The sequence below is a fragment of the Marmota flaviventris genome, chromosome Y (assembly GCF_047511675.1).
Source record: "Marmota flaviventris isolate mMarFla1 chromosome Y, mMarFla1.hap1, whole genome shotgun sequence".
Taxonomy (NCBI): Eukaryota; Metazoa; Chordata; class Mammalia; order Rodentia; family Sciuridae; genus Marmota; species Marmota flaviventris.
The window spans coordinates 12695533-12767621 of record NC_092519.1 but is presented as its reverse complement, the minus strand read 5'-3'; the positions used below and the strand labels follow the sequence as shown (position 1 = coordinate 12767621).

General features: G+C 34.7%; 1 protein-coding gene and 1 pseudogene across 1 annotated transcript; both read left to right on the top strand.

Moving 5' to 3' along the window:
- The first annotated feature begins 20653 nt into the window (after positions 1 to 20653).
- Positions 20654 to 21382, top strand: LOC139703488 (small ribosomal subunit protein eS4, X isoform-like; annotated as a pseudogene).
- A 20162-nt stretch (positions 21383 to 41544) lies between these two features.
- Positions 41545 to 70609, top strand: LOC139703580 (eukaryotic translation initiation factor 1A, Y-chromosomal-like). The gene is made up of 5 exons (XM_071607071.1): positions 41545 to 41560; positions 45305 to 45388; positions 46460 to 46563; positions 47980 to 48030; positions 70496 to 70609. The coding sequence occupies exons 1-5, from the start codon at positions 41545 to 41547 to the stop codon at positions 70607 to 70609; spliced, it is 369 nt and encodes a 122-aa protein (XP_071463172.1).
- Positions 70610 to 72089: the final 1480 nt, after the last annotated feature.

Sequence of the window (72089 nt, the reverse complement as noted above, 5' to 3'; positions counted from 1 at the left end):
CTTTCACTACAATTTTCAGACTTCACTCATTGAACAATTATTTAGCAATCAGATTCATTTGTAATAACCTAAGAAATGATTTATACCTACAAAACATTAACAAAAGAGCCCTTGAAACACACTGCTGAAAGCTGCAATACAGTTTGGGGGCCAGATTTCAATGTACACAATGTTTCCAATTAAAAAGAGTTTACATTACTCTGTACTGTTTGAATCATGGCTGAGGCATACTCCATAACTGAGGCATACTTCAACCATTCCTATCATCAGAGATTTGTAGATGCAGATGAGACCATGACAAAATGTATGACAGTTCTCTAAATAGCACTGCACATTAAGTAATTATGATGCAACTGTGACAACACAGATTACAGAACTGTGATTTTTCACTGAAACAGCACTTCAGAATTAATATATACTAATATATATTAAAATTAATTTTCCCTGAAAATTATTCAGTAGAAAATGATTTCTGACTGCATTTTTGGTCAATAGGATACTTCTAAGATATACACAAGGGGAAATTAGAAAATGAGTAAAGTAAATTTAAACTAAATTTTTACAGGTACTAACAAGCAAAACAGCTTATTTTAAAAGTTTTGGCTTGTCTTAATTTTTAAATTTTGTTTTAATTAGTTAAACATGACAGTAGAATGCATTTATGCACTTTGAAATATGATACATAGATGGGATATAATTTTATACTTTTCTGAGTGTATTACAATCATATTGATCATGCAGTCACATATTTACATACAGAAATAATGTCTGTTTCATTCTACTATTTTTCCTATCCTCACATCCCCTCCTCTCCCTTGTCTTCACTTCCCTCTACCTAATCTATGGTAATGCTATTCTTCCCTAGTGCCCCCCCCCCCAACCTTATTATGAATTAGCATCTGCTTGTTAAAGAAAACATTTGGCTTTTGGTTTTTTGGAATTAGCTTATTAGGCTTAGCATGATATTCTCCAATCTCAACCATTTATAGCAAACACCATAATTTCATTATACTGTAAAGCTGAGTAATATTCCCCCCAATGGAAAAACTTTATATCTTCAATATTTGCAGTTCTTCCTCTACTATCAAGTTGTATTAACACATTTTTAAGGAACAATTGTTTTTCACATGCCTCATGATAGACAATTCTCTTTGTATTTTTCTCTTCTTCCTTAATTTCTACCATTCCTCTTATAAATGTGTTAAAGGTGTATACAAATAGTGATAAACAAAGAGTAGTAATATCTGTTCTTATTATAATAAATAAACTATTTTACCCCACCTCAAATCTCTCCACAGCGAGCTGAGTAAATTAAAATTGTCCTGGTGCTAAAACTATTTTCTACTATTTTAAACATTGTTACAGATTCTCAATATATGACTAAACTTGTTCCTCATATTTTTATAGCTGTTTTATGCCCTCATTTGGATTCCAACTTACTACCTCTTTTTTTAAAACCCTTTAAACACTCTTACAGCATTGCACATCTTTTTATTTCTTGCTCATATACCCAGCCACACCAGAATTCCTAAACCTTTGATAGAGGATAATGCTATGCAGATGAAACTGTGAGATCCCTTTGTCCTTTGTTTTTCAGATACTGTAGAATTCCATTGATTTTTTTTCATCAAAATGCTTAATCATTAATAAAGATGTTTTCTATCTCTTCAGAAAAGTCCCATGCTATAGTTAACAACTGTTCTCAGTGTATACACTTTGGGCCATAAATGGGAGTCTGTAAATACACAAGGCTTACAGTCTAATACATTTTAACAAATCCATGTTACTTATTTCTCTTCTTTTCATCCATACTTCTTTTCTCATGTTTCTATTGATACTCATTCTAAGTTATTTGGGCTAGTGCCCAAAGTTCTTATAAGCCATCAACTTACATTTCTTATTTACCACTTTGTTTTGCCATCATGGGCAAGCCTATTTCTTTGAAAAAAAAAAAAAAAACAGAAAAGCCCCTACATATACATCTCATACTTTTGCACAGTGTTGTAACCAATAAAAGATAATTTTAAATCATAAAATTCCTTATAATTCTACCAGAAAACTTTTGGGTAATTGAGCACATTGTACTCTTAAAACTTGCCTTAAAAAAATGAGGGGTGGGATCAATTTTTATCATATTAATAATACTTTAAATATTGTTTTATTTATAGTCACACTCAACATGCAAAAAAAAAAAAAGTTTTTACTCACAATTGGTCATCTGCTTTGTGCTGAGAGCCACAGCTGAGTCTGCATTTTGCCAATAGTATTGGTTGAGAGGCAAGCCATTAAGATGATGCTGGATTGATTTGGTTGTATATTAGACCTTTACTATCCTCCTCAGCCTGCTACTTTGAAGTTCTTGTGGGGATTCCCGGAGAGTTCCCATTGGTTGGGGAAGTGCGGGAGGAGGGATTTCCGGAAGAGAGAATTCCAGTTTTTGGTTCCTGGAGGAGCCGCGTGGCATGTGGGAGAGTTCCCAGGGAGCGTGTGTGGAGTGTGCTGGTGGAGTTCAGAAATAAAGTTTGTTCCTGCTTCAGTGGCTCATGATTTGTGCCCATCCAGATTGCGGCATTTGGCGGCCCGTGCAAGGAATGCCTGAAGCTCGGAGGTAAGTGAAATTGCTTGCCCCTGAGGAAACACGAGAGAATGGGTGACCATTTCTAAAAACAATGTGTTCTTGTTTTGATTTGTTTTGTTTTTGTTTCGAGCTGCCTATCCCTAGAAACTTCTCAGGCAAACTGGAAAAAATGGTTGGCTCAAGGTTTGAAGTTGTTTGCCCCTGAGGAAGAGATAGAAATAGACCACAAATGCTCATGTCAGAAATAGGAAAATTGATACAACGATTTTTTGTTCCATTTTTGTTTCATTCTGTTTCAGTTTTGTTTTGTGTTATCTTGTTGGGTTGTGTTATCTTTATAGTAGATTAGAAATTAGTAAAAAACAAACTGAAAGAGTGTTAAGTAAGTTGTTAGAGGTCCAGACTATGGTAGAAAACATGTTAGATCAAGCAAAAGAGAAGGTCTCTCGAGTTAGTCAGATAGAAGAAGAAAATTTAAAGGAAGAAAGCTTAGAGGAGAAACAGCTATTAGGGGGGAAGCTACAACAGGAGGCTGCTACTAACTCTGTTCTATCACCAGAGGGCGTAATTCAACCAACAGTTCCACCTATGCAGACAGCTGAGTGGCCCTCAACCCCCTTAGTTGATAGATGGGATCCTGAGACAGGACCTCAAAGATTAGCATGCCCTGTACTTGAGCAGGCAGGAGGGCAGCGAATTCACCATGCTTTAGATTTCAAAACTGTGAAGCAGTTAAAGGAGGCTGTAACAACCTATGGTCCTCAAGCACCCTTCACTGTAAGCATGGTTGAATCCATTACCAACTTAGAAATGACGCCAGCAGACTGGGCTAGCATGTCTAAATCTGTGCTAAATGGAGGACAATATTTGTTATGGAAGGTTACCATGAGGAATTTTGCATGGAGATTGCTAGGCAAAATGCAGCAGCTGGTTGCCCTCAAAGAAATCTAGATATGTTGTTAGGAAAAGGACCTTATGAGGGTCAATGGCAACAAATTAAATATGATCCTGCTATATATTCACAAATTGCTGCAGATGCAGATAGGGCATGGAAGACTTTACAAGGACATGTAGATTTATAAGGTCAATTGTGTAAGATAATACAAGGAGTATTAACCTTACACTGGATTTGTAGATAGGCTTATTCAAACAGCTACCAGAGTTTTGGGGAATACAGAACAAGCAACGCCATTAATAAAACAACTGGCTTATGAGCAAGCAAGTCATTGGTGCAGAGAGGTCATTAGACCATGGAAACATGGAGATTTAAAAACATATATTAAATTATGTAGAGACATTAATGAACAAGGGCAAGTCTTGGGAGCCGCAGTACAACAGGCTTTAGATGCCAGGCCAAAAACATGCTACAATTGTGAACAAACAGGACATTTTAAAAGGAATTGCCCCATAGGAGGAGAGTTTAACAAAGCTAGGTATCAAAGGAGTAGAATACCAGGTATATGCCCACGATGCCATAGAGGGAGACATTGGGCTAATGAATGCCATTCTCAAACCACCATAGAGGGTACTACATTATCAAAAAATGGATAAGAACCAGGTGTTTACCCACGATATCATGGAGAAAGGCATCGGGCTCCATTGCCAAAAAACAGACAGGAGGGCCCAATGCTCCGGGGTCTACAACCACAAATATACGGGGCACTGGAGGAACCCAGAAACACCACGGAGGAACCCAGCAACACCATCAGGGTAGTGCCCAGGACACATTATCCATCAGATCTCTCACCAGACAAACCAGAGGGAACGCAGGGTTTGACATCTGCACCTCTGCCAGAGCAGTACTAACTCCAGAGATGGGAGTTCAAATCAACCCCACAGGAGTAAAAGGACCTCTTCCCAAAGGAACAGTAGGCTTATTGTTAGGATGCAGTTCTTCTACTCTAAAAGGACTTATGATAAGTCCTGGGGTAATTGATCCCGATTATGAAGGTGAAATAAAAATTATAGCTAGTTCTCCAAAGGGTATATCAGTAATTTCAACAGGAGATAGAATAGCACAGTTATTAATAATACCCAGCCTACATGATAAATTTTCCAGTAGTACTATAGAAAGAGGTTCCAGGGGATTAGGCTCCACAGGTGTAGAATGGGCTATCCTCTCTTTAAATTTAGATTCTCAACCCATGCTAAAATTAATATTCAAGGACATGAATTTAATGGGCTACTGATACAGGTGCAGACCTTAGCATCATATCTTGTCAAGAATGGCCAAAACATTGGCCATTACAACAAGCCACCCAAATGCTTCGAGGCCTAAGAGTGGCGACTAATCCCCATAGAAGTGCAATGGTATTAGATCCTGAAGGATGTGAAGGGACTATACAGCCATATGCATTGATCATCTTCCTATAAATTTATGGGGACAAGATGTCCTAGATCAATTAGGTTTGACATTAACAAATAACATCAATCCAAATGCGCCCACTATTATGGCTAGACAAGGTTTTAGGAAAGAAAAAAGATTAGGAGAACAAGAACAAGGTATAGCAGCACCAATTCAAATAGATCAAGGAATAAATAGACATGGATTGGGTTTTCAGAAGGGGTCACTGAGACAATAAAAATTACTTGGAAATCAGAAAGACCAATGTAGGTTCCTCAGTGGCCCCTGACTAAAGAAAAGATACAAGCAACCCATAACCTTGTCAAACAAAAATTAGTGGAGGGACATATACAACCTTCCATATCTCCCTATAATGCTCCCATTTTTGTCATTAAAAAGAAATCTGGTAAATGGAGATTATTGCAAGATTTAAGAGCCATTAATAATGAGATGGTTATTATGGGACCTGCTCAATCAGGGATTCCTCAAATGTCTTCCTTGCCAAAAACCTGGTATGCTTTAGCTATACATATTAAAGATTTTTTTTTCTAAATTCCAATTCATCCTGAGGATAGTCCACATTTTGCATTTACTATCCCTGCACTCTAAATCATGAAGGTCCTGATCAGAGATACGAATGGAAAGTACTCCCTCAATGGATGGCTAACAGCCCAACTATGTGTCAATTTTATGTTATAAAGCAATCCAGCCACTTAGAAATCAAAATCCTGAACTACAAATATTTCACTATATAGATGATGTATTATTAGCACATAAAGATAAAAACAAATTGCTAGAATGTTATGTCACACTTACAAACTTATTTAAAAATTATGATCTAGAGATAGCAATAGATAAAGTACAATTAAATTTTCCAATTAATTATTTAGGAGTTCTATTATCCTCAAACATGGTCTGTCCACCAAAAATTCAAATACGCGTAGATCACCTCAAATCACTTAATGACTTTCAAAAGTTATTAGGAGACATAAATTGGATAAGGCCTTATCTAGGTATACCAACAGGAGAGTTGGGACCTTTATTTGATATCCTAAAAGGTCCATCAGATCCAAATTCACCCCGAAGGTTAACGCCTGAAGCAAGAAAGGCATTAAAAATCATTGAAACATATATGGAAAATATGCATTTGGATAGAATTGATATAAGTTTGTCTTTATTATTTATTGTATTACCAACAAAAATGATTCCTACAGGAGTATTTTGGCAAGAAGGTCCATTATTATGGATACATTTATCTTATTCTCCTAACACTATTCTTACTAGGTATCCTGAGGCTGTAGGACAATTAATACTCAAAGGAATAAAAGCAGCAAAGGGAGTGTTTGGAATTTCTCCCAATAAAATTATTACTCCATACACTATGGATCAAATTGATGAGTTAGCTAATGAGTTAAATACTTGGGCAATAATCATGTGCAAATCTGATGTTTCATTTGATAACCACTTACCATCTAATCCTATATTGTCTTTTTGGGCATTGCATCCTGTAATTTTTCCAAAAATGACAAGAAAAACACCTATCATAAATGCTCCAAATATATTCACTGATGGGTCAAATAATGGTACAGCAGCAGTAGTTACCCCTGATCAAACTTTTACATTTTTAGTACCCAAACAATCAGCTCAAAAGGTAGAGCTTAATGCAGTTTTACAAGCTTTTGTGATGCTTAAAGATTCTGTATTTAATTTATTTTCTGATAGTCAGTACATAGTTAATGCTATAGTATCCCTTGAAGATGCTGGTAGGATTTCCCCTTTCTCTACTGTTTTCTCTTTGCTTTCCACTATACAAAGTCTAATCTGGGACAGAAAAGATCCATTCTTTATAGGACATATCGAGGCACATACAGGATTGCCTGGAGCCATTAGTTTGGGCAATGATTTAGAAGATAAAACTACACATGACATACATATTTTCTCTACACTAGAAGAAGCTACAAATTTTCATAAAAAGTTCCATGTCAATGCTAATACTTTACAAAAGCATTTTAAAATAACTAAGGAAGAAGCTAGACAAATAATAAAACAATGTCAATATTGTGTAATCTTTTTACCACAAGTTAATCTTGGAGTCAATCCTAGAGGACTGATACCTAACCATATTTGGCAGATGGATGTCACACACTTGCCAGAATTTGGAAAATTAAAATATATGCATGTTACAGTTGATTCTTCTTCTGTATTTTTGATGGGCTCCCTTCATGCCGGAGAAAAAACTAAAGATATTATAGCTCATTGCTTACAAAATTTTGCCACTGTGGGCATTCCAAAACAGGTAAAAATAGATAATGGTCCTGGTTATACTTCTACCTCTTTTTAACAATTTTGCTCATCCTTTGGCATTACTCATGTAACAGGAATCCCATACAATCCACAGGGACAAGGCATAGTTGAAAGAGCTCATCAAACTATTAAAATGTACTTATTAAAGCAAAAAGAGGGAATTGGAAAGGGGTATATACCCCTCAAAGATAAACTTAAAATAACCCTTTTTACTCTAAACTTTTTAAATTTGGATTCATCAGTGCTTAGTGCTGCAGAAAGCATATGTGTCCAAAAAATGTACATAAGCCCAAGGTACTTTGGAAGGATATTCTAACAGGACAATGGAAAGGTCCTGACCCAGTGATTGTCTGGCGTTGGGGGTCTGTTTGTGTGTTTCCACAGGGAAAACTGCAAAATTAAATTTTAATTTTCTCAAAATTAGAGAAAATTTCTGTTATTATTTCATTAAATATATCTTCTTTGTCATTAGCCTGTATCTCTACTCCTTCCTAAAGATCCACCTGTCCTAAGTTAAGTAGTTTCTCCATGGGTCTTAAAGTTGGTGGATGCTCTGAGAGCACCAAAATGACAACACCCGGTTGTTCTCAGCCCAGCAGCCAGATCCTTCTTTGGTAGAGCCAGTGGCTGTGTATGTGCGTATGGAGTCTTTAGTACATGAAAAGTAAGCTCAGCTCTCATGAAAGCTTCTGCTCTACTTCCTCTGCTATTGGTAGGTATGACTTTGTGGTACTCAGCTAATGATAACTGTTGAATAGTCTACTGTGGGCCTGACTCAGTGCACTCACTGAGTAGGTGTTCTCCAGTTGCTGACATGTAAAGGAGCTGAAATTAGACAAGATCATGGCTTAATCAAAAGCTTTTGTTGTTTGTTGTCATGTGACATCAAGTGAATATCAAAATTAAAGGTATTTATTCTTCTATTCCTGATCTGACATCATGCATGTCTTTGCACAAATTTTAAACAAGTTGTTTATTTTGCTGAGATTGTAGTCACTTCTAGTATTCCTGGTACTGGGTTTAAAATCTGAGGCCTGGTCTTAATTTTCTCTTGCTCCCAGAAATGGGAAGCATCTTTCTCTGTGATGTACTCTTAGAACTGGGAGAAAGATAAAGTTTTCATTTTGCCTTTTCAATGTGTCTTTTCATTTTGTTAAATTAAAATCAGGCACTTGTCTCTCACCTTATTGCCTTATCTCCTAGTGTAGATAGTTTTATATGTGAACAAATGACTAACTTGGTGTTTCTTTGTATGATAGTTTTTTTTTTCCAATGTGAAATATTAATCTATTTGCTGATACATTTGACTTTAGATACATTATTTTATTTCTGAAGTCTGTATATGTTTCACTGGTTTATGTCTGTTTTTATGCCAATACTGTGATTTTTAATGATATAGCTTTATAGTATTTTTTGAGAAATGTAAAGACTTTGTTCTGCAAAAGCTTCTTTAGATTTTGATTTTTGTATTTCTATACAAATTTTAGTATTTTTTTCTATTTTTGGAAAAATGTCACTGTATTTTGATCAAAATTTTACTGAATCTATCAATTATTTTGGGTAGTAGGGACATTTTAACAATGTTTATTATTCTAAACATGAATAGAAGATCTATTTTCTTAGAGAGAGAAAGAGAATTCTCTTTATTCTTTTTCATAAAACTTTTATAGTTTGATTTCCTGTTGAGAGCCACAGCCAAAGCGGCCCCAGCAAACTTCCAGCTGATTGGCTCACCACGGCCCCAGCAAACTTCCAGCTAATTGGCTCCTCTGCGGTGATGCTCACTGGGCTGTTTCCCTGCCCTTTCAGACCACAGAGCTGCTCATTGGGGGGCTCTTTTGGCTCTGCCCACATGACTCAGCCAATCAGCCTCAAGAGCAGGAGGAATGGGGGTTGAGAGGCTGACCGGAAGCCGGTGGTGGCAGTTGGGCTCTGAGGGAATTCCTGAAGAGCTCCTGTGTTGCATGTGTGTTCTAAAAATAAAGTTTGTTTCTGCTTGACAAGTGGCTTGTGAATTGTGTCCAGCCAGACTGTGGCATTTGGTGGCCTGCACAGGGAACGACTGAGGGGAGAACAGCAGCTGATTTGGATTCCAGAGAGACTAACTAAAGCGATTTCTATAGACCAAAAATAAGATGATTTGGCTCAAATCCATAACAGCTGATATCCAGAACTCCAGTTTGGCTATCTTTACATCTGCGACAGTGGTTCTCCCACACCTGGAGGCTAATAAAACCAGTATGCTTTTTTCAATATCTATTTTATTATTGCCCTTTCCCACATCATGAAGTTCTATTCTGTTTTTTGAGCTCATGTAAACCTATGTTAATGTTTTGCTGATAAGTTCTATTTTTTGACTGTAGAGTTTTTAAACATTGCAATGGAGATTTCACCTGTCAAAAGTTACAAGGCCATTACTATTATGTTATGTGTCGTATGTATTATATTATGTGTGCACACTTGAGTTTTGTGTTGTATGTTTGTATGTGCATATGTCCATATATCATATATGATGAGTGCTCATGAAAAAATGGATTCAAATATTTTTTTTTCTTATTCACGTGATTTAAATGGTTTAATTTAAATTGGGTAAATAGCGGTTGAGGATTGTTTTAATATATGAACAAAAAAGGAGTTTAACAGATCTGTTTGTTTACTTTCACCTTTCCTTTTCATTATATTTAATAATTCTATTCAGGATAATGTAAATTGTTCAGAAAATTGCTTTCTTTTATTGCCTGCTGGAATGTTACATAATTTTTTCTTTAGCCATCATGGCAGAATTCCTACCTTCATCCCAGTGCCAGTAAAGACAAAGTTAAAACCAAACTACAGCTTCTGCAATAGCTATCACTGAACTGCTTGCAGAACTTGCCTGGACTATGTATCACTTGTATGTATTCATTTGTATGCATTGTGAGCTATCTGTTGGTGCAGCTACTTGTGGTAGTTTTGGGGTATTTTTGCTGATGGTGTCATTGGTGGTACAATTTTTCCAAAAGGAGCCGTCAATTGACTTGGTGTATCTTCCTCCCTTCTGCTTGTGATGGTCGTTCAGCTAAAATTTGTGGGCCAACAGAGGTGAGGCAAAGAACCTCACCCTCCCACTGGTACAAAGGCCTATCCACAGGTGTGGCTGTATGCTGGACCAGTAGTCAATGACAGGTAAGATCCAATTGCAATGGTACCAACCTAAGACAGGAGGCTGACGCCTTGAGGTCAGCTCATCTGATGATGGGTAAGGACCATATGTAGTATTGGACAGCCTAAGACAGACACGGTCCCTAAGCCACATGCTTGTTGTTTAATTAAATAGAGAGGGGGAGATGTTGAGAGCCACAGCTGAAGCGGCCCCAGCAAACTTCCAGCTGATTGGCTCCTCTGCGGTGATGCTCATTGGGCTGTTTCCCCACCCTTTCAGACCACGGAGCTGCTCACTGGGGGAGTCTTTTGGCTCCGCACACATGACCCAGCCAATCAGCCTCAAGAGTGGGAGGAGTGGGGGTTGAGAGGCTGGCCGGAAGCCAGTGGTGGCTGCTGGGCTCTGAAGGAATTCCTGAAAAGCTCAGGTGGTGCCGCATGTGTGTTCTAAAAATAAAGTTTTTTCTGCTTGACAAGTGGCTTGTGAATTGTGTCCAGCCAGACTGTGGCAATTTCCATTTACTCTCAATGTGTATTTTGGCCTGTAGCTCTGTATTTATGTGTCATTGCTTGTTTTGTTATTAGGTAATGCTAGCATTATATAAAGAGTTTGGAAGACTATTTTGCTCTACTGTTTTTAAAATAACTTTAGAATTGTTATTAGGTCTTTTTAAAAATGTTTGATAGAATTAATCAGTGAATCCCTGGCTTTTGAATTTTCTCTGGAGAATTCTGTTACTTATTAAATATCACCTATTGTTATTGGTTCATTTAGTTTTTCTGTGTCTCATGATAACTTGGTTAAGTGAATATGTTTAGAAGTTTAAATTTATTAAATTTGTTGAGATAGTTGCCACAGTCTGGTTGGGCACAATTCAGGAGCCTCTTGTCAAAAGAAATGAACTTTATTTTTAGAACACACACACCACACCACACAGCTCCTCAGGAAAAACCCTCAGAGCCCAACTGCCACCACCGGCTTCCCACAAGCCTCTCAACCTCCCACACTCCTCCTCCTCTTGAGGCTGATTGGCTGGGTCGCATGGGCAGAGCCAAAAAAAGTCCCCCAATGAGCAGCTCCATGGTCTGAAAGGGCGGGGAAACAGCCCAATGAGCATCACCACAGAGGAGCCAATCAGTTGGCAGCTAGAAGTTTGCTGGCAGCTGGAAGTTTGCTGGCAGCTGGAAGTTTGCTGGGGCCCCTTTGGCTGTAGCTCTCAACAAACAGTAAGTTTCTGGCCTAATACTGATTCTCCCCATTTTTTGGAACCAGACATTTTAAGAGAAAAAAATTGTTGAGATAGTGTTCATAATAATTTCTAATTATTTTGTGTCATTTTATATTTTAAAAAGAATTTAATATTTTTATTTATTTGAAACTTTCACAACTCTAATATTTCTAATTTTATCTTTTAAGAAAACAACTCTTCATTTTATTGATCTTATGAAATAGATTAGTCTCTATTTAATTTGTCTCCATTTATTATTTCTTCCTTCTGTGAAATGGATTTGTTTTGGTCTTATAATTCTACTTTTGTATGTTTTAAAATAATTTGTTCATTTAGAATTTTTTGTATTTTTTTATGTAGGCATTTCTCTCTTTTTTAAAAAAATATTTATTTTGTAGTTGTAGTTGGACACAACACCTTTATTTCACTTGTTTATTTTTGTATGTGGTGTTGAGGATCGAACCCAGGGTCTCGCAAGTGCGAGGCAAGAGCTCTACCGCTAAGCCACAACCCAAGCCCGGCATTATTTTTTTTATTTTTTTTTTGTTGTTTAGTGAAATATGACAGTAGAATGCATTTTGTTACTTCATACGTAAATGGAAAACAACTTCTCATTCTTTTGATTGTACATGATGTAGAATCACACTGGTTATGTAGTCCTATGTGCACATAGGGTAATAATGTCCAATTCGTTCTAGTATCATTTCTATGCCCTATGCCTAATCCAAAGTACCTCTTATTCTTCTCTAACCCCCATCCTTATTGTGCATTAGTATCCACATGGCAGGAAAAATAGTGTTTTGGGATTGGCTTATTTAATTTAGTGTGATATTCTCCTGACCCATCCATTTATTAGAAAATGCCATAATTGCATTCTTTAAGGCTAAGTGATATTCCAGTGTGTGTGTGTGTGTGTGTGTGTGTGTGTGTGTGTGTGTGTGTGTTTGTACACCACATTTTCTTTTTTCCATTCATCTGTTGAAGGGTATGTAGGTTTGTTCCATAGTTCCATATAACTATAATATATTATGAGTGGTATAACTGGGTCAACTAGTGGTTACATTTCAAGTTTTCTGAGGAATCTCTAACCTGCTTTCAGAGGGTTGCATCAACTTGCAGTCCCACCAGCTGTATGAGTGAACCTTTCCCCCCCACCCACATCCTCACAGTATGTAGGCCTTTCTCTTTCTTTCTTCCTTCCTTCCTTCTTTCTTTCCTTCCTTCCTCCCTTCTTTCCTTCCTTCCTTCCTTCCTTCCTCCCTCCCTTCCTTCCTTCCTTCTTTCTTTCCTTTCTTCCTTCTTTCCCCTCTCTCTCTCTCTCTCTCTCTCTCTCTCTCTCTCTCTCTCTCTTTCTCTTTCTCTCTTTCTTACCAGGGATTGAATTTAGGGGCATTCAGCCAGCAAGCAGCTAAACCACATCCCCAGCTCTATTTTGTATGTTATTTAGATGAGTTGCTTAGGGCTTTGCCTTTGCTGAAGCTGGATTTGAACTCTCGATCCTCCTGTCTCAGTATCATGAGCTGCTGGAATTACAGGCATATCACAGTACACTCAGAGGCATTAATTACTATTAAAACTCACATTATAATTGTTTCTGCTACATCAATAGTTTCCAGTAAATTTTGTATTGCTATTTTTATTTGTCTAACAAATTTTAAAATGTTATTTCTCATTTCTCCACTGACTCCCCTGCCAGGAACATGGGGTTGTTTTATTGTCACATATTTTTAAGACTTTTTTAAAATATCTGTTATTAAATGTTCTTTCTATGCTATTGTGCTCAAAGAAAATAATTATCATTTTATTTATATATTTATTTTTAAAATTTGTGAGCCTTGTTTTTGACCCATGTGTCCTGCTTGGAGAACAGTAAGTTTCTGGCCTTATACTGATTCTCCCCGTTTTTTGGAACCAAAAAATGGCCTTATATTGATTCTCCCCATTTTTTTCTGAGAAAAAAGAAAATTACTCTGCGCCATAATGTCCATATAAATATTTTCCATACAAAAAAGTGACTTTCTAGGACTAGGCTAAGTTAGTATTATCTATGGAAAACTAATTTTATATATGAATACTAAGTTTCTTGTTTGCTGGACAGATCAAGCTAAGAAAGTGATATTTCTCTTTCTGTAGCTTACTTACAAAATCCCTATCCCAGTAGTAGCTCATGTGCAATTAAGGGCACTGTGAAGAATATTAAGTGCCACAATCCTACCAGCTTCCACTGGGCAAGAAATTATGGGGTTAGAAATAGTAATTTAAATGGTAACATCTTGAGTGATATTCATAGTACGTGGTGAAGAATTATGAAGAATGGAGGTGCTATCTGCTCACAATGTGTCCCTGGGATTTCCTTTTAAACATTTTTTGGGAAAGTCATAATTCTTGCTATTCCAGATTTTTTTTAAGTTTTTTATTTGGTCTTAGATATACATGATATAAAGTGTATTTTGACATATCATACATACATGGAGTATAACTTCACACTCTGTGGCTATATATGTGAGGAGTTAACACTGGTCATGTATTCATATATAAGAATATAATTTCCAATTCATTCTCCTATCTTTATTATTCCCATCATTTCCCTTCATTCCTCTTTATCTAATCCAATGAAATTCTATTCTCCACCCACTGCCTTTATTGTGGGTTAGCATCTATATATCAGAGAGAACCTTTCACCTTTGGTTTCTTGGAATTGGCTTATTTCACTTAACATGACAGTCTCCAGTTCCACCTATTTACTGGCAAATGCCATAGTTTTATTCTTGTTTAATGCTAAGTAATATTCCAATGTGTTTACATACCACATTTTCTTTGGTCCCTTGCTGTCTGTACCTCTCACTTAGCACAAGTTGGCTGTGAACAATATAACAGCATGTGATATACCAGGGAAAATGTTTTTGTGTCATTGAAAAGAATGTGTATAGAACTGGTGAAGAGCATATTGAATGCATGTCTAAGAGAGTGCAGTTTAAATCTCATATATCTCTGATTTCTATTAAAAATGCAAATCAGTCAGTGGGAATGTATCACTGTAGTTATAATGAAAACAGTTTAAAATTTCTCAAAATTACTATACAATCCAGAAATAATTATACTAAGAATATATCCAAAGAAATAAATCTTGATATTTACATGATAATTGCTCTCATGTTTATAATAGCACCATTTATGATGCTCCAGAAGACAATAAATGTAAGTGTAAATAAATGAGTAAGTAGGTAAAGATAATGAGAAGTACTATCCAGATAAAAGGACTGAAGTTCTGACTTTGTCTTAATATTTATAATCTTAAAAACCTTATGTTAATGAGATAAATGAGGCAAAAAATATAAATACTACAAGAACTTAATCACATATGGAGTCTAAAAAAGTAAACTTATAAATGTATAGACTAGAATAGTTATACCGGAAAATAGAATAGCTTGGGAGGTGAGGAGACCATTTATCTTTTAAAATATGAATAATCAATGTTATTTGGAGGAATATATTTCAAAAAATATAATACACAAAAAAGTTACTGCAGGTAATAGTGTTGCATAGTGTCCTTGGAAAATGTAAAAAGTGAAAAATCAACTATGATGCAATTTACATGTGAAATAATTGATTTTAACATTTTATGCATGCTTGAAATATGGTACACACAATAAAATATTCATATTATCTGTCCATCTAAATAAATAGACAACTAAACTAGCAAAACAAAAAGAAGTTAATGTTTAAGTTCAAGAAAAAGCATATCAAATAAGCATTTTGTCTGTGAATTGAAAAATTAGTCATGTCTTATGGGGAAATATTGTGTGAATAATACTCAGCATATCTTAGGAATGCTCTGAAACTTTTTAAATGTTGACTTTATTAGAAAGATTAAAAAACAACTCAAATTAGCACAAATGAGGATGATTTGAGATTTATCTAGTATATTAATAAAATGAAGTATCATGGTGAAGTTAGTTATGTAGTTACTTATTTGCTTATTTTCAAAATTTTGAATAAAAAGTAGTACACGAGAGTATAGATTTACTATGATCTTATTAATAGAACAATATTTATATTTTACATGCTTAAATATGCAGATTATTGTATATTTAAGATATTCTTAAAATATGACAATAAATGATACTGGGAAAGAAAGAAATTGAAAACTGTGATAATAGATGATTTTTTTCTGAGGTATATTGACTGCTATCATACTGGTGGCATTTGCATATGTTGTCTATTTTTTAAAAATATTAAAATTTAATAGCATAAAGTAATTTTTAAAAACTTTTTAATAAATATATTGTAAGCAATACTTTAAATAAACGGTCACTTATTGTACATTAGATCTCTACAATGTATTTATTCTGCATAGTTAAAAATTTTTAACCTATAAAAAAACATCTTTTCACTTTTGTCATCTCCCTTCAGTTTCTGGTAATACCATTCTATTCTCTAGGTCTCTGAATTCATCTTTTTTAGATACCTCATATAAAAGACACCATGCAATATTTTTGTAGGTATGCTTGGCTATTTTACCTATGATAATGTACTCCAGGTTTATTTATATTTTCACAAATTATAAAATTTTATTTTTATAACACAAGAGTCTTACATTCTGTGTTTATACATTATGTTTTTTTTTTACATTCATCCACTAATAACAAGTAGGGTCCCACTTCTTGGCTATTATGAGTAATACTTTAGTGACAAGAAAATGCAATAATTTCTTTTATGTTTTTGTTAATGACTTGTAATTGTACATACATATGTCAGAATTAATTCCAGTATTGTGATATATATATGTGTGTGTGTGTGTGTATATATATATATATATATATATATATATATATATATATATATATATATATATATATATATATAAATTTATGCCATTGCTTTTCTCAGGTCCCCTTTACTGTGCTTTCTTAATGTCTATGATGCACTATTTTACTAGTCTCCCTCTGTTTATTTACTTTTTAGATTGTGATAGGTCATTTCTTCCTCACTTTCAAAATGTAGATCATGTGAAACATGTCTTTGAATATGTGGTTTATTCATATGACACGATGTCTTTTTCTTCTACCCACTTTCCTGAAAGTGACATGATTTTATTTTTTTATAGCTGAATAAACATCAGTATGTATTTTGTGTGTATGTGTGTGTGTGTGTGTGTGTGTACTTCTTTTTCTCTCCCCATTTCCCTTACCCTGATATCCTTCCTGTATTCTACTGGACTTTAGATTGATTGATTGATTGATTTAAAATGGTGCTCTAAAGGTATACATAAAATATGAAGTTCACTACAGTATTTTCATATATCTACATAGCATAATAGGTCAATTTTACAACATAGTTACTCCATTGTCCCATCGTTTTTCCCTCTACGTATTGATCTGTCTTCTATTTTCCTGTGATCCTTTCTTTTCTCCACTTATTTTGTTCCAGCTTCTTCATATCAGAGAAATATTTGGCGCTTGACTTTTTGAGTCTGTCTTATTCCACTTAACATTATGTTCTATCTATTTACCACCAAATGCCATAATTTTATTATTTCTTATGGCTGAGTAAAATTACATACTGAATATATATTGCATTATCTTTATTTATTCATCTTTTGATAGCCACCTGGACTGGTTGTACAGATTGTCAATATATATAAATTGAGCTGCTATCAACTTTAATGGGGCATCATCAATATAGTATGCTGATTTTATCAAGGAGTGGGATATTGTCATTCCATTCTTAATCTTTTGAGGAATCTCCATACTGATTTTCAAAATGATTGTACTAGTTTTTAGTCCCATCTAACATATGAGTGTGCCTCTTTCTCGATATTTACATCAATTTTTATTATTTGTATTATTAATGATTGCCATTCTAGCTAGAGTAAGAAAAATGTCTGTGTATTTTTATTTGCATTTCTTTGCTAGGGGTGTTGAACATTTTTTTCATCATTTCTTGGCCAACCATGTTTCTTCTTTTAAGAAATATCTGTTTATGTTTTTTGTTGGGGAGGTTAAGTTTTTGAGTTGTTTTACATGTCCTTGATATTGATTAGTTGGCAAAAAGTTTCTTCTGTTCTACTTCCTCTTCACATTTGAGTTACCTTTGATGTACAGTAATTTGCTACTCTACCAGTTATTAATTCTGCATTTTATTTCTTGTGTTTTATAAGTCTTATTGAAGAAGTTGGTTCCTACAACAATATTTATGAGTGTTGGGACCATTTTTTTTCTTAGCAGTTGCAAAGCTCTGGTTTAATTCCTAGTTTTTTGATCCACTTGATTTGTGCATAATGAAAAATGGGCATCTAGAGTTCCCACCTGTTGGCAGAGAGAATTGCTTGCTAACATAATAAAATCAAGCAACTCATCACTCATGGTCATTTTTTTATCATATCTCTAGTTCTGTGTTCCTAAGAACACATACCCTTTTTCATCTTATCTCTAGTTTTTTTTTTTTTTTTATGAACACCACCATTGTTTATTTCTCTTAATAGTAAAAGGAGTCAGACTTTATTTTAGATAAAGTTCCTTGACCCTCTGCTTCAGAACAACTTTGTCTCTGCATCTTTCATCCAGGACTCAGCACCTGAAGAAAATACCATAACAATATATAAAGATTATTAAAAATAAGTAAATAAATAAAATGATGGCAATAAATCTGGCCCCATAAAGGACAAATGGCTACCTGAACCTTTGATTTCAATGCCCACATTGACTGTCAGAATCTACTCCTAAAGACCCCAAAAGTATAGGCCTGTCTTTTGTTGACTTATATTACAAAGTCTGAGACAGATTGTTTTAATTTCTACAGGGTGTAATTAGGACATCTGCAACTCTTTCTTCCTACCATGAGAATCTAATATCTGACGAAGGGTTATAAAAATCTTTGTTTCCAATTTACTTTTATGTTCATGGGTACGCATTTATGCATTTTATGTTATGTGCTTTGTGTCTATGAAGCCAAAATTAACCTACAGATAACTGAACACTCATAAAGTAAAAATAAAAAGGATCCAAATCTCTTTAAAGTCATGATTAAATAAGTTAAAAAGATAAAAGTAAAAATACCTTTAAAATCACTTAACTAAATATTTTTCTAGGTAGCCAGCAATTTTTTGAAAAATCATTAATATCTATAAAGTAGTTAAGATACAACATTCATTAATTTTAAAGACAACATATTGGAGTTTATTATTACTACTATTATTTCTGGACACCTCCTTATTGATTGGGAGCCCAGGGAATATCTCCATAATTGGTATAACACTTGCTTTGATCCAAACCTCCAATTTCTCTGATACAATTGTTTATAGCCATGACTCCATAAAGTAGGCAGAGAAATACTCTCAGCCTCAATCAGCTCTCTTGGGAGGGCCTATCCAGGTTACCATCTGGAGATTGTGCCTCCCTGTTTTTCCACTTAGAATGTGAAGAGGTTCCTATGCTAGGTCCGCAAATACATCTACCCCATCTTTTTACCAAACCCTACCAACTTGGTAAAAGTTGCACTATTCATTCAAATGTGTTTCTGTCAGGCTCTCTCCAGGTTGGCCATGATGAAAACCTACTTAATATAGGTGACAAATATATCCAAGCTGCCTGTACCGAAACATCCAATGTCATGTCTGAATCCCTCTTAGTTCTTCAGAGAAAGACTCATGCCTTTCTGCCTATCAATCTCACAAACCTGGGAAGATTACCAAGCACTAACATCGTTAAAATAATCCCTGCAATAATTGTTTTGACCCAAAGACTTTGTTGCATGTTCATAGTGGCCATAGTGTCTCCATACTGGTCCTTGCTTTTGCTGCTATTTTGGCTATGTACATCACTCGGTAAATTCAGAATGCTTTCAATGTAAATACAGTTGTCAAAAATCTTACCTAAGCCTTTATACTGTAGAGTAACATGATGTAGACTAAAAAAAAAAAAAATCTTTTCTCATGACTGCCGCTAGTGGAGTCCACAATGAAGTTTTGGGGAAACCTAGTAGATGCTATAGTCTTCCAAGGTATACTTACTTGGAATTGATGGTGCAAACATGTATGTGTAACCCCTGCCTATGGAACAAATCAGTTCACATCTGCAAAAACATTAAAAAGCATCCACATTTTCTAAGTTTTCCTATTTCTTTTTTTAGAGTTCTGTGGTTTTCGTTGTAGAGGTCTTTTTCAACAATCATTGTAGATTGATTCCCAAATTTGTTTTGGCTGTTATGAATAAGGTAGTTCTTCAACACATGGTGCTAAAATAACTGGAAATCCATTGTAGCAAAATGAAACTAAACCCCTATGTATTACACTGCACAAAATTCAACTCAAAGTGGATCAAAGATTTAGTTACTAGAATAGAGACCCTGCACTAATAGAAGAAAAGTTAGGCCCAAATCTTCACCATCTCAGCTCAGGAAATGACTTCCTTAACAAGACTCCTAGAGCACAAGAAGTAAAATCAAGAATTAATTAAAGGATGGAATCAACTTAATATGTTTCTCCACGCTAAAGCAAACAATCAGTAATGTGAAGAGAGAGCCTACAAAATGGGAGAAAATTTTTAGCACTTGCACCTCTACAAAAACTTAACACACACACAAAAAAACCAACAACAAATAACCCAATTAATAAATGGGCTAAGGAACTGAAAAGATGTTCAATATCTCTAGCAATTAGACAAATGCAAATCAAAACCACTCTAAGATTCCATCTCACTCCAGTCAGAATGGCAATTACCAAGAATACAAGCAATAATAAATGTTGATGATAACGTGGTGGAAAAAGTACACTCATAAATTACATTGTTGGTAGGGCTGCAAATTGGTACAACCATTAGCAAAAACATTATGGAGATTCCTCAGAAAACTTGGTATGGAATCTCCATTTGACTCAGCTATCTCACTGCTAGTTTTTACCCAAATGACTTAAAATCAGCATACTAGACTCATGCAGCCACATCAATGCTTATAGCATCTCAATTCACAATAGCTAAGCTATGGAACCAACCTAGATGCCCTTAAACTGATGAATGCATAAAGAAAATATAGTATAGTCTTTCCATGCCTAGATCAGCCATGGCTCCTGGTTCCAAGAAGCAAGTAGCGGCTCCAAAGCACTGGATGATGAATAAATTGACTGGTGTGTTTGCTCCTCATCCATCCACTGGTCCCCACAAGCTGAGAGAATGTCTTCCTTTCATCATTTTTCTAAGGAACAGACTTAAGTATCCTCTGACCGGAGATGAAGTAAAAAAGATTTGCATGCAGCACTTCATCAAGATTGATGACAAAATCCAAACCAATAAAACCTACCCCACCAGTTTTATGGATGTCTTCAGCATTGATGAATGGAGAGAATTTCGTTCTGATCTAATGACACCAAGGGTCATTTTGCTGTTCATCGCATTACACCTGAGGAAGCCAAGTACAAGTGACGCATGATGCTCGAACCATTCAATACCCTGATCTCCTAATGAAGGTGGATACCATTTAGATTGATTTGAAGACTCTCAAGTTTATTGATTTCATCAAGTTTGACACTGGTAACTTGTGTATGGTGACCGGAGGTGCTACCTTGGGAAGAATTGGTGTGATTACCAACAGAGAGAGAGACATCCTGGCTCTTTTGACGTGGTTCATGTGAAAGATGCCAGTGGCAACAGATTTGTCACCTGGCTCTCCAATATTTTTGTTATTGGCAAAGGCAATAAACCATGGATTCCTCTTCCCTGAGGAAAAGGAATTTGACTCATTATTGCTGAAGTGAGAAACAAGAGACTGGCTGCCAAACAGAGCAGTGGGTGAAATAAATGGTCTCTAGGTGATATGCCTACAGAGTAGAGGTCTTTGTACTTAATTAAAGAAAATACAGCAGGATTAAATATATATATATATATATATATATATATATATATATATATACACACACACAATGCAATAAAAAACCCAAAAATATATATACACAATGAATTCTTCCTTAGCCTTAAGGAAGAATGAAATAATGACATTTGCCAATAAAGAGATGGAGGTGGAGAATGATATTAAGCAAAATAAGACAATCCCAAAGAACCAAAGGCCAAATGATCTCTCTGATATGTGGATGCTAATTCACAGTAGAAGTTGGGGGATGGTTAGGGAAGAATAGAGATACTATGGATTAGGCAGAGGAGAATAACAGGAGGGGAGGGTATATGGGGATAAGAAGGATAGTAGAATGAATCAGACATTATGACCTATTATATACGACTACACAACTGGTATGATTCTACATTATACAACCAGAAAAATGAGATGTGTAGGATGTGGCAAAATGTACTCTACTGTTATGTAGAACTAATTGAAACAATTACAAAAAATGAATGGGGGGTATACCTACAAAACTTCCTTAAAACTAATATCACTATGGTTCATTGTCCACCTCCAAAATCAAATCCAGATAACTATTCTGGCCTCTCAACAACATATCTCCACCAACTTGATTGTCTAGAATTTACAATAATATTCAGGCTTCTTGGATCCCCAAAGATAGCTTACAAGCATCAACTGCAAAATGATATTCTTTGCCATAATCCTAATTTGTGTCCTTTCTCTTCTCTGTTCAGTTCATAAAGTCAGAATAAACACTGCCCAAGACATTTGGAGATACCACCAGATGTGGTTCACTCAACAGCTTTGAAAAGTAAAAGAAATAGAGATGTGTGGAGGCCCTGGGGATGTTTAAAGTTGACTCAGGACACTAGGCAAGAGAAACGGAAAACTGCTGATGTTTGGAATCAGAGTGTCCTAAAGACAGTATGCTCTGTCCAGGGTTAACTAAAAGTGCCTTGGGAAAGAAAAGGAAGCACAGATTGCTTCCCTCAGTTATTTGCAAAAATGTATGGTCATTCCCTTTTAAATTTATCTAGAGTTCCTGCCTGTTGGCATAGAGAACTGCTTGATAAAGTAATAAACTCTAGCATTCAGCACTCATGGTTACTTTAATCATATCTCTGGTTCATGTTCCTGAGAACACACATCTTTTTTCATCTTATCTCTAGTTTTTTTTTTTTGTTGTTTTGTGTGTGTGTGTGTGTGTGAACACTATACATTCATTCATTCCTCTGTATAGAAGGAACAGGTCAGCCTGGCACTTCACTTCATCTTGGCTTTTTTCCTCTCCATCTTTTATTTGCTACATGCAGGGTTTAGCTCATCTAGCCCAGTAGGGTATTATAATACAATCAATCTCCCTGTAGCTTCTTTGGTGGTCTGTAATTAGTGTTTTTGGACACAGCATGAACCATATCAGATTTGGAGAGATTCATTCTCTGTGTACCACATAAGACTGGGGACATTAGCAGTTCAGCCTGGTGTGTCCAGATCCTACTTTATTACTCTTAAAATGAAAGTGGTTGCCTTGTTGGGTATTTTGTGTTTCCTCAGGCACTGTTGATATTGGTTTGTTATTTGAATGGTTTTTGGCTTCTTTAGTAGTGGTTATGGTCCAAAGCATTTGTCTTTATTAGACACTAGAAAATGTCCAGGTATTCAATGGGAAAGTAGTAGGCAGGAATTAATGCAACAGGAACCATATGAAATGGTAAATGAGGAGTAATGGTAACTGAGTGTGCATCTTTCTTTTGTGTTGGTACTCAAGAATATCAGAAGACAGACTCCCTAAATACTTGTCTTCTCCCAATGAGACCTCCACTCTTTTCTATGTCCTCATCCTCTGTTTCTTATATGCATGAATTTGCCTATTGTTCATATTTCATAAAAATGCAATCACAAAATGTGACCTTTTGTGGAGGATTCCTTTTACTTAAAAGCATTTTAAAGTTACAGCATGTACAGCATTTTAATATTTTCATTCATGTTGTATATATGGCAGAAATTCATTTTTTTAGCTGAGTAATATTTCCTTGTGAGCATACCATACTTCTAAAGAAATCAAATCATCGATTTATGCACAGGTTTTTTTCCCTATCTTTTAGCTATTGTGAATGATACTCTTACAAATATTTCTGTGTAAGACTTTGTTAGTATTAGAAGAGGGTTTTTTCAAATATATACATATTTTTCACAGAGGATGAGGAAAGAGGGCATTTTAGAATGAAATGATGAAAAAGTTTAAAGGTAGATAGCAATAATGGTTCTAAAACAATGTGAAGGTAAAACTGTTCCTTCATTGTGCAATGCAAAATAGTTTAACATGTGAGTTTTGTAAAAACTGTCTTCCTAGTTTTTTGAGTGTTTTTAGCAAAGAATTTATTTGGTTATGTAAACATTTTTCCTAAATCAACCAGGGTAATTCATGTCATTTCCCTTCATTCTGATAATGTGGTGTGTTATGTTGACATTTCTCAGTTGAACCATGTAAAATAATGTCACTGATTATTGTGTGTATGATTCTATAATATGCTAGTGGATTCATTCATAGTATTTTTATTATTGATAAATAAAAAACTACATTCTTACAGAGTACAAAGTGATGTTTTGGTACATTTATACAATATACATTATCAACTCTGGATGCATAGAATATTCATTATCTGAATCAATTAGTATTTATTTGTGATGAAACACTTAAAATCATCTCTTTTAGCTATTTTGAATCATGTGACACCAGATTTTAATTATAATCACTCATGATGTAATGGAAAATTAGCTCACATTCCACGTGGTTTCTCCTCACTTTTTCCTTATTTTCTCCCCTCTCCAGCCTGTGATAACTATATGGCTCACTAGTTTCTAGATTCTACATAGGAGTGAGATCCTCTAACACCCACATTTGTGTGTTTTATTTCATGCAATATTATGATCTCCAGATGCACCCATTCTGATGCAAATGATGAATTTTCTCCTTGTTAAGCCTGAGCTGTATTCTGTTGTATACAAATTTTACATTTTCTTTATTCATTAATCCATTGATGAATACCTTGTTTGATTTCTTATCATGATTATTGTAAATGGACTAGATCCCTATCTCTTGCTGCATACAAAAATCATTATGAAAATGATTTGGTATTTCAATGTGCAATATGAAACTATAAAACTACCAAAAGAAAATGTATGGAAATATTTTATGACATTGGAAAGTATTATAAGTATTTTCAAGGGCTTTTCCACATATCTTTATAGGAATATTGATCTATAGTTTTCTTTTCTACTAATGTGTTTGGTAACAGAGTGATGCTGACTTTTAGAAATAAGTTTGAAATGCTTCATCTTTTTGTATTGTTTGAAAAGGTTTAGGATAATAGGTATCAGTTATTTTTAAGGTAGAATTCAACCATGTAGTTATCTGGTCCTCTGCTTCATATAGTAGAGAAGTTTTTAAATTCTATTCATATATTTGTTCATTTTCTTCCACTTTTTTGGACTGATTTATAGTTGTACATACTGATGGGATCTATGTTACATATTTGTGCATGTACATAATACACAATATAACAAAATCATTTGGCTACTCTCAATCCTCAGCATTTCCCTATCCCTCTCCACATCCTACCCTTTGGTCCCTTTCTTCTGATATCCCTTTGATTTTTCATGAGATACTTTCCCAATTTTCTTCTCTGTAGCTTGCATATATGAGAAAAAAAACATACAACCCTTGACTTTATGATTTGGGCTTTGTTTTTAATTGAAATAAAATTCATATGACTAAGTCTGGCATTCTAAACTATTTTAAAATGTATTATTCGGTGTTTTTTATTATCCACACTATGTAGCCACTATCAATATCTAGTTCTAGAACATTTCATCACCTCTCAAATTAACTCTGAACTTGTTCACAGTCACTCTCTGTCCCCTCCGCCCCTGACTAATACTAATCTTCATTTTGTCTTTGGAATTGCCAACTCGGCACATTCTGTGTAGGTGGAAGTCTATTACAGATAGTCTTCTGTGTGTGGCTTCTCTTACTAAGTGTAACACTTTCAAGGTTTATTCATTTTGAAGCATGTAGCATAACCTTTTCATAATCAAATAGAATCCCATTGTGTAGCTACACCACATTTTATTCATCCTTTCCTGGATTGATGGACATCTGGGCAGTTTTCACTTTCACTTTTCTAATGCTGCTTAGAACATTTATAAACATTCCTGAACGCTATTTTGTGGAAACATGTTTTCAATTTTTTGGATATATACCTTAGAACAAAATTGTAGGATTGTGTGGTATTTCTCTCAAACTTCCTAAGGAACTGCCAAATAGCTTTTCATGTCAGCTGCACCATTTTACAGCACTGGATGAGGGTTCCAATTTCTATATGTCCCTACCAAACTTGTTTCTTTCCTTTATTTAAAAAATAAATATATTCTAGTGGGGGTAAGGTGAAATCTCATATTTATTTTTATTTTCACTTCCATATGACTAATGATTTTGAACATTTTTTCATGTGCTTATTGGCCATATTATGTCTTTTTTTGAGAACTATTTAAATTCTTTGCCTATTTTTAAATTGGGTTGTTGGTCTTTTTGTTGTTGAGTTGTTAGTTTCCTTTATATATATTCTGGATTCTAGACTCATCAGATATATAACTTGCAAACACCTTCTCTCATTATGGAGCTAGTTTATTCATTCTCTGGACAGTGTCCCTTCATGCATAAACACATTTTAATTTGTTAAAGCCCAGTTTATCTACTTTTTGCTTTTGTTGCTTTTGCTTTTGTGGTCATACTGAAGGCATTTACCTAATACAAGGATTTTGACTTATTTTGCTTAATCTGATAGTCTCTAGTTCCACCCATTTTTTGGCCAATAACATGATTTCATTTTTCTTTTAAGACTGAACAAAAACTCTATTGTGTATATACACCACATTTTTTTTTATCCATTCATGACTAATGGATACCTAAGCTGGTTCTATAGTTTAACTATTATAAACTGTGGTGTTTTAAACATAGATATGCATGTATCACTGTAGTAAGATGACCATAATTCTTCAGCAGCACTCTTTTTAAGTCATTTTTGGTTATTTGTTTCTACAAATATTGTCCATTTTATCCAAGTTATATAATTTGATAGCACACACTTAATGTTCTAATTCTTCTATTTCTGGAAGTTTGGTGATAATTTTCCAAATGTTCATATCTGCTTTTTTTAATTTGTGTTTTCTCTGATTCATTATTAAAAAATGTTGGCCTTATTTTTTTTTAATCTTTTTAAGAATCACCTTGGATTTAGTTGATTATTCTGTTTTCTATCTTCATTATTATTATTATTATTCATTCTATTTTTTTATATATGTATATTTTTATTACATTGACTTAACTCTTTTATATTTAGCACACATAACTCTATTGCATCCTTTGCTGTGGAGATTTAATTTGATGAAATCCCATACTTTCACTTGGCTTTTGTTGCCTGTAAAGAGAATGGTGTCTATAATAAGAAATTTCATTTGAAAATTGCAATGAGAAACATGATAGGCAAGTAAAGTGATGGATTTACTAATTAGCCTAATTAAATCATTCCAAGTGATAAACATAAACATATAGTGAAATATCACATTACACCCCCAAAGTATATGCAATTGTTATTTATCAATTTAAAATAAAATAGAAAAAAGAATAGACATATTAAGTGTTAGCGTGGATATTAAAAATTCCTTATATACTATGGGTGAAAATATAGATTGTGATTTACCTTGTGAAAAGAAGTATGAAAGTTCTGTACCACTATCTTTTTTTCCCCCTGAATTTAGAATGTTCCCATTATTATAAGCGCTTTTTTCTTGACACTCTCCTTCATTGTAGTCCTACAAAATTCTTTAAAAAATTTGCATTTTGGCTTCTTCCTTCAAATTGCTAAAATTTCTTCTTTTATACTGGTGACCTTTTTCATTAAACTAGAAAGCCTTGAAAAAGAAAATCCACACATTCCTACAATATTTCTACAATCCTAACATCTTGATCATACATTATATTCTCCCATTTGTTACAAAAAATATAAAATAAAAAATCTGTTCTGGGGCAACACTTTTTTGTGATACTACATCCAATTCCAAATCATTTTATAAAAGATGTCACCAAAATTATTGGTTTATCTTTCCTAAGTGATCAGTCAGTACATCTTGCTAGAATATTGTTGTCAGTGCATAACAAGCTATAATTTTCCATCTTTAAAAAGTTTTTAAGATAGATATCTTCAAAATAGTATTACAGAGGATCAAAGGCAAAACAACAACAACAAAAAAAAAAAAAAAAAAAACACCCTGAAAACCTAGTCAAAATTGTAAAAATCTGTACTTTAGAAGATACTGAAGGGTTACAGCCACTACTTAACTAGAAAAATTATGGTAGGAAAATTTTGGTGGCATTTTAATTTTTCTCCTTTACTGCTTTCTTTGCCCTCATAGCACAAGGATTGTGTTACCAATATGGATGCCAGATTCTGGATGAGCAGAATAACACATTTACAAGAAATTTTTGTCTTTTTAAAAATAGTCTGAGATTCTCTGAATGACTGATAGTAGGACTTTCCATGGATAGACCTAGCATCAACAATCTCAGGATAGGGAAGGCATTACACAGGTATTGTGCCCTAAAACAATGAAATTTTAAAAATGAAAATATTACTTCTTCCTGAGGCTAAATAAAACCAGTTTTGACTATAATAGACAATAATAGACATGCTGAAAATGTGAGAAGAAAAGTAAGAAGTGAGCTACATTGAGGAATATGGCTTTGGAAATATCTTACATCTACTAGGAAATATAGAAAAATTATGCACATAAACAGAATAGTAGGTCTGTTCAAAACAAATTGCCGCAGTCTGGCTGGGCACAATTCAGGAGCCACTTGTCAAAAGAAACGAACTTTATTTTTAGAACCACAGGCCAAACAAAACAGCTCCTCAAGAAAACCTTCAGAGCCCAACTGCCATCACCGGCTTCCCACAAGCCTCTCCCCACACCCCAAGCCTCTCCACCTCCCACAATCCTCCTGCTCTTGAGGCCGATTGGCTGGGTCGTGTGGGCAGAGCCAAAAAAGTCCCCCAATGAGCAGCTCCGTGGTCTGAAAGGGCAGGGAAATAGCCCAATGAGCATCACCAAAGAGGAGCCAATCAGCTAGATGTTGCTGGGGCGCTGTGAACCAATCATCAGCTGGCAGTCTGAAAGTTTGCTGGGGCCCCTTCCGATGTGGCTCTCAACATCTCCCCCTCTCTGTTTAAACAACAAGCATGTGGCTTAGGGACCGTGCCTGCCTTAGGTTGTCCAATAGTACATATGGTCCTTACCCGTTAGGTTGGTACCATTGCAATTGGATCTTACCCGTCACTGACTACCAGTCCAGTATACAGCCACACCTGTGGAGAGGTCTTTGTACCAGCGGGGGGGTGAGGTTCTTTGCCTCACCTCTGTTGGCCCCCAAATTTTAGCTGAACGAACATGGCAAGCAGAAGGGAGGAAGATATACCAAGCCAATTGATGGCTCCTTTTGGAAAAATTGTACCACCGATGACATCATCAGCAAAAATACCCCAACACTACCACAAGTCGCTGCACCAACAGATAGTTCACAATGCATACAGGTGAGTTCACAATGCATACAAGTGATTCATAGTCCAGGCAAGTTCTGCAAGCAGTTCAGTGATGGCTATTGCAGAAGCTGTAGATTGGTTTTATCTTTGTCTTCACCAGCACTGGGATGAAGATAGGAATTCTGGCAATAATGGCTAAAGAAAAAATTATGTAACATTCCAGAAGGCATTAAAAGAAAACAATTTTCTTAATAATTTACATTGTCTTTAAGAGAATTATTAAATATAATGAAAAGGAAAGGTGAAAGTAAACAAACAGATCTGTTAACCTCCTTTTTTGTTTACATATTAAAACAATCCTCAACAGTTGTTTACCCAATTTAAATTAAACCATTTAAATCACGTGAATAAAAAAAAATATATTTGGATCCATTTTTTCATGAGTGCTCATCATATACGATATATGGACATACGTACATTCAAACATATAACACAAAACACAAGTGTGCACACATAGTATAATACATACAACACATAACATAATAGTAAAGGCCACATAACTTTTTACAGGTGAAATATCCATTGCAATGTTTAAAAACTCTATAGTCAAAAAATAGAACTGATCAGCAAAACATTAACCTAGGTCTGTATGAGCTCAAAAAACAAAATAGAATGTGGGAAAGGGCAATAATAAAATAGATATTGAAAAAAGCATCCTGGTTCTGTCGCAGATGTAAGAATAGCCAAACTGGAGTTTTGGATATCAGCTGTTATGGACTTGAGTCAAATCATCTTCTTTTTGGTCTGTAGAAATTGCTTTAGTTAATCTCTCTGGAATCCAAATCGGCTGCTGTTCTCCCTGTGGAAACACACAAACAGGCCCCCAACTCCAGACAATCACTGGGTCAGGACCTTTCCATTGTCCTGTTAGAATATCCTTCCAAAGTACCTTGGGCTTATGCACATTTTTTGGACACATATGCCTTTCCGCAGCACTAAGTCCTGATGAATCCAAATTTTAAAAGTTTAGAGTAAAAAGGGTTATTTTAAGTTTATCTTTGGGGAATATATGTACCCCTTCCCAATTCCTTCTTTTTGCTTTAATAAGTACATTTTAATAGCTTGATGAGCTCTTTCAACTATGCCTTGTCCCTGTGGATTCTATGGGATTCCTGTTATATGAGTAATGCCAAATGTTGAGCAAAATTGTTTAAAAGAGGTAGAAGTATAACCAGGGGAATTATTTGTTTTTAACTGTTTTGGAACACCCACAGTGGCAAAATTTTGTAAGCAATGAGCTATAACATATTTAGTTTTTTCTCCGGCATGAAGGGAGCCCATCAAAAATCCAGAAGAAGTATCAACTGTAACATGCAAATATTTTAATTTTCCAAATTGTGGCAAGTGTGTGACATCCATCTGCCAAATATGGTTAGGTATCAATCCTCTAGGATTGACTCCAAGATTAATTTGTGGTGAAAAGGTCACACAATTTTGACATTGTTTTATTATTTGTCTAACTTGTTCCTTAGTTATTTTAAAATGCTTTTGTAAAGTATTAGCATTGACATGGAACTTTTTATGAAAATTTATAGCTTCTTCTAGTGTGGAGAAAATATGTATGTCATGTGTAGTTTTATTTGCTAAAGCATTGCCCAAACTAAGGGCTCCAGGCAATCCTGTATGTGCCCTGATATGTCCTATAAAGAATGGATCTTTTCTGTCCCAGATTAGACTTTGTATAGTGGAAAGCAAAGAGAAAACAGTAGAGGAAGGGGAAATCCTACCAGCATCTTCAAGGGACACTATAGCATTAACTATATACTGACTATCGGAAAATAAATTAAATACAGAATCTTTAAACATCACAAAAGCTTGTAATACTGCATTAAGCTCTACCTTTTGAGCGGATTGTTTGGGCACTAAAAATGTAAAAGTTTGATCAGGTGTAACTATTGCTGCTGTACCATTATTTGACCCATCAGTGAATATATTTGGAGCATTCATGATAGGTGTTTTTCTTGTCATTTTTGGAAAAATTACAGGATGCAATGACCAAAAAGACAATAAAGGATTAGATGGTAAGTGGTTATCAAATGAAACATTAGATTTGCACATGATTATTGCCCAAGTATTTAACTCATTAGCTAACTCATCAATTTGATCCATAGTATATGGAGTAATAATTTTATTGGGAGAAATTCCAAACACTCCCTTTGCTGCTTTTATTCCTTTGAGTATTAATTGTCCTACAGCCTCAGGATACCTAGTAAGAATAGTGTTAGGAGAATAAGATAAATGTATGCATAATAATGGACCTTCTTGCCAAAATACTCCTGTAGGAATATTTTTTGTTGGTAGTACAATAAATAATAAAGACAAACTTATATCAATTCTATCCAAATGCATATTTTCCATATATGTTTCAATGATTTTTAATGCCTTTCTTGCTTCAGGCGTTAACCTTCGGGGTGAATTTGGATCTGATGGACCTTTTAGGATATCAAATAAAGGTCCCAACTCTCCTGTTGGTATACCTAGATAAGGCCTTATCCAATTTATGTCTCCTAATAACTTTTGAAAGTTGTTAAGTGATTTGAGTTGATCTACGCGTATTTGAATTTTTGGTGGACAGATCATGTTTGAGGATAATAGAACTCCTAAATAATTGATTGGAAAATTTAATTGTATTTTATCTATTGCTATCTCTAGATTATATTTTTTAATCAGTTTGTAAGTGTGGCATAACAGTCTAGCAATGTGTTTTTATCTTTGTGTGCTAATAATACATCATCCATATAGTGAAATATTTGTAGTTCAGGATTTTGATTTCTAAGTGGCTGGATTAATTTGTTAACATAAATTTGACACATAGTTGGGCTGTTAGCCATCCCTTGAGGGAGTACTTTCCATTCATACTCTGATCAGGACCTTCATGATTCAGTGCAGGGATAGTAAATGCAAAACTTGGACTATCCTCAGGATGAATTGGAATTGAAAAAAAAAATCTTTAATATCTATAACTAAAACATACCAGGTTGTTGGCAAATCAGACAATTGAGGAATCCTAAATTGAGCAGGTTCCATAATAACCATCTCATTATTAATGGCTCTTAAATCTTGCAATAATCTCCATTTACCAGATTTCTTTTTGATGACAAAAATGGGAGTATTATGGGGGAGATACAGAAGGTTGTATATGTCCTTCCACTAATTGTTGTTTGACCAGGTCATGGGCTGCTTGTATCTTTTCTTTAGTCAGGGGCCACTGAGGAACCCATACTGGTCTTTATGATTTCCAAGTAATTTTTATTGCCTCAGTGAACCCTCCTGAAAACCCAATCCATGTCTATCTATCTCTTGATCTATTTGTATTGGTGCCACTATACTTTGTCCTTTTTCTTCCAGTCCTTTTCCTTTCCTAAAACCTTGTCTAGCCATAATAGGGCACATGTGAATTGATGTTATTTGTTAAATTTATAGGAAGATGATCCAATAAATATGGCTGTTTAGTTCCCTTACATCCTTCAGGATCCTCCCAATCTAATACCATTGCACTTCTATGGGGATTAGTCGCCACTCCTAGGCCTTGAAGTGTTTGAGTGGCTTGTTGAAATGGTCAATGTTTTTGCCATTCTTGATGAGAGATGATGCTAAGGTCTGCACCTGTATCAGTAGCCCATTAAATTCATGTCCTTGAATATTTAGTTTTAGCATGGGGCAAGAATCTAAATTTAAAGAGAGGATAGCCCATTCTACACCTGTGGAGCCTAATCCCCTGGAACCTCTTTCTACAGTTTGACTGGAAAATTTATCATGTAGGCTGGGTATTGTGAGTAACTGTGCTATTCTATCTCCTGGTGAAATTACTGATATACCCTTTGGAGAACTGGCTATAATTTTTATTTCACCTTTATAATTGGGATCAATTACCCCAGGACTTATCATAAGTCCTTTTAGAGTAGAAGAACTGCATCCCAATAATAAGCCTACTGTTCCTTGGAGAACAGGCCCTTTTACCCCTGTGGGAATGATTTGAACTCCCATCTCTGGAGTTAGTACTGCTCTTGAGGAGCCGCAGATGTCCAATCCTGTGCTCCCTCTGGTTTGTCTAGAGAGAGATCAAATGGATAATGTGTCCTGGGCACTACCCTGATGGTGTTGCTGGGTTCCTCCAGTGCCCCCTATATTTGTGGTTTTGGGCCCCGGAGCATTGGGCCTCCCTGTCCATTTTTTGGCAATGGAGCCCGATGCCTTTCTCCATGATATCGTGGGTAAACACCTGGTCCTTGTTCGTTTTTTGATAATGGAGTACCCTCTATGGTGGTTTGAGAAAGGCATTCATTAGCCCAATGTCTCCCTCTACGGCATCGTGGGCAAATATCTGGTATTGTACTCCTTTGATACCTAGTTTTGTTAAACCCTCCTCCTATGGGGCAATTCCTTTTAAAATGTCCTGTTTGTTCACAATTGTAGCATGTTCTTGGCCTGGCATCTAAAGCCTGTTTTACTGCAGCTGCCACAATTTGCCCTTGTTCATTAATGTCTCTGGCATCTAAAGCCTGTTTTACTGCAGCTGCCACGACTTGCTCTTGTTCATTAATGTCTCTACATAATTTAATATATGTGTTTAAATCTTCATGTTTCCATGGTCTAATGACTTTTCTGCACCAACGATTCTCTTGCTCATAAGCCAGTTGTTTTATTAATGGCATTGCTTGTTCTGTATTCCCAAAAACTCTGGTAGCTGTTTGAATAAGCCTATCTACAAATTCAGCAAAAGATTCATTAGCTCCTTGTATTACCTTAGATAATTGACCTTGTAAACCTCCATGTCCTTGTAAAGTCTTCCATGCCTTAATTGCATCTACAGTAATTTGTGCGTATACACCAGGATCATATGCAATTTGTTGCTGTTGATCCTCACAAGGTCCCTTTCCTAATAACATATCTAGATTTCTCTGAGGATAACCAGCTGCTGCATTTTGCCTAGCCGTCTCCTTGCAAAATTCCTCATTGGCAACCTTCCATAACAGGTATTGTCCTCCATTTAGCACAGCTTTACACATATTAGCCCAATCTGCTGGCGTCATGTTCAAGTTGTTAATGGATTTGACCATGCTTACAGTGAAGGGTGCTTGAGGACCATAGGATGTTACAGCCTCTTTTAGCTGCTTCACTGTTTTGAAATTTAAAGCATGGTGAATTCGCTGCCCTCCTGCCTCAAATACAGGGCATGTTAATACTTGAGATCCTGTCTTAGGATCCCAACTATCAACTGCAGGGGCTGGGGGCCTCCCAGCATATGGAGGTGGCCTTGTTAGTTGGACATTTATATCCTCTGGTGATAGAAAGGTGTTAGTAGCAGTCTCCTGTAGAGGTGGTGCTGTTGGTTGGACACTTACACCCTCTGGTGATAGAAAGGTGTTAGTAGCAGTCTCCTGTTGTAACTTTCCCCCTGATGGCTTTTTCTGCTTTACACTTTCTTTCTCTGTCTGACTAGCTTGAGAGGACTTCTCTTTTACTTGAATCAATATGTCTTCTCCTTCCTCTACCTTTGTCTGAACTGAAGGCTTTGGACTAAGCAAACAAGATACCAACGTCCACAATGGCAATGTGCCAACTGGCAGAGTCCCTGGCCTTTCTTTTCTATTCTTTTTAAATCTTCACCATGATGGTTCCATTGTGATATATTTAACAACTCCTCCTTAAAAAGCCATGGGCTACATTTTTGTATTGTATCAACGTATGCCCTGATTGTTCTTGATTTTACTGGGATGCCTCCTTCCTCTAACAATTTACTTAACACTCTTTCGGTTTGTTTTTTACTAATTTCTGATCCCATATTTCTACTATAATACAACCCAACAAGATAACACCTAACAAAACTGAAACAGAGTGAAACAAAATTGGAACAACACAAAATCATAATAGCCTCCTGACATGTCCATCCGTCCTTTCTCCCTATTTGTTCCTCAGATGTGAGCGGTTTTTCTTCCGTCTTACACATCTCCAGGGACAGGCAACTTAAAACAAAATTGAAGCAAAATAACAAAAGAAGAATCTTAAAATGGCTACCCATCCTCTCGCCCTGCCCTCAGAGGTGAGCAGTTTACCCTCTCACTTACCCTCAGTCGTTCCCCGTGCGGCCCACCAAATGCCGCAGTCTGGCTGGGCACGATTCAGGAGCCACTTGTCAAAAGAAACGAACTTTATTTTTAGAACCACACACGCCAAACAAAACAGCTCCTCAGGAAAACCTTCAGAGCCCAACTGCCACCACCGGCTTCCCACAAGCCTCTCCCCACACCCCAAGCCTCTCCACCTCCCACAATCCTCCTGCTCTTGAGGCCGATTGGCTGGGTCGCGTGGGCAGAGCCAAAAAAGTCTCCCAATGAGCAGCTCCGTGGTCTGAAAGGGCAGGGAAACAGCCCAATGAGCATCACCAAAGAGGAGCCAATCAGCTAGAAGTTGCTGGGGCCGCTGTGAGCCAATCATCAGCTGGCAGCTGGACGTTTGCTGGGGCCCCTTTAGCTGTGGCTCTCAACAACAAATAAATAACAACAAACCCTTTAAAACCTACAAACTTTTACTTCTCTATGATATTCGGTTTCAAAAGATAAAATAAAATGAAATCTTTGATGGATCTACAAAACATTTTTCAAATACTTAATGGTCTTTTGTGTAAATGCCAGGTCTACAAAAATTGGACAAATATGTACAAAGTTTTTCTTTTATAACCAGAATTTTAAGGACTTCTCTGCCAAATCACTTGCTAAAAAAGAGCGAGATTTCATTTTGAGTATATAGTCTCTTTACTTGATTGTAAATCAATCACATTCTGATATATTGCATATTTGAGAGTAAAAGTAATGTCTTTGTCTACTATCTTCATGGAGAAGATTTTAGAGTTCAGAGAAAATTATGTTCTTAATTGTAATTCTCCAAAAGTAGATTGTGAAGGGGGGGGGGGGAAGCTTTTACATCGAAATAATCTATCCCGCCAGTAAAAATTGTGATATTACTGCTCAATTATAAGATCTATTACTGTTGAGTTTAAGAGTATCTCTTCCTTCTCTTTTTCCTTTTTATGTGAGTTTAGCATCTACTATTTATCAAATTTGTGCTATATGCAAGTAATTGTTAGAGAGCTGGCACCTTCTGAGAAACTGAGGCAGTGTGAAGAACCCCCTTCAAACCCTGTTATTTCTGATCATGTCAGAAAATATTTCAGATATGGCACTCAGAATAAGCAGAATGAGTTTACTGAAGAGATAGGAAAGGGAAAGAGATACTCTCACAGGAGAAAATGGGTGTACTGAGAGAGGATAGGAACAGTGTGTGTCTATGCCCTCCAGTTTTATTGGGGCTCCAGAGAAGTTTCCAGGATGGCTTCCTGAAGTCCACCTCTTGACTTCTGACTGACAGCTGGGTGACATTAGACTTCCAAGACCCCAGTGTAGGTTACCTAGGCCCAAATTGTTTGATTCTAATTGGATTTTTTAACCATATATTTTTATAGATTCTATGGTTATGAGGAAAAATCCTTATGTCACTAAATCTTATGATCTGTGTCCCAAAAGATTTCTGGTTTCCTTCTATTAATATTATCTTGATCATACACTTCTTGCACAGATAACAGGGGGCTTGTCAAAAAAAAAAAAAATGACATATCCTATCCACTTAGGCCAGGTAGGGCTAAAGGTAAATTGCTTTTTGACAAAGAAAGCATGTGGGGCCATTTTAGAATTATTCTCTTAACTTTCTGTCCCTGCCATCTTCATGTGTCTTTCCCCTAACACAATGATAAGCATGTTCTTTACCCAAAGATATTTATAGAGGTGATCCACTGGTTATCAATGAGAAGTCCTGCTTCTGTACATGTTGAAGTTTGATCATTAGAGAAGCTCACTGAAGCAAGTATATAAAGCAGGGTTTATTGAAAAATGGGTAACATAAACTTCTCCCTCCAGGGAGAAGGGGGCTGTAACTCATATCCTGGTACCCCAAGAAGGAAGGTGTTCTGCCCTTTTTAGATGTCTTGGGCTTCCTTGTTCTCCGACCTTTTTACCATCATCTTTCTCCTTCCTGCATAGTGATTTATATGCAGTAATGAGAATTGAATCCAGTGCTCACACATGCTAAGCTAGTTGGTTCTCTACTAATAAGCTGGAACTATGGCCTTGATACGCTGTTCTGTGTAGTTTGTTTCTGGACAAAAGCACAGTATATTTTGCTGTTATGTAAATGAGGATTCATTATCTAACACCCCCTTCCCAGTCATTTGCTCTCACTACATTCCCTTACTATTGTCTTCAGCCTCTGAAAAATCACCAGTCTGGTCTGTGCTTCTATGAGATGAACATTATACATGTGAGGGAAATCAAGCAATATTTGTCTTTCTATGCTAGGCTTATTATTTCATTTAATGCTGGGAGCCATTAGCCAAGTAGGTATGACAATTTCCTTGCCAGCGTACCCCATGTTGCAGTGACGTTGAATGTAGGTGACCTTGCTCAAGGACCAAGGCAGATTAGGGCGTTCCCAGTTTAGGTTCCAGGTTTAAGGTTTAAGATTATTCCTGCTGGGAATAGGGCATATCCTGCTGCCTGAGTTCCCCTTGAGTTCTCACGGGATTCAGACAGTATATTTGGGAGATAGAAGCCCAGTGGAGGTGGATTTGGGCAGAGAAGGTGGATTTGGGCAGAGAAGGTGGATTTGGGCAGAGAACGTGGATTTCCCCAGAACGTGATTGTAGACGGCTGGTGTGAGTTCGGGAATAAAGAGTTGCTGTTTGAATCTACAAGCTGTGTGGTGGCTCGTGATTGTGTGCCCAGCCAGACTGCGGCATTTGTGCCCAGCCAGACATTGGCATTTGGTGGCCCATACGGGGAACTTCTGAAGCTTAGAGGTAAGTGAAATTTCTCACCCTTGAGGAAGAGAGAAAGAATGGGTGACCAATTCAAAAAACAATGTGTTCTCGTTTTGATTTATTTTGTTTTTATTTCAAGTTGCCTGTTCCTAGAACTTTCTCAGGCAAACTGGGGGAAATGGTTGACTCAAGGTTTGAAGTTGTTCGCCTCCGAGGAAGAAAAATTGTTAGAGGAAAGAGGCACCCCAGTAAGACCAAGAACAGTTAGGGCATATGTTGATACAATACAAAAATGTAGCCCATGGCTTTTTAAAGACGAGTTATTAAGTATATCAATGGGACCATCATGGTATCCTGTAGAAGGATTTTTCTTCAACAAGAAAGAGAGGGCTAGTTCTGTTTACTACATTTGTCTAAGATCTTGGTTTTTACAGACATCTGATTAATTTACAAAGGTAAAGTGTTAAATCAACCATTAAATATAAAATCAAGTACTCTTTACTTATTAAGTTCCATAAGGTAATATATTTAAACATTATGTGTGTTTTCATAAATTGGTAAATGGAAAAATGTCTAATATTGCTTTGTGTCTGTGTCTTTGCTAAAACAAGGTTACTAAGTGTTAAGATTCTATCATGTGTAATTTATATACAAAGAGTAGAAAAATTTTCAGTTGGGTTTCAATTGTAGTATAGTATCATAAAAAACATGAAAGTCTTTCATCTTATTAAAGTGGAGTAATTTGTCTAAATCAGAAATTTTATAAGAGTTGTTTCAAAATGTGAATTTATAAAAAGGGTTAACGGTTAAAAAAGAGATAGAAAAAGATTCAAGATGTGGAAATATATTTTAATATAAAAGGTTAAAGGAGAAGAAATGTTTCTAGATGAGATAATCTCTGTGTGGTAAAGTAAAAAGTTGTAAAATGTCATTTAAAAAAAATTTGAGGAAACTAGACTTACTTTAAAAGCTTGAGAAAGGAAGAAAGAAGAAAAAGGTATTTGTACATGGCAGATTGAGACAAAGCTTCTCAATGGAGTTTAAAAAAAAAGCCTTTGGTTGAAGGGCAGCCATGTAAACTAACATTGAAGCGATTTAAACAAAATCTAAGCCTCCTTTAAAAGATTGAAGTTGTAGGTGGTGAAAAAGTACATTTAAAAGTACAGTATAGATGATAATTAAAAGGCTTTAAAAGGTTAAATTAAAGGTGGTTAAAATGCCTTCATGATGGAGGAAAGAAGCTTAATCTTAAAGGCATTACTTTAAAAAAAATGGGAAGATAATAGGATAAAAGATATTTAGATAAAGAAGATTAAAAATTTAAAGTGAAAAACTTTAAAGACTGAAGTATAGAAAGTTAAAAAGAAAAAAGATAAAGAGGATGTAGAAAGATAGAAAAGATGTAGGAAGACAAGAATTTTAAACCCACAAAATAGGAAGAAAAAAAAAAAACTAGGAGGAAAATAAGCAACTAAGGGTAAATATACAAACCTTAGAAAAAAACTAGAAGATAGAAATAAAATAAAAAAAAATGGTTGAAAATGTCAAGTAAGGTATTTCAGATAGAAAATGCAAAAAGCTAAGACAACTATTAGATACAGACATATACTTATTAAAGCAAAAAGAGGGAATTGGAAGGGGGTATATATCCCCCAAAGATAAACTTAAAATAACGCTTTTTACTCTAAACTTTTTAAATTTGGATTCATCAGGACTTAGTGCTGCTGAAAGACATATGTATCCAAAAAATGTACATAAGCCTAAAGTACTTTGGAAAGATATTCTAACAGGACAATGGAAAGGTCCTGACCCAGTGATTGTCTGGAGTCGGGGGTCTGTTTGTGTTTTTCCACAGGGAGAACAGCAGCCGATTTGGATTCCAGAAAGATTAACTAAAACAATTTCTACAGATGGAAAAGAAGATGATTTGACTCAAATCCATAACAGCTGATATCCAGAGCTCCAGCTTGGCTATTCTTACATCTGCTACAGTGATTAACCAGTGATACAATTTTTATTTCCTTGCCAGCGCACCCCATGTTAGTTGTGGTAGTGCTGACATATCTTTGCTGATGGTGTTACTAGTGATGCAATTTTTATTTCCTTGCCAGCACACCCCATGTTAATTGTGGTAGTGCTGACATATCTTTGCTGATGGTGTCACCAGTGATGCAATTTTTTCCCAAGGAGCCCTCAATTGGCTTGGTGTCGTGGCATTTCTGTATCCTCCTCCCTTCTGCTAGTGATGGTCTAAAATTTGGGGGCCAATGGCTTATGCTGGACCGGTAGTCAGTGACGGGTATGATCCAGTTGCAGTGGTATCAACCTAAGACAGGAGGCTGACGCCTAAAGGTCAGTTTTCCGATGACGGGTAAGAATCATATGTTGAATTGGACAACCTACCAGGCACGGTCCATAAGCCACATTAACCTCACTCCCCCACTGGCACCAAGGCCAAATTTGGGGGCCAACAGAGGTGAGGCAAAGAACCTCACCCCCCCACTGGTGCATAGACCTATCCACAAGTATGGCTGTATGCTGGACCGGTAGTCAGTGATGGGTATGATCCAATTGCTGTGGTATCAACCTAAGACAGGAGGCTGACGCCTAAAGGTCAGTTTTCCGATGACGGGTAAGAACCATATGTTGAATTGGACAACCTACCAGGCACGGTCCTTAAGCCACATTGCTTGTTGTTTAATTAATCAGAAAGGGGGAGATGCTGGGAGCCATTAGCCAAGTAGGTATGACAATTTCCTTGCCAGCGTACCCCATGTTGCAGTGACATTGAATGTAGGTGACCTTGCTCAAGGACCAAGGCGGATTAGGGCGTTCCCAGTTTAGGTTCCAGGTTTAAGGTTTAAGATTATTCCTGCTGGGAATAGGGCATATCCTGCTGCCTGAGTTCCCCTTGAGTTCTCACGGGATTCAGACAGTATATTTGGGAGATAGAAGCCCAGTGGAGGTGGATTTGGGCAGAGAAGGTGGATTTGGGCAGAGAACGTGGATTTCCCCAGAAGTGATTGTAGACGGCTGGTGTGAGTTCGGGAATAAAGAGTTGCTGTTTGAATCTACAAGCTGTGTGGTGGCTGGTGATTGTGTGCCCAGCCAGACTGCGGCAATTTAACATAATGATTTCCAGTTTCATAGGGATAAGACGATTTCATTCTTTTCATGGATAAATAAATACTCCATTGTACACTGATTTATTAAGTTTCAGTTGCACATTTCACTGACATCTGTTTTTGTGCAGCAGCAGATACCCAGATCCTGCCTATTCCACCCGGACTCCTGTTATTACTGCTTGCAAGGCAGGTACACATTTCATTCATCCTCCCTCAAATTGTACTCCAGTACCTTTTGTGTTTGTTCAGAGGTATCAGTCAGTTGATCACGCCCATGCAGTAACTTGAAGTGGAGGAGGGGTAAAAGAGGACCCTACAGGCCACCGGAGTCTAGGTAGCTCAGTCGCCATTTGCTGTTTTGTCATAGTGTACTGTTGTGATTTATGGGAGAGATCCGGTAGGTACACATTTGTTTACTCAACTTGCGACTGATAGATACTTCCAGCTTTCTCAAGGGGAAAGGAGTTGGCAGCGACCATCGTAAAAGTTGTTGCTGTTACTGCCATGCCTAAGAATAAAGGTAATGAGATGAGATTACCAAACCGGGGCTCTATTTAGGCTTGGTACTTTTCCCCCATAATTTCGGGTCTGATGCCCGTAGTGTAGGCAGGGTCAGTTCTTACTTTTCACTCACGGAAATGCCTGCATCTCAGCTCTCCAAAGGTCCGAGGAAGTTACTCCTGTTTCTCAGTTTGGTCGCCTTGATATGGAGCGGAAGCCATTTTTCTAGGACTCCCAGGCGGGAAAATGTGGCCTTTTGCGGGTGCTTGGTGCTAGACCCCGGCGCTTCAGTAACTTGTCGAAAGGGACGGTGGAACCCTTAAACATTTTAAGGTTTGCTTTAGTGATTCATTTTAGCCCAGCCCTTTACAGAGTTTGACCACCTTCCAACTTTTCCTTACCCCCCATCCCCGAACATGTCTATATTGAGAATAAACACGAATAGGGACCATTCACATTATTTCTTTATTTATTGCTTAAATGTTCACGAACTAGAGGTGAGAATAAGTTTACTGGGAATTTCCAAAATAGGGGGCCTAACCTATGTAGAGATGAAAGAACGCACATTACAGAAATTCGTTACTGAAATTCCTTTTATGGAATTAAGGTTTTTAATGCCCTTGATTTCTTTAAGAAAACTCTAGATACAAACAGAGAAACTGGTTTCATGGTAATGGTGGTTTTAAATAGGAATGACAGCTCACCAGAAAAGTGTTTTTGTTTGTTTGTTTGCTTGTTTGTTTTGTGGGGACCTGGACAACTTCTCCTTTTTACTTCACAGGGGGCAACAGGCATTTTACTGTATTTCTTTTTGTAGCTATTACCTGTACTTACTCTATGACACTTGGTAGCGATTCTGTCTCTTTTGTTTACCGTGCACTGACCCACAGGCGTTTCACCTTATTTTCCGCAAAACCATTTTGTAGCATAGTTTTATTGCCAATTGGAATGAGGGAAGAATTAACTCCTTCAGGCATTACATCTTCACTTCTCTGAAACCAACTGATTGATCATTTTTGTAGCAGTACTTTTACTGCCGATTATTTGGGGTATGGAAAGAAGTACATCTTTTTCCTACTACAAAAGTATTTTTTCGTTAACCTATATAATCTCTAATTACCTCCCAGATTATAACAAATATAATCCCTAGTTACCAAATATCGTCAGAAGGTATTTGGTTCTCACTTTTTATTTCTAGTGATGAAAAGTTGAAGCCCAAACTAGGCTATAAATTCTGAAGGAAAAAATAGCTCACTTAACAATTAGTAACGTTCAATGAATATTTATTAATTCTCTATCCACATGCCTCACTTAAACTTTAGGGGAAAAAAAAAATGGTTGTCCTTTCATTCTTGTGGGTTAGGACTTTTTAACAAAAGAACATATCTGAATTAAGGAAGAGGTATATAAATTTTGGATTAAGTTTATAAAACAAATATTTTATAGTAGAATAAACTGAGCTTTAATTGTTTTATGCACAGTTTTAATATTATCTGAAGAGAATTTAAATTGCACTTTTACTTGGAAAAAAATCCAGGGTAAATAGTATACTTTAGTAAATTTATAACAAATTATATAATATTTTAGAAACATTTAAAATATATATATATATAATATATAATATAATGAACTCCTGGAGAACCATACCACTGAATATAAGAATTACAGGATAGGTTCAAAAGTCTGTGAACCCTTTCTAAATTTCTTCCTCTTATTCTGCAGATAAGTACCACGCTTTCATTCCTGCACATGTAAATAAATCTGTAATCTTCTAGTTTTCTTGATAGATTGGTATTTTTTAAGATCCTGGATTTTAGAAGATGTTACTCACTGATGTAGAAATGAAATTTATTATTCTCACACTTGACAATTTAGCTAGGCCTGATGGCAAAGCTGAGAAAATAGAATAGAGGGGGAAAGAATAAAAAGAATAGAATTAAATAATAAACTAAATAAAAATAGCTGAGTAGTAGCATTCCCAGTAACAATTTCCTTTTTAAAAGGAAAATTTTGAAGTTTTGCAGTATTGGCTTGATGAGAGCTGTCTAACTATATTGGGCTGTATGTTGAATGGATTTTGATTTCAGCCCATTCTTACTCCACAGTTTCCTCTAGAAATTTTACAAACCATTCCCCACATCAAGAAAATGGGTATCCTTTGGCTTACTCATATAGGCTAAGATGCATTGGAGTTTTTATATAAAGTATGTTCATGCCAAACTATGTCCAAGTAGGTTTTTAAATTGCCATTCTTTTAAAAGATATATTCATGTTTATTCATATAAAAAAAAAGTTTGGTATATAACTCAACAATCCATTCCCTAATGTAGCTTATAGTAATATTTGAAGTTCTGGCATGATTGATGCTATATATAGAACATTTTTTTCATTTCTAGTAAGTTAGTTTTGGTGTGTCCTGTCAATACCTCAGATACTGAATTGATTGAGAACAGAAATTGTAGAAGTTTACCTATGTTTTGTAGCAGCACAGAGCATTGGGGGAACTGTTGCAAGAGTGAGTTGGTGCATTTGAGAATTAGATGTCTTTGTAGTGATAATTCACACATTCTATTTTGGGATTTTTTTTTTTTTTTTAAATTCCAACCATTGGTCTTTTATTATTGCTACTCTCAACCTTTCTCCCATTTTTTGGCAATGACTGCTATTGTAGATTTTGGAATGGGAATAAAATATTTTGGAGAAGTATCCCAATTCTGTGACTACTTAATTGAAAATCTAATAAAGAAATAAAATATATACTTATGTGTTTGACCTTATTAATATGTTAAAATTCAGAGAAAAAAATAGTGAAATTTGTTTATAAATCTTTAGCATGGTAAGGTTCTGGTGAAAATATAGGGTGATGGAGAACTTGATTTTCTCTTTCTTTGCTGTGAGTCTTAAACTAGTATAGGTTATGAAAAACCTAAGAAAGTAGATAAAAAACTTTTTATTCTCGATTACTGCTTCTCTACATCCATCTGCTGTAAGTTGTAGACTGGACTTTAATGCAGCATAATTTAATAAAAGGGAAACAGTAAAGGATGCCAGAATAAGGAAAAAATGTATTTTAAGGATTAAAATGTTGGATCCACATCTATACTTATTGACATGAAAAGATATGCAGGACAAATTATTGAGTGGAGTTAAATATACTATAATAAAGAATGGAGCCAGGCATGATGTTGCATCTCTTGAGGCTGAGACAGGAGGATCATAGTTGCAAAGCCAGCCTCAGCAACTTATTCAGGCTCTGAACAATTCAGCAAGATTTTGACTCAAATAAATAAATAAATAAACAAACAAATAAAGAAAGAAAGAAAGGTCTGGGGCATATGGCTCATTATTTGAGAGAAAAAGAAGGAAACGATGGTTGTTTATTTTGGAAGTATACACAGTATTAATATTTTTCCCTGGGCTATATCTTTTTCTATGTACTTTAATATATATACTTTTATTTTAGAAAATAATTATCTAAACAACATGTTCAAGAAAGGTAAGGCATTGATGGTAGGAATATTTGGTATTGGATATAAATGAATATCAAATTATATCAATCAAATTATAAATCTGATTGATAAAATTAGGTTAGCTTTTTAAAATATTTATTTATTGTTCTGTTAATATGGCAGTGCTAAAGAGATATGCATTTAATTTTTCTTGATTTTTAAAAATACATTTTAAAAGCGCTTGGTTTTAGAATTTAGCTAACAGACATTATGCAGATAATTATGGTTAAATTTTTTTACTTACCTTTATTTAGGTAAAGGAGGTAAAAATAGACGCAGAGGTAAAAATGAAAATGAATCTGAGAAAAGAGAGTTGGTTTTTAAAGAGGATGGTCAAGGTAAGACTTTTTAACTTATGCTCCTTTTATTTATTTATTTATTTTATTATTTCTTACATACATGACAATAGTGGAATGCATTACAGTCATGATCATCCATTCACAGCACAATTTTTTGTAACTCTATATATAAAGTATGTTTATGCCAAATTATGTCATTACACTTGAGCTCTCTTATTATTGTTATTTTTTTTTTTGCGTACAATTCTTAATATACCATTATACCACCATTTATCATATAATACACCATTTACCACCATTTAGCATATCTCTGTTTGTATATAAGGTATATTGACACCAATTCACATCTTCATATATGTATTTTGTATAATTATGAGGGTCTCCTTCCACCATCCTTGCTATTCCCCTTCTCCCTCCCTTTCCCTCCCACCCCTATTCCCTATCTAGAGTAGTCTTCCTTCCATGCATTGATTCTGTTTTAATTTTTTTTAAGCCAAAGCCTTCTTAATCATAATCCTGAGTAGTAGTCCTTGTGCCTCCATTTTGCTTTTCTTCATTTCTCCTAATAATTAAACTGTTAATTCCTCCCTAAGTTTGAGGGAAAGGAGAATAAAAATATGACTGTGTCCATATGGGACAGTATCTATTTTGAAATGAGCCACCTTGTATTTAGAAGAACAACATGCAGTAATAAAAGCAATAGGTAATTGATTTATTCAAAATAAATATATAACTAAAACATTTGTAATATAGAGATGACTCTTCATGGAATAGACAATTGTGTTTGGGCGCAAACTACTTGATTTGTTCTTTATTACTCTAAAAGGAATTATCACATAAAAGCATGGCTAGGATAGGTTTAGAAATTGTCAATTAAATATATATATATTTTTTTATTTCTTGGGATAAAATTAGAATTTGTGTCACCTTACAAAAGGGCTTTCAGGATAGACATTTTACTGTTCAAACTATATTCATTAAAAAAAGATAAAGTTTGATTCAAATGTAGCAGTACAAATAAAGTTTTATTGTCTATTCTAAATTTTACCTAATACACTACTAAATTGAAATGAATGTTGAATGATATATCATCTTTTTTTTCTTCCTCAGTGTATGCTCAGGTAATCAAAATGTTGGGAAATGGACGATTAGAAGCAGTGTGTTTTGATGGTATTAAGAGGTTATGCCATATTAGAGGAAAGTTGAGAAAAAAGGTAAATATGTAGATTTATTTACTTCAAGATTCAGTTGATTATAAAAACATTTTAATATGAAAGCAAATTCAGTTTTGAAAAGATATTTATAGAACAGAGCTGTGATTTATATGACATTTAAATAAGAATATCTTTGATCTTTATCATTTGCTTCACTTAATATTATATTTCTGCTGGATATCTACAGTAGATATAATATATCACAGTAGATATAATAATAAGGGAGAAAATAATCTGACAAATCTAATTCATAAAACAAATGGTCTAGACTCCATGAAAAATAACATGGAGATTAAAAGAGACTATAGAAATGGATAATTAATGGATCATGTTCCTTAATAGATTTTGTATTAGGGGAAATAATCATAAGTGATGCTAGGGAAATTTGAATATGGAATATGTTAGATAACAGATTCCTTATCATAGCCCATTAAGACAGTTTTAAAATTATTTGATTAATTATTTATTTATTGCCCCATGTTATAAGTAGAAGTCATTAAAAATTCATCTTTTAAGGCCATGAAACATGTTTTCTGGCTAATTAGCCTTTATGCTTCTCATACTATTAGATGTTGTTATTTTGTATTAGGGGATTTCAGTAATCTGTTTATAAAAAAATATTTTTGGGTCTGTTATTCATTCTTTAACAAATTAGCGGCACTTTTAAGGCTTATTCTTTTGAGGCTCCTGTAACAAAATACTACAGCTTGGGTGACTTATGAATAGTAATTTATTCCAGTTCTGAAGACTATTTTTGTCTAGAGGTGGTTTAAAATCTGGTGATTTTAAAAGATGGCCTGCTTTCTGATTGATAGTACTTTCAGAGCCTTGATATGGAACCATGAAGCATTCTAGGACCTATTTAATAAAAGCATTAATACTATTCATGAGAATTCTGCTCTCCTGACCTAAACAACAACTCCCCCAGACTCCCATCTCCTGATTTTAATATGCGCATGTAAGAGACACACATTCAGACAAGAGGAGGTCATTTTTATGTAGATTGATTTCTGAACGGCTACATTTATGTAGATAGTAATTCTTTCGTATTTTGGATAAATAAATATTTTAAGATAGTTTTTGATGTTTAGTCACTTTCCTTGATGCATGATCTTTTCTTTGAAGTTTTAAGCTCTTAAGTAATTGAAATAAAATTTCATATTTTAGTAGGCTACATGTAGAGTATTATACTATAGTTTTATCTTATCTTTGCATTTTTTAAAAAATAATACTTGGGATGGAATCCAGATCCTTGTGCATGCTAGGGCAGTGTGCTCTATCATTAATCTTTGGTCCCCTAATTTTTGATAGTTTACAAAGTGGGTGAATAAAATATTTTTTTGTGGGATGATTCATTTAAGTTGTTTCTTTTTAAATTATTTATATTTTTAAAATGTCAGTAAATTATCTTTACAGGTTTGGATAAATTCCTCAGACATCATATTGGTTGGCCTTCGAGATTATCAGGTAAAAATTATATTCAAATTTGTACTCTGTGCTGGGTGACGCACCACACCTATAATCCCAGTGAACATGTAGGCTGAGGCTAGAGGATCACAAGTTCAAACCACCCTCCACAACTTAGCAAGGCCCTGAGTAACTTAGAGAGACTCTCTCTCAAAATAAAAAATAAAAGGGTTGGGGATGTAGCTCAGTGGTTAATCTCTCCTGGGTTCAATCCCTAGTACCAAAAATATAAAAACAAAACAAATTTGTTCTGTGCCCTTGTTATTTAATAAATCATTAATATTTCCTAGATAACAATGTTTCTCCTTTTAGCCAGTTTCAGTACATACTTTGACACCATTCTGTCATCAACACTTAAGGGACTACAATATTTTTACACTTATTAAGAGACTATAGTATTTTTCTAATTCAAAATAATTCCCAAACTTGATGGTACATGTATAAGAAAAGTGATTCAACACAGTTTTTAATTTCTATTATTATTTTAAATATAATATGTTGTAAATAGTCTCTTTGTGTAGAACAGTACTATGGATGGATCATTATATCCTAATTCATTTGATGGCTTTCTGCTACATACTCTAGTTTTTACAGATGATGATTCCCAAGGGCCAGTCTGTGAAATAGTAGTAACACAGGCTGTCATTTTATCTGCTCCCTAGAGAAATAAGAAGATAGGTAGGTATGATGTTTTTCATGAAGCTCAATTGTCCATTTTCTTTCTAAAATATTTCTAGAATATTCTTCAATTAAATTTTCTAAAATAAGTATGATACTGTGTAAGTATGATAGTGTTCTTTTTTAATTAATGTGTTTACTTTTTTTTTTTAATATTTATTTTTTAGTTATCAGCGGACACAGTATCTTTGTTTGTATGTGGTGCTGAGGATCGAACCCGGGCCGCACGCATGCCAGGCAAGTGCGCTACCGCTTGAGCCACATCCCCAGCCCATGTGTTTACTTTTTACTTTTTTTTTTTTTTTTAATTGAGTGGAAGGAGTCTCACAGTGTTGTCCAGTCTGGCTTTGAATTTCTGTTTTCAGTTGATCCTTCTGCTTCAGGCTCTGGGACTACAGGTGTGCGCGAACACACACAGTTTCATCATTTTATTTTGAAATCTATAGTTCTTGCAATCCAAGTCTGGAAGAGCAAGTCAGCTTTTTGTTTATGTTATGAGGCAGAAACCCCATGACAGAAGGGCTTGGTGGGTGATAGCTCCTCAGCTTATAGCTGAGGGGAGAGAGAAAGAGGCAGAGAAAAAAAAATGAAGAGTCCAGGATAAGATACAGGCAAAAGGCTTACTTCAAAGGATATAGTCTCTTCAACTAGGCCCCACCTCCTATAGTTTTTAACACCTCCCAGTAGTCCTTTCAATTATGAATCCATCAATCATGTATCCATCAATACATGTGGGTAATGATAAAGGATGGGAAGTTAACATCTGTCACTGCCTTGCCTAGTACTATGGAGAAAATATTTATTGAAGAAGGTAGAGCCCTAATGATCCAATCATTTGCCAAAAGTCTCACCTTGAACATTCCTACATTGGAGACCAAACCTTCAACACATGAGCCTTTGAGAAATATTCTTTTCATATTATCAGGAGGGGTTTTCCGTAAATGTCTCTTAGGTCTAGTTGACTTATAGTATTTTATTCTCTCTTGTTTGTCTGTTTTAGTTTGTTTGAAAGTGGCATTCTGAAGTCATTCAACTTCTTTCTCATCTCCTGAATTACTATTGTTTTAAATAATTTATGCATTTTTCAAAGTATCATTTGTAGGACATTAGTCTTTTAATTTCCTTAAATATTTTTAAACATGATTTATTTTATTCTTAAACATATTTCTTCAAACATGTTTATAACAGTTTGTTTGTCAAGTACAACTTCAGGGCTTTCTTAGAAGGAGTTTGTACCGATTGCTGCTTTTTTTGTTGTGGGCCTCTTTTGTGTTTTCTTTTTCTTTTTTCCTTCATTATTCAAAGATGTACATTTCAAATACTCTGGAAATTATGTGTGTGTATATATATATATATATATATATATATATATATATATATATATATCTATATCTATATCTATATCTATATATCTATATATCTATATATATCTATATATATATATATATATATATATCTTACAGTTTAAAAAATTCTGGTTTTTCCTGTATTGCTGGTGAATCTCTGTGATCATTTTAGTGGCCTTTCTTTGGATCTATAGCTGTCAAGGAATACATTTGTTAGATTTTTATGTTTTTTGTTTAGTGTGTACTACATTTACATAATATTGGGGTTCATCTTGACAAAATGATAAAAGGATTGGCTATAATTTGCTCCAAATCAGGTCCTAGTACTTATTCTTTCCCTCTTCTTCTCCCTCCTCATGTTTTCCTGTTATACAGATCTTTCTTTCTTTTTATTGGATTATGGAGGCTTTTATTTTTGTTTTTAATTAGTGCATTATGTGGAATATAATTTGCTTCATTCACTTCAGTTCCCAATGCTTCTTCTTTCCTTCTGCATTCCTATTACTCTTCCTCTACTTTACTGATCTTTCTTCTATTATTTGTTTTTGAGTTGGTGTGTTCTAGATATTTGTAAGGTGAAATTCACCAATATAGTTGTATGTAATATCATAACTTCATTCCATATTTCTAACCTTTTCCTATTCTTTCTGTTTTGCTTTGTTTTAACAATTTTCAAGAGACTGGCAGTTTTTGTATAAATGAAGGCAGCAATTATAACAGTAGCTTTTAAGTTTTAGAAAACAAATATTTTATTATTAGAATTGTTACTTAGGGTATTTAGAACAAAAGTATTTATTTCCTTTTTGAAAGAAACAAAATATTTTCACAGGAAAAAAAATAACTTGAAAAGACTGAAGTGACCCATAACATATTACTAGTAAAGAGAAAATGCACTAATTTATATGCCTACATGCTTTACTTGGTAGCTACATGCCTTTTTATTCCACTGCAGTTTTATCATAAAAATACTAAGGTTTTTACAGAAGCATGGATTTCCTGATTAATTATTAGCTTTTTAAGGAGTGCTGAATTATTTAGGAATCTGATTAGCAGCTTCTTTTTTGCTTTACTTCTTAGAAATAAGCATGATTAGCCCCAGTTACTAATGTAATTTGTCATATGCACTGACACTGTTAGTGTCAGATTATATCATAATCTTTCTTTTAAATTACCAATATAGTAAAATGAAATCAAACTTGAGGTAGTTTATCTTCTTTAGCCACAGTTAAATCTTATACTACTTTCAGAGATTCAACAGTTGGTGTTACCTTTATTACATTTTTTCTTTAAAATTTTTCAGTAGTGAAAATTAATATAAAGGATCAACAGGCTCACATGGGTTTTATGACACAAATGTAACAGCTATGACAGACAATAAACTTACATATGGCTTCATTTTATATTGCCATAAATTCTTAAGTGTGGAAAATTTAAGTATAAAATTTTAGGCTAGAACCTAAGGATAAGATAGAAAAGTGCCCCATGGTATTTAATGGTTCTTACCTATCAAATTTCATAACACGAATATAAGTAGACATATCTTGAGACCAAAAAGACATCGATGTAGCAGTATCCCTGTAGTACGCTCTTTTAAGGTCTTCAGGGAAAAGTCCAAGAAGGGCAATAGCTGGGTCAAATGGTGGTTCCATTCCCAGCTTTCCCAGGAATCTCCATACTGCTTTCCAGATTGGCCGCACCAGTTTGCAGTCCCACCAGCAATGTACAAGAGTACCCTTTTCCCCACATCCTCTCCAGCACTTGTTGTTGTTTGACTTCATAATGGCTGCCAATCTTACTGGAGTGAGATGGTATCTTAGGGTGGTTTTGATTTGCATTTCTCTGACTGCTAGAGATGTTGAGCATTTTTTCATGTACTTGTTGATTGATTGTATGTCCTCCTTTGAGAAGTGTCTGTTCAGGTCTTTGGCCCATTTGTTGATTGGGTTATTTGTTTTCTTATTGTTTAATTTTTTGAGTTCTTTGTATACTCTGGATATTAGGGCTCCAAATTCCTTAATAGGACACCCATAGCACAAAAGTTGATAACAAAAATCAACAAATGGGACTTACTTAAACTGAAAAGTTTTCTCTCAGCAAGAGAAACAATAAAAGAGGTAAATAGGGAGCCTACATCATGGGAACAAATTTTTACTCCTCACACTTCAGACCAATAACTTTCTTGACATTTATTTGGAATAGTGGCTATAAATATATATTTTTTCCTTAAGAAATCTGTGACCGATGGTTTAATTTAATCCCAAGGATCTCAAGGATATATTCAAATATATGTTATCATTCAAATGTCAGTGAACATGTTTTGAGTATACCACCTACCTAGGTTTATTGTTAACACATATATTTATTTTGTGTTAACATTTTGACAATATTTAACATTGCTTGATGTATAAGACAAATTTTTCCTTCTTCAATTAGAGTAAGCTTAAATTATACTATTTCAGATCTCAAAACTCACTGCTTTGTGTTTTAGATCTACTTAAATCATTACTTAGTTTATGTTTGCTTTTCTTTTTATCCAAAACATACAAATAAAATCTAACTTAAGTTCTGTATAAATTTGATAAGTCCTTAAGAATACCAAGTTTGAATTCACTGAGGCATTTGTAGAGAGCATATTGAATTTTGTGTGCACTTTCTGTTAGCTACCCACCCATATTTACATCCCTATTCAATTCATGAAATGAGTTTTAGACTTAAAATTAGACTGTCTATATCCAAATCCCCATTTGCTATCTGCTAACATGATGACATGGGTAAACTAACTTGTCAGGATAGTTAACCTCATTTTCATGCTAATTTGATAAAACATGCCTTGTTTCCATGCAGTATAAATCAATAAAGGGTAATATATTTGGTATACAATGAAGCAGTTACTGCAAGGTAAAGCAGTACTCAATAATAGAAAAACAAATTTTAATCATTCTGTAATTGTTTAACATTCTATTAAAAAAAGAAAAATTTAATAATATGTAATTAACGTATAAGAAAAGAAAAAAGGAAAACCATACATATTAGCATAGCAATTTAAAGCATTAAACATTGAGAACTAAATATTTTATTTTGTAAAATATTTGTCAAGTGTTAGTTTGGAAATGGGATGTTCTGCAAAATCTTTTAATGTAACAATGTATTCAGAGAGATGATTAAATTAAGAGAGCTATAACCTGATCAGTCCATTCTAATGTGAGTGGAATGGTTGTGTGGAAATGTAGATGGGGCATGGCAGGAGATGGGTCACTGGAGGCTTGCACTGGAAGGATTCATCTTTCCTGAACTCTCTTACCACTTCTCTCTGCTTCTCAGCCTCCATAAGGTAAACAGTACTTCTCCACAATGCTCATCTGATGATTTTGGATCTAGAGAAATGGATCTGCCCACCATGAACTGGGTCTCTGAAACTCTGAGCCAAAATAAACTTCACCTCCTCCAAGTTGTTCTTGTAAGGTATTTTAATCATAGCAATGAAAAACTGCCCAACACAGAAACTGGTATCGAGAAATTGTATTGATGCTATGACTATCAACTTTGGTTGAGAAGGCTTTGGTTATAATTTGTGGGAGGAGTCTGGAAAAAATGCAGGCTGAATAAAACACAGAATACCATAAGAAAAGCTTAATGAGCAATTCTGATGGAAGGTCAGAAGACAAAAATGCCAATAGGAATGCCCACTGCTCGAGTTGTCAGAGGGATATGAGAACTATTGGGAATCAGACTAGAGGCTACATGTGTTCTGGCAAAGAACTTTTCTATATTTTGCTCATGTTCAACTTATTTTTTGTGAGGCTGAATTTTAAAAGTGATGAACTAATTCAAGAGAAAGTTTCAAGGCATTACAGCATTAAGGCAGTATGGATATATTGCCAGTAGCTTTTAGTGAGCTTTACTCAGAAGTAGATAGCAGTGATGAAGATTAAAAGTGAAACCAAGAAAGTTGTGCTTGAAGAGACTTTGCATAAAGACAATAGGAAAGATGCCTCCAGAAAATATCAGAAATTCTCAGGACAACACCCATTGTAGGCTCTAGTATACAAAAAAAGAAAATTCCTTTCAGAAGAGATTAATAGAGTTCCTTGTTTCCACAGGGGAGCCTAAGAAGTTGTTTCACCAGGCTCAGCTCTCCAGGCACTTAGAAGCTGCAGAAACCCCTTTTCCAGAAAACTCAGATGCTGTGGGAGCTTGGGGCAGAATTTGGCATCATCCTCATGGTGCCAATTATGCAGAATTATGGAATTTAGGGTTAGATATTTCCATTGAGGTTTCAGTGGGAGACCATACAAAGTGTAGTAGTGTTGGAGCCCCTACAGGGTAATGTTTGAAGCTGTAAAGGTGAAGCCACGTCTGGAATAGAGACCCCAGGAATTGATGTCAGTAAAGTGAACTGTGCTGAGGAAAACTGCTGGCTGCAAAAGAGCCCATGTGTGCTGCCACTGGCAAGAACAAAGTGGTGGGACTGCTCAAACCCTTTGGAGAAAACAACTTATTTGCTTCAAATGCCATGGGTGGAACTAACAAGACTTGTTTGCCTGGCTACATTTTGGTCTTTTTTTCCCATCCCTTCTTCTATGTCTGTATTATTTATATTTGAAAAGGGAATGTTTGCTCTATTCCCTGTCTATTGGATAAATGTAGCTTGCTTTTGATATTCAGAGAGATTCACAGCCAGGAGTTTGCCTGTAGTCTCAGAAAAAGACTTTGTAATCTGGGACAATAGTGAACTGCAGAGATTGGAACTCTTGGAGTAGGGCCAAAATACATTCTGCATTGTGAAATGGACATGAGCTTTGGGGGACTGGAGATAAAGTTAGGTTTGAATATGAAGTGTCTGCCTAAAGCTCCTATGTTAATTTTGGTCAGAGATAATTATGGTTCAAACCGTACCTTACATTCTTGCCATATAACTCATATGTAGAGTTCAGCATAGTTTCTATGCATTGGCAAATTATCAAACATACTTCTGAATTTGGACCATCTACCATTTTATAAGTTGAACTTTTTATGTTCAAGAATCTTTGTAACATGATTCATTTTCTTGGTGTCACATTCTCTGTGATATCTCCATTCCTTTGTCATAGCATTTTCCTCATTGATTTCGATAGGTTTACTGCTAAATTCTTTGAATAAGTACAAAAATATAACTGCTTAACATCCATGTGTTACCATTTTGTTTGTTTCTTTTCTGCAGCTTTATGTCCAGGGCTGCTTTTGTGAAAGAAATGAGCCCATGTTGATCACTGGTAGACAGGAGGTATACAACTATACTTGATCCCAATTTATGAGCTGACTGATGTTCATGCATTTTGACAGACTGAAGAAGGTGATTGGTCACCAGTTATAATGTACAAAGTTGTTGAACTTATAACAGTGATAAGTGAAATTTGAATTGAATTATTAGGAGACTAGTACTTAGGTAACTACATAGTGTGTGTGTGTACACACATACATATGTATATGTGTTACAAAAAAAGGTTTGTTCTTGGTATTGCTTCAGAAATGTTGAAAAAATTACATGAGTGCACATTTTCTGCATCGAGTGTTGTCCTTTTACAGTTATGTCTAGTATGGATATGACTATCACATCTTTTATCATTTCATTTTTAAAAATATTTATTTTTTAATTGTAAGTTGGACATAATACCTTTATTTGTCTATGTTTTATTTGGTGCTCAGGATCAATTCAGGGCCTCCTGTGCACTAGGCGAGTGCTCTACCACTGAACCACAACCCCAGCCCTTATCATTTCTTTTATATGCGGTCTTTTATTTCTATAGTAGAACATGAACAATTTGTATATTTATTTAACAAAAATTTCAAACTTAACATGATAATAAGTAAAGATGGAGTTCTCAAAGTTGCTTAAAGATGTTTTGAAAAATGACTGAGAATGTACAGCTGCTACATGTTCTTCTATACAAGTTTACAGTTTTAATATGGATACTTTTGCTTACTAGTCATTAAAGACATGTGCTATAGTTCATGAAAACTATTTAGGCCTTAGTAGAATGTTTTCTTCCCCCATCACCTTTGGAATAATGGTAAAGAAACCAGATGCAAACTACTTGAATTAGACAATTAAATCTCACCAATGGACTGTTCTTTGGTGTGTCACTCTGAAGGGAATCTAGGGGAGTAAATAAAGGCATTTCTGTGGGAAGACATCTATTCAGAATTACTACAAGTTATCAAAATAACCTTTTAAAGCATTTTTTGATGTGTAAAATGCTGTCTGATATAAATTTTTTTGCTTCTAATTTCACAATTAAAAAAAATAGTCTTTTTCTCTATGTATTTTGCCCAGTTCAAAATTTAATACTGGAGGATTAGAATGTGGAAACAATATAAATAAATGTAATTTTATGATTTATTTATTTATGTTTTATTTATTTATATTGCTGCTTTACGCAATTGGGTTATTAGGTATAGAATTAGTGGAAGAGCCCATTGTGGGTTTTATGTTTTAACCTGCTTGGCAACAAAAAGAGATTTTATCCTTGAAGTAAACAGCTAACACTTCTACATTCTAGCATAGTTTGTTTCATTGAAAATGTATTAAACATACATAATTATATATAATGAACTGTAAATTGGATTTCAGTGACATCTTTATTAATTTTTATAACAAATAGGTTTTTATTTTTTATTTATATATGATAGCAGAATGCAATACAATTCTTATTACACATGTAGAGCACAATTTTTCATATCTCTGGTTGTAAACCTAGTATATTCACACCAATTTATATCTTCATAACTAAGCTTTGGATAATAATGATCCTAACATTCCACCCTCATTAATTGCCCCATCCCTTCCCCTTCAACCCCTCTGCCCTATCTAGAGTTCATCTGTTCCTCCCATGCTCCCGCTCCCTATCCCACTATGAATCAGCCTTCTTTTGTATCAAAAAAAACCCAAAACATTCAGCATTTGTTTTTTTGGGATTGGCTAACTTCACTTAGCATTATCTTCTCCATCCATTTACCTGCAAATGCCATGATTCTATTCTCTTTTATTACTGAATAATATTTCATTGAGTATATATGCCACATTTTTTTTTATTCCATGCGTCTATTGAAGGGCGTCTAGCTATTGTGAATTGTGCTGCTATAAACTTTGATGTGGCTGAGTCCCTGTAGTACGCTGTTTTTTAAGACTTTTGAGTATAGACCCAAGAGAGGGACAGGTGGGTCAAATGGTGGTTCTATTCCAAATTTTCCTAGAAATTTCCATACTGCTTTCCTTATTGGCTGCACCAATTTGCAGTCCCACTGGCAGTGTATGAGTATACTTTTTTCCCTGCATCCTCGCCAACACTTATTGTTGTTTATCTTCATGATAGCTGCCATTCTGCCTGGAGTGAGATGAATTCTTAGAGTGGTTTTGATTTGCATTTCTCTAATTGCTAGTGATGATTAATATTTTTCAGGTATTTGTTGATTTGATTGTACATCATCTTCTGAGAAGTGTCTCTTCAGGTCCTTTGTCCATTTACTGATTGGGTTGTTTCCAAAGGCATTCCTCATAGAAATAGAAAAAAAAAACCAAACATGAAATTCATCTGGAAAACTAAGAGACCCAGAAGAGCTAAAGCAATCCTTAGCAGGAAGACTGAAGCAGATGGCATCACTATACCAGACCTTAAACTATACTACAGAGCAATAGTAACCAAAATGGTATGGTTTTGAAATCAAAACAGACTTGTAGAACAATGGTACAGAATAGAGGACACAAGAGACTAACCCACAAAGTTACAGTTATATTAGACAAAGGTGCCAAAAACATGCATTGGACAAAAGATAGCCTTTTCAACAAATGGTGCTGGGAAAACTGGAAATCCATATGCAACAAAATGAAATTAAACCCCTATCTCTCACCATGCACAAAACTCAACTCAAAGTGGATTGAGGACTTGAAGTAAAGAGAGACCCTGCATCTAATAGAAGAAAAAGTAAGCCCTAATCTCCATCATGTGGGATTAGGTCCCAACTTCCTTAATAAGACTCTGGCGCGCAAGAATTAAAATTAAGAATCAATAAATGGGATGGAATCAAACATCTTTCTCAGCAAAAGAAACAGTCTGTGAGATGAACAGAGAGTCTACATCTTGGGAGTAAATCTTTACCCCCTCACACATGAGATAGAGCCCTAATCACTAGGGTATATAAAGAACTCAAAAAGCTAAGCAACAAAAAACAAACAAAAATAACCTAATCATTAAATCGGCCTAGGTTTTATTTTACTAGTACTCATTGTACATAATTGAGCATTGAATAAAATAATTCCCCTTAAAAAATAGCATTTTGCCACAGAAAACTTTCAGAAAACCAAAACACCCAAGAATTTCAGTTATCACTTTAAAAAAAAAATTATGATTTTTTTCCCTAGTTCCACAAGCCATTTGTTCAGCCAGTCAAGGGAACTGATTTGTTATGTGACTTCTCAAAAAAAATTTTTTTGTTGTTGTTTAAAAATTTCCCTGACACAAATAGCCAGCCACACAAGCATAAAATAAGGCTTATGTCTGTATCTTGGTCTTGGATATTCCCATTACATCCTGAATTTTGTATGTACTTTATAAAGTACATCATTTTCATTAACTTTTATGTAATCTCATTCAAAGCTTCATTTATTATTATCTAGCTGACAAAACTCAAGCTTGAAAGGCAGAATGCTCCTGAATTTCAGTCTCATGCATTGATTTTTGTATTGTTTTTTACCTTCTTTGGTCTCTGAGCTACTGAAAACTTAGAACAAGTAATGATTTTCTTTTCCCACATCCAAGCTCTTAACAAGGCATATATAAAGCAATAGTCCACTAATTACCTGTGCTTAATAAGTGGAAATAGATTGATAACATTTTAAAAGGAAATTACGTGTTGCAAGGAATAACAATTTTCATTTACTGCTCTATTCCTATGCCCAAGAGCAGAAGGGGTCTTAAGAACACTCTAACCAGAATCTTTTAGCTAAATATGATTTGGAGTTCCAATGTAATATACAATATAAAGAATACTCATTAACTTGCAATAATATTGCTAGTATGCAGAAACTCAAAATTATTTAATTTATAATAACAGTCCTTCCATGAAGGTTTTTTAAAAGATAATATAAATAAAATCTTTAATTCTCAATTAAAATCACTTTGTGGAAACTAAAAATTTGAAATTAAGAAACATTCCAAAGTATTTCAATGAGTGACTTTCAGTCATAATCTAGTTATAAAAATTTTATATTAATATATTAAATATACATAAATGGGCCTTGGTGTGATAATTCAATATATGAGTATGGTATGGTCTGATCAAATTGAAACATACTTCTTTACCTGTGCCTCTAAAAACCCAGTAACATCCTAGTGCCTACTAATTATTAGTATTTTTTCAAGTTTCCACATACAAGAGATAACATTAGTATTTGGTTTTCTGCATCTAGCTTATTTAATGTCCCCCAATATATTGCAAATAATGATTTTATTTTTATATATTACTGAATTTTCCATTGTAAACATATAACATTGCCTTTTCATCTGTTAATGAGCATCTTGATTCATTCCATAGTTATTTTGAATAGTGCTATAATAAATGAGTCTGCAGGTATCTTCAGCAAGCTGATTTGATTTTCCTGGTAGGAGTAGAATAACTAGGCTATATAGTAGATCAGTTTTTAGTTTTATGTCATTTCCATAGTGTCCTTAGTGGCTATACTAATTTATATTCTCAACCAAAATGAATAAGAGAAAGAACAAATAAATTTTTTAAGTTAGTATTAGATTTCCCCTGTATCTTCATCAGCATTTGTGTGTCTTATATCTTGTTGAGCTTTTGTTATTTTTGTAATAGCTATTCTAACCAGAGAGAAACAGTATTTCATTATACTTTTGATTTACATTTCTATGATAATAATAACACTGAGAATTTCTTTTTTATAAATGTGTTGGTCATTTGTATTCTCAGAAAAATATATGTTCATATCATTTGCCCAATTTTTAAGTGAATTGCTTTTTTAATTTTTTTGAGTACTTTATTCTGGATGCTAATTCTCTATCAGATGAATACCTAGCAAATATCTTCTCCCATTTGGTAGATAATCTCTTCATTATGTTGATTGTTTCTTTTGCTATGTAGCTTTTTAGTTTGACATACTCCTATGGTGTGTTTTTGCTTTTGTTTCCCATGTTTCACGTGTTTTATATATATAGAAAATCATTGTCTGCACCAGGGACTTAGAATTGTTGCCCTCTATTTTCCTCTAGTAGTTTCATAATTCCAGATCTTACTGAGGCCTTTGGCCCATTTAAGTTAAATTTTATATAGGGTGAGATACAGAAGTCAAGTTTTAATCTTCTGCATATGAATATTCAGTTTTCACTGCACCATTTATTGAAGAGGTTATCCTCTCTCAATATATGTTTTTGACATCTTTGTTGAGAATCACTTGACTTTAGATGTGTGGATTTGTCATTGGATTTTCTATTATGTTCCATTGTCTATGTGCCTATTTTTATACCAGTATCATTTTATTTTGGTAAATCTGACTCTGTAATTTGTCTTTAAATCAGGTATTGTGATGCCTCAAGCTTTGCTCTCTTTTGCGTAAGATTTCTTTGGCTAAATGGGGGTCCTTTGTGCCTCCACATGAATTTTAAAATTGATATTTCTAGTTCGGTGAAAAAGCAGTTTGTTGAAAATTACATTGAATCTATAAATTATTTTGGAACTATGGACATTTTAACAATATTAATTTTTAAAAGTATAAACTTTTTTGTCTCTTTAGTTTTTTTCATTGTTGTAATTTTGACTGTAGACATCTGCCACTTTTTTAGTTAAGGTTTGTGTGTGTGTGTGTGTGTGTGTGTGTGTGTGTGTGTGTTATAAATGGGATTGCCTTTGTGATTTCTTTCTCAGCTAATAAACTACTGGTGTTTGGAAAAGCTATTATTTAATGTCCTGCTACCTTATTAAATTAAGTTCTATCAGTTGTTTTGTAGTTGTTTCAACTTTTTGATGTAGTCTTTTGATTATTCTATATATTAGATTTTATTATTTCCCAGTAGGATGTTTTGACTTTCTGCCTTTCTAATTGTATGTCTTTTTTTTCCTTCTCTTGACTAAATGCTCTAGCTGAAACTCTTATTACTGAATTGAGTAACAGTAGTGGACACTTTAAGTTCTTTCCTGATCTTAGAACTATTTACTTTAGTTTTTCCTCATTAAATATCATGTTGACTGTGAATTTGTTGAATGGTCTTTATTATGTTGAGATATGATTCTTAATTTTATTCATGCTTTCATCATAAAGTGATATTATCTTTTTAAAAATTTCTTCTAATTAGTTATCCATGGCAGCAGAATGTACTTGAATACATCCTACATAAGTGGAGTGTAATTTCTCATTCTTCTCATTGTACCTGATGTAGATTACCTGGTCACATAATCATATGTGCACATGGGGTAATAATGTCTGATTCATTCTATCATCATTCCTGTGATATTGTCTTTTATCAAATAATTTTTTTTGCCACTAGAGGTGAGTATATGATTGTTATCTTTACTTTGTTGATGTGAGATATTACATTTATTGATTTGCTTACATTGAACAGTCCTTGCTTTCCTTCAAATTAAGTGACTTAATATAGTGAAAGATCTTTGTAAAGTTCTGTTGAATCTAATTTTTTTAGTATTTGAAAACTTTTGCATCTTGGTTAATTTTGTATATTGGTCTATAGATCTCTTTTTCTTCCTTAGTCTATTTCTTTATGTAACTCCTATGTTTTTGTATGGATTTGGTAATTGGATAATGTTGACCTCAAAGAATGAGTTTTGAAGGGTTCTAGTCTTTTAGATCCATGAAATAGTTTTCAAATAATTAACTTGAATTCCTCTTGGAAGCTTAGTAAAATTCAATGTCAAAGCCATCCAAACTTGAGGGATTCTTTAGAGAAATTTTATTATTCATACAGTTCATTACTTGTTATTAGTATACACAAATTCCCTGCCTCCTTTTTCAGTTTTATTATTTATATATTTCCAGAAATTTGTCTATTTCTCTTACAATTCCTTCCTATTCTTTGTATTTTTGTGAAAATACCTCCTTTTTTGCTTTAGATTTTACTACTGTTGTGTTCTTTTTTTTCCTCAAAGAACAAATTTTGTTTTCAGTGATCATTTGTGAGGTTAATTTTAATCTCACTTTTTTTTCCTGTTCTGGTCTTTATTGTTTCAATTCCTTTCAATAATTTGGGTTGCTCTTTGTTTTCAGAGTTCTTGAAATGCATTATTAGTTCGTTTTGAAATCTTTTTTTCAGATATAATCCCTTACTGCCTATGAATATTTTACTGCTTTTGTTCCATCCCACAGTTTTCGCTATGTTGGTTTCATTTTCATTTGTTTTAATAAATTATTCATTTTTCTTTCTGAATTCCTAATAAGACACTAATCATTCAAAAGTGTGTAGCTTAGTTTGTGTACTTGTATAATTTCTAAACTTTCTCTGTATTAACATAGTTTCATTCTACTACTTTTCTTACAAAATTACTTTCTTCTGAAAGATGTGTTGTGTGATATCACTTTGTTTGGGAATATTGCCTTTACTTCTAACTGGGCACCACAGAACAATTTCCCTGTAGCCTTTTTGGCAACGATTATTAATTTTGGAACCTATGTCCCCATAGACCATGCAAGACTGGGGACTCTTTAGTAGTTCAGGCAACACTATAGATGGGTATGTAGGGTACATATTGAATGACTACTCCTTCATTAAGAATGGTGGCCCTTATTGGTGGTGGGAGTTTCAGGCACTAATGATCTTTGTTCAGTAATTTATAAGATTCTCTGCTGCATGGTTGTGGTAAAGGGCCTGAAATAATTTTCTTCTGACCAAATACTGCAAGCCCAGTCACTTCATTAAGAGAGGCAATGGCAAAAATTCTTTTTCTTCTGATACTTAAACCCAGTCCTGACATCAGTGCATAATCAATATACTAGAGCAACTGACAGTGGGACCCTAATTGGATGATGGCATGAGAATAGTGGTGTTCTTCTCTACTGCCACTGTGGTTATGTCTACCCAGAACTGTGACCTCACCCCATCCTGCTGTGTGAACCTGGATAGTTGAATGTCTCCTCCAGTACATTATCAGCTGAAGTGTCTGTGGGTGTAAGAAGGAGCAGCTGGAGATAAGCAAATTCTGCCTGGATCTCCTTTGGTTGCATGGCCTGAGACAGGGTAAGAGCACAGTGGTTTTTATCAAGGCCATCTCAGCATGTTCCTCTGACTGGTCACTAGTGGAGACAGGGAATTCTTTATCCCACCTTGTGTGGCATAGGGATGAATGTCCCCCAGAGCAGAAGAAGCCTTATGGGCATCTACCTTCAGTCCCAGCATTAGTGTGTACCAGCTTGTGACTTGACATGCCCCTGGACATATAGAGTAATATCCTGATCTCAGTTTTTGAGGGCAAGCAAAAACTGTTTCTCTCCATTTTGCTACATCCATTTCCAGTTCACCCAGTGAGTTTGAGCCAGAGTCATCTGGTTGGATAAGATGGATGAAGTACAGAAACCAATGATCTCACAGTACCATGTGAGATCTTTGAAAATCCAGAGATATGAAGACAAAGCTCTTCTGTCCCCCAGAGCAGTCCAAATTCAGATAATAGTTCCCTTCTTATAATAATGACTGCTAGCTATATATAGCACCTTAAGAGTTTTCAGGAGATGATGTGAAATTCTGTTCCGAAGAAAGGCTACTACACATTTCAAATTACTAGAATTAGGCTGCAAATCAGCTAGTAATAAATCTTTAAAATAGAATTGCTGGTATCCATGATTACAGATTTTCCTTTTATTTTCTTTTCATCTGCTTCCCTGAGCTGTGAAGCTGGAGTGGCAGTAGCTAGTGTATTTCATTTATCTTACTATTTATTTTCTCACATCTCTGAATCTTATAATGTTTCTGTTTTTCTCCCACTAATGTCCTATGTTCTTCCAGGATCACTAGTTAGCTGTGATCTGTTGGTGTGACTAAATGTACAAGAAAATTATAGAGAGGAATGATTTATTTCTGGCTCATTGTTTTATACAAGCATGGAATATATCTTATTCTGATTACGGTTCCAGTCTTGTGGATATAGACAATGTTGAGATTAATTAAAGTGGATTTATATATGTACATGTAAAACGTATGTCATAATCATGCCACTGTCTTTTCTATTTCTATTCCCTTCCCTTTCCTTTATGTTCCTTTGTCTAATCTACTAACCTTCTATTCTTTCCTCCCCAACCCCTTGTTGTGTATTAGCATCCACATATTAGAGAGAATATTCAACCTTTGGTTTTGAGGGATTGGCTTATTTTAGGTAATAGTATCCTTAATTTGTATGTTTTTCAGTATTATTAAAAACTCATGTTCCTTTCTCTTTACCTATAAGAATTCTCATGCAAAGTCTGTTCTTGGGTTGGAAGATGCTCTGTGTTATTTCTTTCCTTGCTTCCTGGAATTTGTCTATATTTTACTTTGAGAAATTGAATATGTCTTTGGGATCTTTAACCTTCATATAATTTTATATTTGTATATGCTTTTATAATTTATGGAAGTTTTATGTTATCTCTTTTTAGCTCCATCTGTTTTTGCTGTTCTTTTTAGATGTATATGACAGTTGAGTGTATTATGACATATATACATAAAGTGTGATTAATTCTAATTGGGATCTCATTCTTCTGGTTGTACATGATGTGGAGTTATACTGGTCATGTATTTATATATGAATATAGGAAATAGGAAAGCTAAGTTTGTTTTATTCTACTGTCTTTCTTTCTTATTCCAACCCATTATGCCATATTTGTACATACAAATAACATAAACTGATCAATCATATTCCCTAGTACTTATTCCCGTAATCTCCCCTTTCCTCCACCAGATGTGCTGCTGTTCTTTACTGATCTCCCTTATATTATTATTATTCTAATTTTATATAAATGTAGGATTTATTGTGATATAATTTCATATGGACATAGCATAATTTGGAACATTTTGTTTCCCAATACTTCCTTTATAACTCCTCTGTCCTCTGTTCCCTTTCTCTTCTCTACTTGCATTCCCTCAATTCTTGAGATTTCCCCCCGCTTTTAATTAAAATTAAGTTACCCTTTTCCCCTTTCATATCAGAGAATACTTTCATTCTTTGAATTTCTGAGACCAGCTTTAACATGCTGTTTCATGTCCCATCCATTTACCAGCACGTAACATAATTTTTAGCTAGTAAAATAACAGTATGTGTATATAACATATACATATTTATATATTATTTATATACAAATATATTATTTATATGCATATTTCCAGGACTATGTTGTCTTTTAATGATTGCTTTGTCTTCTGGGTCTCTTATTTTTCCAAATGAATTTCATATTGCTTTTTTTTTAATTCTATGAAGAATATACATATTATATAATGTACATTACATTTTCTTTATTCATTTAACTGTTAATGGGCAGCTGTTCTATAACTTGTTCTATAACTTGGTGATTATGAAGTGTACCACTATAAACATTGATGTGCCTATATGACTATGGTATACTCCCTTTAATTTTTGGAATAAATACCAATGAGTAAGAAGACTGGGCCATATGGTAATTCAAATTCTAGTATTTTGAGGAATATCAATTATTGCTTTCCAAAGTGATCATAACAATTTACAGTCCCAAAAACAATGTATGAAAGTACATTTTCCCCCACATCCTCACCAGCAATTTTTATAATTTGTATTCTTAATGCTTACCATTCTAAATAGTGTACATTGAAATTTTATAGTTTTGATTTGCATCTAGGAGTCTTAAGAAGTCAGTTTCTAAGCCAACATTTTGAAGATTTGGGCCTATTAGATGCAGGGCATCTATATATATATATGGTATACATATATGGTTTTCCCCAAAACAATCATCTCACAGTATTCAAGCTACCATATTTTGGTGTTCACTCTTCACAACAAAGTTTAATGTATGTTCACCAAAGATGTAGTGGTTTTTAAATTAGTGAAATTAATGTCACTGATTATTACTTCAAGCACTAACTACTATGGTCTAATTTTAATTTCTAGTCATCTGAATATTATGCAAATAATACATGGAGTAAAACTTTTGGCAATATTATCAGTCTTTCCTCTTCCCAAACCAAAATATACTGATTATTTTCCTGCCTCTTCTAAAATGTATTTTCTATCTTCTGGTTTGACTGGCAAGACTTCCCTAAGAGATCCTGCAGTTTGCTTACCCCTTCTTCCCTTACATATAGCAGAGCTTCCCAATTGTTGTGCTAAAATGAATGACAGCAAAAAAAGCAGCATTTACAGCAGATAATCTATACTATATAATATGCACTTACACACATCCCAGTGTCACAGGATAGGCCCTGATTCAGCCTTCCAGATGGTTAGGAGATACAGACAACAGAGATTTCAGGCTGGAACCCACTACCAGTAATTTCAAAATATTTTCAATTGAAAGTAAGCAGAGGAAGCTTGAAATCAATGACCTACAGAGGGAATCCTGATTTCTTATTCTGATACAATTTCAATGGTCTCCCTAAACCCATATGCAATTTGTTATCATTATTAGCACTCCCTACTTACAAAGTGCAATTGTATAAATGCTACTAAATATTATACACAAATAAATGTTTCACAAAAAAGTCTGTCTTAAAAATAAATGAGAAGGAGACTGGTGGATAACTTTTGAGAGAGCATGTATTTAGCACAAATAAAAACCTGGGTTTAATGCCCAGAACCAAATTTAAAAAAGAAAAAGAAATAAAAGAAAGAAGTTAGATTAAGCTGGGTAATTAATAAACCTGAGGACAAGAAAGGAAAAAAAAAGAATCATGAGAGCATAAATTAACTTAGGATATGGGAAAAATATTATAGAGTTAACTACAAAATAAAGGGAGAATGGGAGGAAAGAAGGAAATAGAGAATCAACAAATACAAAAAGTACAGAAGTCAGCCTGCCTTGGACATCTGTCCCCATCTCCCCAATTTCTTTATATACTCCAAGGGTATCACATGACAGTTTTAACATAATTGGTCACAAAGCAGTGGAGCCCTCCAAAATATCTTTGCTGTCTCTGAGAATCTGAAGAAGGACACTGAACCTTCTTAGGCATTCTTTAAAAGCAAAACATAATTCCGGTATTCTGGCCAAAAAGGAATACTGCAGATTTCTGGTATAAATGTATTTTTTTCCTGCTTCCCTCATATGTACAACTAAAATCTTTAGGTTAATATAAAACAGAAGACTCTGAAAGGTGGAGTGATGAGATAAACCAATGAAGGAAAGAAATTAAATCCTGCTGAATGATGAAGGGGATTTTTGTACTTCACACTTAGTTCTGAAGAAGCTACAAACAAAAAATGTAAACAAACATAGAAAAATGCTCCCTAAAGTCTATTTTCTCTATTTTTAGAAACAGGAAATGGGTAGTTTACTGAAACCACACTTTTACAAAATACTTTACTTGAGCAGAATACCTGAAAGACAAAGAAATATGGATGCATCTTCCCCCAAGCCAACAAAGGCCAAGTGGCAAATTCTGTTGCACCAGGCAGTAATAAAGTACCCCAATCCTATGCAGGTGTGGCCTAATAAAGAGTTGGAGCTTGCCTACTCTTTCATCAATGATGAGGATTCCTCTTTCAGATGTCTATGAAGACAAGAAGCAAACCTGGAATTTTGCTCTCCACCTGGCAACATAGTCTTTTCCCTTTGCAGAGCAATAATAGACAAAACTAGCAAAAGAAGGTTACAATAAGGCCCAGAGTCTTGTAATAATATCCCAAATATCTAAATTTCAAATGAAAGTCACTCATCTTTCCAAGAAATAAAAACTTTCAACCTGAATGAAAAAAAAAAATCATTAGTGCCCTCACAGAAATGCCAGATGTAAAATTCATCTGGCAAAGATTTTAAAACTGCCTTCGTGGAAGGGTTAAAATGAGTAGTTAAGAGGAAGCATGAAATGAAAAAGTATAAAGCATAAAAATTAAGTTTCAGTGGAAATACTTAAGAAATTTTATCTTTGTTATATGTTGAAATTTTAGACTGTAATGAAAAGTTTAGGTAATACTGACTGATGTGATCCTAAACAGGTGCAGCGGAACTTCACAAAGAGTACAAAAATAACTACTGTCCAAAATCCATCATTACTGAAGATGCAAAAACTCTAAAGAAAATATTACAAATAGAATTAAGATACATATTTACCATGGTCAATAAGATTTCAGCCATGCAAATGGTTCAGTGTTTAAAAATCAAAATAATATGCCATGTTAATGGGTTAGAGAAAAAAAAAAATCAGCCAGTGCAGAAAAAGTTTGACAACATGCAACATTCGTTTATAAAATGATTACAAACTCTTTAATAAAATACAAAAAAGAAGTGATCTTCCTTAACTTAATAAATAGCTATAAAAAGAAAAAAACTTACAAGCTAAAATATAAGATACTGAATATTTTAATACAAGGCAACAATTTCAACGTTACCACTGTTCTCCAACAACGACCATAATTCTAAATTCTAGTCAGGGCACTATGCTAAGAAGCACATATGAAATGCATAGAGATCAGAAAAGGAAAATAAAATGGTTTCTATATTAAAAATGACAAGATTGCCTACACATAAAATTCTAAAGAATCTCAAGAAGCTCACAAAATAAAAAAGTGAGTTCTTACAAGTTCACAGGATACAGGATCAAAAGATAAATAATTTGAACTTCTATAAATAATGTGACTACTAAAATAAAAAAAAAATGCTATTTATAGTCATTTAACAATGATTTTAAATCTGTCAAAGTATGTACAAGACATACTCTAAAACAGATACCTGCCATGTTTGCTGACTGACATACTCAACATATTACAAAGATAATTGCTTCTAATTAGGCTTGATATACTTGCTTGATGCAATTTATAACGAAATTTCAGCAAGATATAGACAACAGCAGCAACTGAATAACAAAACAGAAAGATAGACACCGTGAGTAGAAACAGAAAACTTCAAAACATACTTACTTGATTACAACTAAGTGAATCTTGACCAAAATGCAAATGCAATCAATCCATGATAGTGTTTAAATACAAGCAGAAAAGTGAACATTCACAGGCAAAACTAAGGGAAAAAACCTCAATACGTATACACCTCATACAACTAAGAAAAATGCAACATGATTTTCAACACAAGACCTGATGTAATAATGTGATTTTGATAATTTACCTTTAAATTAACAACCATGTTAGCATTTCATAAAATAATATTACTTATATCACATTTTCTTTTGTGTGCTGAGGTGAATAAATGGGTCAGTGTTAAAAACATCTATCTCATAAATAATGGCACTTGTTATAATAAAGACATTCCAAGTGAACCTCAGTATTATGTCCCTTATTTTTCTATTATTAACGAAGAATGTATGTACTTTTTTGTGGCTGTTCTCTTAACTTTCAAATACTAGTAACTCATTGCAAGAACAATTTGTAAGTAACCAGCTTTCTAATTTTTAGTGAAGTTTGTTTTTTCTTTGACATTGAAATATATGTAAATATGCTTATATGTTAAAAAGAATAGATCAGGAGATTAGTACTGGATTCTAAAGATAAACAGAACTAAAGACATGAAGTTATGAGGTTTATTCAGCAGAAATATTAATGTTGAGAAAGTCGTTGCCACATGATTAGATAACTGCACATTGAATAAGCTAGAAAACTACTTTCTACATATTACCAAAGTACAAGAAAATACAAAGCCTGGTGTTGTCACAAGAACTGCTTAATGGTAAGATGTTCTGATAACTAAAAGTAGTTTTAATAGCACTTCATTCCTTAGAACTCCTGAGTAAGACTAAAGAATACTACAGTAGGCCAGGCATAGTAATCTACACCTGTTATCCCAGCAATTTGGGAGTCTGAGGCAGGAGTATAAATTTGAGGCCAGCTTCATGAGCTTTAGGGAGGCCGTAAGAAACTTAGCAAGACTCTATCTCAAAACCAAAAATGAAAAGGAATGGGGATACAGTTCACTCATTAAGCATCCTGGCTTCAATACCCAATATTCAAAAAAGAAAAGAAAAGTATAACAGTTGTTAAAAAAATTCATGTAAATTGTTTATCTAACACTGTTCTATTTCTTTGCCAAACTATTATTCTAGAATATAATTGATCATAAAAGTATAAAATTTTAAAATGGTCAGTCTCCCTTTATGAATGGAGATTCTTAAGGAGAAGTATCAAGTTAAATGTCACATATATGTACTGATCATTGGAATGTTTGGACAAATTACAATGTCATGTGTCCCTACTATACTACCTAAATAGCAATGAGAGCCTGGATGTTAATTCTCCATTAAAATATGGAGCAAAACATGTTATGTTAATCCTTGCAGTTAGACCCATTAGATGAGACTTCCAAATATGAGTGTAACATTGGAAATGCACTGTATAAAGCATTCATGGTTAAGGATATAGCAAATAGGACCCGGGACTTTTCCCATCTTTAGCTGTTCTTCCACCCGTTTTCTCTGGGATAGAATTGAAGCTTTTGTCATTTAAAAGCCCAGGCCTCAGCCAGAGAGAAGCCAGAAGGGAAAATAGGGAGAACACAAAAGGAACTCATACCTGACTAGCTCGTGACCACTCACTCTAATAGGTCAGCTGACCCCAATACAATGAACCCCAGAAGCTCTCCCCTGTCCTATCCTAAATGAATCCTATAATTCCAGACCCTTGCTTTTTAGCCCATCACCATTTTCTGTCCTGAAAGTGAGTCACATCAGGTTTTTGAATAATTTGTTCCTTTGGTCTCTGTCATTTGTACTTATACTTGGTGCTTCACAGGTGCGGTGATAAGGGAAAGGCACTTTTGGCACAGAAATGACTAAAATGTTCCTCAATTTTAAGATCTTGAGAGTGTCATCAGTGAGAGTTAAGAGTACTGACAGATTTTTTATTTGATTAAAAAAAAAACCCTCCTCTTTTTTTAATATATATTCTTTAGTTGTCAATGGATCTTTTATTTTATTTATTTAAATGTGATGCTGAGGATCGAATCTAGGGCCTCACACATGTCAGGAAATGCTCTACCACTGAGCTACACCCCTAACCCTGATTAGTTTTATATTACTGTTTTGGCACTGATGCCAGTCATGGATCCAAGGAGATCTCTTGGAGCACAGATTTCTGCACAAACCCTCCATGCTCTTGACAATCACTGTAGGAATTTTAGGACAAATGAGGCTTCAATAGCAGACGAGGTTTAATGCAAAAGCAAACACAAAGGGAGTGTGAGTATATTTGAGAGCTGAGCTGTCCCACAAAGAGGTGAGCAGTGATTTCTATTGTTTAAGGGAGTTTATGTCCACAAGCAGGGATTGAATCCAGATGAAATTCTCTGGAATTGGAAGGTAGTAATGAACTCTGCTCAGCTTCTTTAGCATCTAATTGTAGGATATGTGTGAGTATGTATGGTAATAGGCCTTAATGAGCAGAAGGGCAAAGTTCAGATTTTCCTGGCATGCCTGCTCGGGAAGCAGCTGGAGCTGGCTCAAGGAGGTGGCCACCTAGTGGCTGGATATACTGATACTTTGTTCAGTCAGATGCTAGAAGGATGCATCTGCTTAGACAAGCTGCCACTGCATTAGCTACAGAATGCCTATGTTTGAGCCCAAACACCCACTGCCTGGGCCCAGCTCCTAAGCTATCTGCATAAGCAGTTTTTGTACCTAGTTTCTCCTACTCCTTAACCCAGCATTATTCCAGGTATGTCAGAAGGCTACATCTCAAGTCTTTCAACAATTCTGTGAGACTTGTCCAATTTTATTTCTTCTAAAACACAGATCCAGTTAAGACAAATTTGTGACCATGACTCCAAGGGCACAGGAAAAAATAACAAAATCAGAAACTTCCTGTATGCTCATTATTAATCATAAGTCACTGTCCATGCACTTGATCCCGAAAGAGGCCACTCTATTTCTGACTTCA

Excerpts from the sequence above, each read along its gene's own strand:
- LOC139703580 (XM_071607071.1), top strand. Across the intron at positions 45,389-46,459 it reads TTTTAAAGAGGATGGTCAAG|TGTATGCTCAGGTAATCAAA; the intron begins GTAAGACTTTTT and ends TTTCTTCCTCAG. Across the intron at positions 46,564-47,979 it reads GAGGAAAGTTGAGAAAAAAG|GTTTGGATAAATTCCTCAGA; the intron begins GTAAATATGTAG and ends TTATCTTTACAG.